The following is a 70598-nucleotide window of genomic DNA, read 5'->3' as shown; positions in this document are numbered from 1 at the left end:
GGTCACACTATTTAGATAATCCAGTGTTGATACTCAACTTCCCATCAAGTTCCTAATAATGTGTCACTAAAAAGTCTGGTTAGTTTCAAGTGATGCCAATAATTGTGTGAAAAGTAGTCAATTTATATTCAATATCTGGGCTAGGGTGAATCTTAGCATTAGGGAAACAGGGTCAAGTTAGGGTTACATAGTCTGTGGAGATGCATCAAATAGGCAAGTGATACTTTGTTAAACATCTACTTTTTGTCACTTGATAGAGTATCAACATTGGACTAACCAAATAAAGTGTTGCAACTCCCAAATGTAACTCTTAAAACATGCGTTTGCACTGTGAACACCCAGTGTAGATGTTAGAACCCTTTATTTAGTTTTAAAGCTATTGTGAGTCAAGGTAGTTAGTGGAGAGAGTAGTGGGAGAGAAACAAGGTAAAAACAAATAGTTTAATATAGAACTACACAAATAACAGATGTTTTGTTTCTTCACTTTACTTTGGATCAGAAAACAGCTACCAGAAATAACTGCTGCTGTAAAATTAGAGCATCTACAGTCAGCCCCTTTTTAATAAAAAAAAAGTGGGACTATATGCACCAAAGTGAGCAAGAATATAATAATTTTCAAAACCCTCCCCTAACTTTAATTTCAGAGACAGTAGTGCATAGAGGAATAACAATATGCTGAGATCTTGGTTTGGTTCAATACATCATTTTGGGTTCAGGATTTTCTACCATTGCTTCTAATCTGTGGAGAGCAGCATAATAGATTTTTATCAAGCTTAAAAAAAACAATAGGAGATGTGTGCAGAGATGCACAATGACTGCTTTCTGTCATACTGAGCATGACAAACTAAGACTAGTTGTTTTGTTGAATTAAAATGGTTTGAAGGCTTCCAAATGTTAATTCTCTTTAAAGATACTGTAAAGTTTTAATTTGAAATGGATCTTCTCTAAATAAAAAACATTATTTTATTATTTATTTATTGGAAATGGATGTTTTTGTTGGATAAATTTAGTTAAAGTCTGGTCTGACTTAAAGCTAACATTAGCTGGTGAACAGTAGTATCACAAGATTACTTAGCACAGTCGCATTACTAATTTTCCCAGACCATAATTCTTATTGTGTCATTTGTGTTGTGTGGAATTTTATGTTATCAAATGCCTACAGGCATCATTTCAATTCAAACATATTATTTACTTTTCTGCATGTTTTCTATTGACAAAGTTTCCAGTTTTTCCAGAACACATGAGAAGCTAGAACGATCTGTTTAATGATGAACATAAACGTTCAGTTCTGGCTCAGAAGAGTGTTGTACCTGTTTGGCTATTGTCTCATCTGCAGCTGCTAATGCCTGGCGCAGCCTCTCTCCTCCTGTGTTGCGACAGCAGGCTCTTTCCCCGGACTGCAGGTCCAGGCCCAGCCTCTGCAAATCCAGCCGCAGCTGACGGAGGTTCTGTTAGAAAAACTCAAGTCAGAACCACGCTCTTTCTGAAGTTGACAAGACTTAAATGTAGCAAAAACAGTGTTATGAAGTTGCCCCTGACCCGTTGGCCCTCCTGCAGCTTGCGGTCAGCAGCACTGGTGAGGCTGCCAGTCGGACCTGGTATCGTCAGCTGCACCTCCAGCTTTGTCAGCTCTGTAGAGGAAAGTGGAGCGACATGGTTAACAAAGTATCATTAGCATTATTCTAAACACACACACGTTACCATGTTACGTGTCAGACGTTACCCTGTGTTTTGGCCAGCAGCTCAGCACGGCAATGATCAAGCTCATCACATGCTCTTCTGAGCTCTCCTGTGTTCCCGGCGAGGCGCTGAGAACGCCGAGGCCCCTCAGACTGTGCCTGTGGCACCAATGTGGGGGCCGGGTCAGCATCTTTCTTTTTCTCAAGGTCAGCAGTCAAAGCTTCAATCTCTTGATCACGCTCCTGAGAGAGGAGGGATGGAAGAGAAGAGATCAGCAAAAACACTCCATTCACAGCACTAACAGGAAACAAGGAAGGAAGACTCAGAAACATTGAAGACTAGAAATATTTAATCACCGTTTATTGAAAGTAAGCATAATACAAATTTGGTGCAGGCACCCCAACATCTAAATCGTCAGGGTTCAGCATCACTGCCCCTGCCACATGTGGATGAGAGCCTCACACTGTGGGGAAGGCAGGGTAGGAAAAGTAGCCCCCAGGTGCCGGACAAATGCTGGTATATTTTGGTTGAGGCTGGTAAGTTTGTCTGTTCTACCAGACTCTTTGGCAGGTAATCAGTCTCTTTGTATTCTAAAAAGCAGTTTGGCTGGTAAAATAATGAAAGTTGCTGTTGACTTTTGCGATCCACCAGACATTTTGACCGGTGGTGAATGAAAAAGTTAGTTTCCTGCTCTGCTGGTGGCTCTTTGATAGCCTCAACCTTCACTCACTCTTGTCATTGAAGACAGTTGCAAGGCAGGAAAACAAACTTTTATGTTTTATAAAATATATCTCCTTGGCCACCATGCTAATTAGGCAGCGAGCATCACCGATCTCTGAATCTTCCTGCTGTAACTTACAGTATATCCAACTTGTGCTTGAAACAGAGACTTGAATAGAGTTCATCAAAAGCTAGTATCTAAAAGTTGTATGTGTGCATAAGCACTGTTTACATGGACAGTAGAATTAGCAAAAAACACAAGATATAACTCATAATAGTTTATAGACCTTTTAAGTTTTAAACTTCATACGGTGTACAAAGAAAACTGCATTTTGGATGCATATTGCATTTGTGGACAGATCTTATATGTTCTTCTATTTGTGATATTTTAACATTGTCTCTGGACACAAATGAGTGTGCAACTTATAAGTGGAGAGCAAATAATTTGATTGAAACCATGCCACAGGCAGAGACATTACCTGAATACAAGCCAAACGGATAATGAGCATTGAGCAGATTGGCTGTTTTCAGTCTGACAATGTGCGTGTCTGTAGATACATATTCACAGTACAGTGCAATCCATATTACAAACTGGTGATACATCCAGCTCCTTCATCATTCAAATAAAGCATTTTGATTGGAATGTGGCCAGTGTTTTGTACTTTTCTTTTTCATCTGACAGACACAGTCTCGCTCTCTCACCTCCAGCTCCTGGCTGTAGTATCTTTTCAGACTTTTCTGCAGGTTATTTATCTTGTCTTCAAATCTCTCTTCCATTAAAGCTCTCTGTGTCTCCAAGGTTTCACTATGGGGTAGGAAAAGACATCACAGCTTAGCATCTGCACTCATTTCAACTTTCAGCACATTCAAAATGTTTTCATGCCTGTCTACCGGCATGAAAACATGAAAGCAGCAGTCTACTGTAGGAATTTGTATGCAACTCTAGGTGTGCTTCTTCAGTAAGATGTCAAAGAGGTTGAACAGCCAGTGGGTTACTTTTCAAAGAGGTTTTCTTACTGTCAAACTACCATTAGAGAAAGAAATGTTTGCTCTTATCCTGGCTGTTGAACACTTTGAGGTTTGCATATTGGCCTCTAGCCCCCTCACTGTTTAAACCAACCATAACACTCTTATTTATGCAAAGAAAAAAAATATTTGAAGGTGCATTTAGAACTCCTTCTCCCCTCTCGAGTGACATCCAGAGGAGTGTATATTTTTGGTTTGGTTTTGATAGAGAATACGACAAGGGATGAATAGGAAACTTGACTAAGATAAATGGTGTTGTTCCCAATTGACCTGCTATAGTAATTTCCCAACATCTACAACAATGCAGCTTTGGTTACTAATAAAAAAAGGCTTCGTGAAAACTCAAAAAGGCCCTTTGATTTAAAACATACACACAAACACACACACCTGAAGTTATTCTGCATTCCAGAGATGACCTCCATCATCTCGGAGACCACCTGCTCCCGCACATTTGCCTCAAGAGACTCTTTCTCTTCCCGCTGGCGCTGCACCTCTCTCTTCAACACATCTATGGCCCGCAGCAGTGCCTGAGCAAGGTAAAATCAGTTAGTCACTAAGGAAAACTGGGTAGGTGTTGCAAAGGTTTTGGCAAATCTACTTTTTGGAGACCTTTAAAAGGCTGGTAAGAACAGAAGAAGGGCCTTCTTCTCATCGGCTGAGCTCTCACTCTAGTTGACCTTCATAAAAAGGCACACACCCTCGGCGTTTATCTAAATGTGCAAAACTCCCCTGCATTTGCTTTTTAGATACATTTTTTAACTGTATTTGTGCCAGGGGGGGCCACAAAGTAAGCTAAATCCTGTCAAATGAATTTGCCAAAACTGTTAACAGCAGGCGCTTATGGGAGAAGAGGTGAACATGATGAGATAAGGAAAATAAATGTATGAAATCCCACTCTCCAGAGGATGTTACCTCAGTATTCAACATGGTGATATCTCCGTCTTCGATATCACTCTCCTCGTCTTCCTCCATCACTGTGCTCTCATTAGAATGTGGTGCTGGCTCACGCAGTAGAGACAGGATGTATGCCACTCTGGTCTTTGTAGACGGGCCATGGACCAGCTGAAATATGACATGGGGGATACATTTTTTTTGGACCCATCCCAACACTCAAGCCTAATCAGCGACTATGAAACCACAGCAGTTAGATGTATGAGAGTGTGATCTTTACCTGAGTAGCAATAGCAGAGAACTTGAGGGCCTGGAGGGTCTCATCGTAGATGGAGGCACATGGATTGATGTTGACCACCATACTGGAGCTTCCTCGACCACAGAAGAAACCCTGCAGCACCCGGGTCAGCTTACTGTCCCTGAAGGGCACCACCTGAGGGGGTCGTGACCTGTGGGTGAATCAGAAGGTCTTCAAAATATAATCCTTAGTAAAACAGCTAGTTCCAAGATGCCGTGTTGTTCACCACATGGCAAATCTGGTTAACCTCATTATACTACACAGAACAATGACAAACAGTCTTGGGGTAATGAGAGCAGCTAATGTAATCTTGCTAGCCAAAGCAGCCATGACTCAGCAAAATAGTATGGACTATCAAGTGAGGATTTATGATACCCTTATAATTACAAATATTTAAAGGATTTAACTGGAAAGGAAAAATGATCAATATCGGTAATGGTAGCAAGTACTGTCCTACATAGAGGATTCAACAATAATAACTTTTTCCCAATCAAAATTCACATAGAACTGCATCCCTTGTATTGATCTTCTCTTTTTACTGAATCACATTAATATCTAGAAATAAGAAAAACCGTCTATCTAGCGGTAATTACGAAGAGGCTGGGGCCACTTTATATTTTTGTGCTGTAATTCAAATGTTCATGTGCATTCAAAAAGGATTTTTTTTATAGCATTTCATGGGTTTTTGAGTGAAGTGTATTAAATTGGAATATTTAATGTAAAATTTGGATATAATTAGTCACTAAATCATAAAGAACATTTATTTATCTACTGAATGATAGCAACATTGTTATCTAAATTGTGATTATGGCACTCAAATAGTCAGTAAAATGGTTCAAAGTTTTCGTATACAATCACCCACTACTAGTTATTCTGCATTTTCTTCTATTATTTTCATCAAAAGTTTTATTGGTCTTCCAGTTTTCCCATAGTAAGGTGAAGAGCATACCTGTTGTTCTGGTTGTGCCTCAGAGCAGCAATACAGCGTCCCAGGGTATGGAGGGAGGTGTTGATGTTGTTGGCCTCCTTCATCCTCTCACCATTGCGCTGGTCTTTACAGCGTTCAGAACCAGCCAGATCACACACAGTCAGTCTAAACAGGGGGGCAGGAAGAGACACTGCTCCGTTATCACGTTTACAAAACACACAGCACACCTGGGCCCAAAACCTGACAACTGAAGCCTAGGGACGTCCGAGTAGTTGAAGATGACTTACTCGCTGATGCGCATGTCCTGGCCTGAATCTGCCTCGGGGCGGACGTGCAGGACGCGGATGGAGAAAATGCTGTGGCTGAAATAGGGGATTAAGTTATGAACAGAGATTCAGTAAGTAGCAATAAACCAAATCTACTGAAAATAAGGTTAAAAAAAAAAAGATTAGAAACACAAATGTTGTTACAGCTGTTACTTTGTAATGGGCTCCTACCTGCGGCTGGAGTTTTGGTTGAGGTGGGTGCTGGCGAAGCTCTGGTTACGCCGTCCAGCCCTCAGAATCCTCCAGGCTTCCTCTGCACTGCGGACCTGGATCCAGGTGAGGTCTGTTATAACAAGAGGAAGTAGCACACGATGATGATATAGTTGTGTCAATGAAGGAAAAAAAGAAGTGGTGTGCTGAAAGGTTGTATAACTTATGTCTAGACTGAAAGCTGTAAAATATGACGTGTTAAGTACCAAGTATTAAATCAACTCCCTGCAGCTAGCAAGCAGTAGCCAGGTTTTTATAAGATGTACACGATCTCATGCAATCAACCATCACATCACCTCTCGCTAATAAAAGGGACCATGTTAAAATCATAACAAAGCCAAGCAATGGAAAATGGCTCATGGACAATTTAAGCAAACATCCTATTAAAGAAATAACCCAAGGTGAAACCAGCCCAAACGGAGCGTGACAGAACTGCAGGTATAGTGCAGAAAGAGAGAGAGCGAAAGAAAGCTACAGCTTCTAAGCCATTTCCTGCTTAATGAAGTGTGCCATACATTAAATGAAAGAAGCTCATGGGTAATGAGATTTGCCTTCAGAAGTTTGAAACTCATCTATTATGTACTATACTAATTAAACAGTTTAATGTACTATAAATATTATTCCTGCGAGTGAGTCAGTGTTACCCTTCACATAGGGGTTGCCCTGCTTGTCGTCACTGAGCCGCAGTGTGGCCCGTTTCCTGGGCTGCAGGGAGGGCGGAGCCTCCAGCAGATCATATAGGAACTCATTGTAGATCTCATAGAAGGACACCCAGACAGAGAACTGCACCCCCTCCTCCAGGTCGTCCCCGCCGCTGTGAGAAAGGCTGTCCGGCTCCAGACACACACTGTCCGAGTCTGCAGGGAGAGAGTCTAAAATTAATGTCTGATACTCCAAAAGAGAAGACTTTACAGTTGCAGGGTTAGTATAATGGAAGCGTCTTCCACCGTGTCCATGCCTGTCAACAGGTTCATGACATCCCTAAATGAAATACAAGCATTTTCAAGCATTTCTTAGAGCAGGAGTGCCCATTTTTGGCATGGAGGTCCAAAGGCTAAGACTTGATTGATTATTTAGAAACATAATGACTAAAAAGTGGCATCTCAGGTTTTATATAACAAAGATTCTTACTAATATGCCTTTGAAATGTACCATTTTTATCAAAAACATAGACATTGTTAAATTGAATCATATTTGGAACACTTTGAAGGGCTGGGTTTGATTGGATATATTAGAGATAATCCAGCTGCAGGCTGCTTGTAAATGTAGCTACTGTAACGTAACACTCAAATTATTCTCCTCACCATCCAGCTGGGTGGCAATGTTACTTGTAGCGGAGAGTCCTCCAATGCCGCTATCCCAGGTTGAACTGGTACCACCTCGACGAGAAGCCAGGCATTCATCCTATGACAAATGCATAAGAGGACTACATTACAACACATCTATATGCAAAAGGATACTCTGTAATTCTTAATCAGTTTTTATGGTTTCTGCTAAAACAATATGACAAGAAACCATATAAGAGAGAGAACAATTAAAGCATTGATTAAAGGTGGTTCTCCTGTTCACCTCTTTGAGCAGAGAGTCTCTGCGGATTTCCTCCGCCCGGACCTCACCGGGTTGCAGCTGCCTTACATCCTGATACATGACAGGCTTCAGATCCATGGCTCCGTAGAGATGGCCCTGCAGCTTCCTGAACACAGACACCAAAGCCCTGGGCAGGAGGCCTGCCTCTTGACCAGCACCTGCAGGTAGGAACGTCACTTGGTCACTTGCCAACACTAGCTTACCAACATCTAGACCTACATCATCTACAACAAAATAATTTCAACATGTGCGTCAAACACAACAGTACCAATCAAACCTGGGCTCTATAATGATGTCTCCAAGTAGTATCAATGCTGAGTAGAGTACAATTAAAAAAACAACTCACCCTGAATGGTGTAAGTCTTTCCAGAGTTGGTGACACCATAAGTGTAGAGGAGCGTGTTCTCTCCCTGCAGCACGTCCTTCACCATCTTCTTCATCGTCCATTCATAAAACTGTTGCTGTGTGGTTTCTGGCCCAAAGATCTACAAAGGACAGTTAATGGGGAAAAAAAAAAAAAAAAAAAAGACTTCATTTTTGTGGCCTTTGTGAATGCATATTTTATTACAAATCTCTTAATGAGCATTTTAGTTCACCGTTTTGAATATATATTGAATATATATGATTACTTTTGTAATTGTTACCTCTGTAGGTTAGTAGCTTACTATCTGTTTGGGAGCAACTGTTCTATAATCATCTTTATGTTACTGTATGTAAATGCATATGTCTCAGCATAAGTTCATAACACAGTAGTTGTGATAGTTGTTCTCAGCTTGTGGGATGGATGTTCTAGATATTCTGAAAAGCCGTTTACTTTAGTATTTGTGTACAGAATGGGTTGATATGGACTAGGAAAGGTTTGGGATTGGTGGATGGGTGGTAGGCAGTCAGGCTAAAATTTTATACAAGGGCAAGCTCAGGCTTGTTTGACAGAAGACAATAAAATACAGTCTTAACTGAGGCCGTTTGTGGCAATTTGTGCAAAGAGACCTCATGTGCATGTTCCCTACCAGCAATCCTCCCAATGGTGTTAATAAACCACTTGTTTACAATGTCACTCATCTCCACCCGGGTTGCCCTCCCACCAGTCCATTTTTCTCTCTCTCTTTTTTTTTTTTTTTAACACCTTCAACATGGTTCTAGGTTGATCACCATTTATATTTACAGCATGTAAACACTCATTTGACCATGATGTCCATAAGTGAGTGTCCACTACCTTTGAGAAGCTGAACTTGTGCATGCTCTGGGTGATGCCCCTCTCTGCAGTCCTCATATTCTGAGAGTCCTTTGGAGCTTTGAGCATCAGGGTCTCCTCATTTTGGATATTCACACAACCCTAAAACATGAGCAGAGGGAAAATCTTTAGGAAGTTTTCATCTTTGGTGTGTTTCACCTGTTCAAGTGAACTAAAAGCAATTCATTAGCTTTTAGCTGATCCTGGAATGGGGCCAGCAGTGAACCTGGGTCTGAGAGGTAAAATTACGTCCACCTCTCACATCTACAAAAACCCCCCACAGGAAATACTGATGCCTATGAAGTGAAAATGAAGTAGGTATGGTTCAGGTTCTCACCTGTTCTTCTCCAGTCTCCCTTTCCCTCTCAGTAAGTGGCCGGATGCGAAGATAAACCTTTACTTTATCACTGCTGCCCTCATCATTGCTTCCTTGTCTTGGTAATGCAGGTTTCACTGCTGATTTCTAGAACATGAAGAAAAAAAAAATTTAACAACTGTCCTCATGTATACAAAAACATAGCTAAAAGTGTCAGGTAATCAATTGTTGCAGAGGATCCTTGCAAAGGCATCTATACTCCATACTCTCACCGGCTCTATAATGGAAGGCCGGGTTCCCAGGCCTGGGGAGATGATGGAGATCTCGGGCAGACGGGGTCTCGTCGGGCCTCCCAGCTCTGCTGCTGTAGACTCAAACACAGCCATTTCCTCCTCCTCGTCTGATGGGGATCCACACGGTGAAGCCAAAAACAACGCCATGCTTACCTGTTGCACGGAAGGCAAGGGTCCATGAGTGTTATTTAGTTTTAAGGATGTGTTGTTCACGCCTGGCTGGGAGCCAAAGAGTTGCTGTGGTTGCATGTAAAAGTCACTTATGTCCCTTAGGGCTGGGTACTGGCACTGACCACAGAATATGATATAGGCTACATCAAAATACATGGGATGCAGGACACAGCGCATTACAATACTGTCGTTTTTTTTTTTTACCATGGCATTAGATACACATTATTATTTACTGTGGTTATTCAAAATTGATACAACCAGTGTTTCATTTGAGAGTTCTAATTAAAAAAACAGATGATACATGATACACTGCTGTTGCCATTATAAGCTAAGACCGGACAGGTGTATTATCTGCCAAGTGCCAACATAGGCTTTTTCATATATTATGGAACATTCAGCTAGTAATGCAGTGATAAAGTGCACAAATAATTTGCACAATCACTTATGGATAATTTTACATTTACACAAGATATAACGAAAAAAAGAAAAAAAGAAAGAAAAAAGAGCTATTCTATATGAAAAGAAACTGTACATAAGGGTTTTTCCAGAATCTTATTTGTGCCTTGTCTGTCCTGTCTTGTCCCGAGAAACAAATTTGAAGGATGTTTTCCAAGGATTGGTAGATAATCAACCAGTCACTGAAAGAATACTCTGCCAGATATTTAGGAATCTTTGATATTACCTGCTCTTCAAGCAGTTTCTCCTGTAGGACGAGTTTACTCAAAATAGGGGTGTGTCATGAAATATTTGTGATTCATACCTGAGCCTTAAGCTCATTAGTGAGATGTTGAGAAAACACAAACTAGACACACCTAATGTAGCCTATTTGGCCTTTCAAAGCCAAAGAGCATGTAGCAACTGCATGAGTAGTGAAACTGAGGAAAATTACTTCAAAGTTTATCTCCTGTCCAAAGGACTGTACTACACAAATCTACAAAATGTCATTCTGCCAAACCTCTGACTCTGTATTTGGCTACAAGTAAGTTAATGCAAGGAATGAAACACGTCAAACACCGAGTCCCTTAAAAGTTATTACAACATGTTTAAAGGTCATTGCAAGTTTCTAAGATAAGAGGTGGCATTTTTAACATTTCATTAAACTTAATGTCGGTGATCCTTATACGTTATTTGCATACAAGTTTAGCTAGTTAAACACACACACACACACACACACACACACACACACACACACACACACACACACACACACACACACACACACACACACACACACACACAAGCAATGCCAATGTTAACCCTAGCTAAAAACTTTATATTATACAATCGGTGTGGTTAAGTTAGCCTTTATAATTGTAGTGTTTAGCGTGGCGAACAGCTAACCATTTGGTAACATTTAAACTAACTTGCAAACGACCCACCTTGAACCAGACGTTAACACAACTTACCTCGACTGTTGACAGGGACGTTGAGCGTTGAGTCCCCAGGAAATTACCCTATACTTATTATGTAGATCCTCAAAGACCAGCTAGTAGTCTAAAACTAGAAATACTTGCCGTATATTGTGGCAAACCTATGACTAAAAGTGCAGCGTCTTTGTCACTTGCGAAGTACTGTGAGCCCAAGCCTAAACACTGAGCTAATACAGTTTACCCGACTGCGTTGGTTTTCGAACATCGCGCTTCCCTTGCATCACTGCTCACTGATTGGCTACAGTCGGCGCTAGCTGTTCTCCCATTGGCTACAGCCGCCGTGACTCAAAGGGTGCGCTGTCTAAGCATTGCCTCCTTAAACAAAGACGGCTTTCATTAGTTCCTGCCTTGTGTTTAAAAGGCAACAATATGGCCATGAGCGTTTGCATTTGTGTCTAGTTCTTCCTCAATTTGATTTACATTGTAAATTCACAGTTAGATTTGTTGTTAAAACAAAACTATGATGAAAGGCATAAGATGAAGCTATGATGAAGCATGTTGACCTCGAATGAAGCTACATCAGCTGGCCTTATGGTTATTTGATCATTAAGATGTTACCATTGCATTTCTTTCAGCATCCATGCAACTGGTCGCTCAACTCAATGCCCTTAATGACGATTGCCATGAAAACATCAGCTGCATGTTTGCGAAAGTCCTAAATAAGGAGCAATACCTTTATGCTGAAGCCTCTAGTTTCTCTGGAGTGACTGCTGAGCTTGACTGTGATCTTTCACCTCAGTCTGCTGTTGGTCTCGGCTCCAAACCTGCTTGTGGATTTGAGAGCCTCAATATATGGGAACCAATAGCCAGTGCAGCTTCATCAGCATGCAAACTTCTCTTGGATAAGGACAAAAGGAGACCTTCCTCCCACAGAGAAAGAGTCTCCTCTCATGACCGAGGACACAGTGTTAGATAGTGCTGGAGCATCCATCCACCCAGCTCAGCATGTTGAGGCTCAGTCCAACCTGCTCCGCCTTGTTGAGGCTCCATCCCATGAGGCTCAAATGACTAATGACTTCAAAATCATTGAGAGATTGAGGCTGCTTCAGCGCTCCCCCTTTGGTTTTGACGATGACTACCACCTGGAGGCAGTTGGAAAGAGATACCTCTATGCCCCCCCAGGTGACACATCTGGATTTGTGGCTGACTGCTGCTCACCCTGTAGATCCACTCTGGGCTGCCTGGATGAGTGGGAGCCACTGCTCAAATCCCACTTTGACTTGGAGAAGGAGGGATTTGATGAAGAGCTCCTCTACGCTTCATCACATCTCTCTAGATTTGTAGTTGACTGCTCCCCACAGCATGGGCCGACTCTGGACCAGCTTGACAAATTGGAACCTGTTGTCAGCAGCACTGATTCTCACCTGATGCAGTTCCTCTCAGTCCTCCTGGAGGAGGAGGAACTTGGTGAAAAGCACATAAATGCTTCCTCATCAGTGAATTCTACATTTATGGCTGCCTGCGCTGCACACTATGGCCCTACTCAAGATCATCTTGATGAATGGGAGCTAATCGTCAAAGCTGATTCTAAACTGATGCTGCTCCTCCAGGACTTGCAGAAGGAGGACGAACATCGTCCTTTTATCATCAAGAGGGAAACGGTCGACTCTTGTGCACAGATTGAGGCCGCTGCTGAAAGCTCTGTCACCGTCCTGCATCAACCTGAATGTTGTGAGGGAACAAAAGTCACTGTCCTCTCTGCTGGACCTGACAATAACTCCACCTCAGAGGAGGCTCTCCCTGTCGCTCCTGCTGAATACACCCTGATCCACCTGCTTAAGGAAGGATCAACCAACCTGCATCAGGAGTCCCAGGCTCCAGCCATCCAGGTTGAGGTCAAAGATCCACCAGGCCTTGTGGTTGAAACTGTAAAGGACACCAAGGATCTGTCCTGTCTGACCCTGGAAAAAACACTTTCACCCGTCCAACTGGTCAAACCTACAGGACCTCAGAGCTCCAGTGCCAAAGACAGCCTGTTGACAAAACCAAAGAAGAAGTGTGGCTTCTTTTCCTGGCTATCTCGCATATTCCGGAGGAAGAACAAGAAATCTGCTGACAACATGGTTGCAACAGCAGAGACGCCGCTCCAACAGACCTGCCAAACAGAAGGAGATGAGCCAAAGTCCTGCTTGAACACCCTCTCACCTGCAGTCCACTTCTGAACTCCTCATCTTCCTATCCACTTCACAGAATTGAACAACTGAATCATTTTATTTTAATACATTTATTTGCACACTACTGTTATAGTGTCTTTGCACATTTCTTCAAAACACACATTTATTCCTGCAGTTATGGGTAACCTGTAGCCTAAAGCAGTGAAAGTGTAATGGAATTAGCAAATATATGTTGGCCTTTAACATTTTCTATATCTCTATCACTAACAATATAATCAATATTTATTCTAAATGTGGTTGTTTTTTTACTGAGTCCATTTTGCTTTAATATCCCACTTATTTTCTGTATAAAAAAGACAAAAAAACGAACAAAACAGAACAGGCGGTCCACGCATCTTCACTATTTTTTATTGACTTTGACAGATTGACTAGACATTGGACAGTAGAAAGGGAGACAGAAGGCAGAGGAGAGAAGGCCAGCGGAGGCTTGCAGGGCTCCAGAGACAGAGGACTGAACACAGCTATTTCTGGGCACATACAGTACACATACATTTTTCATATTGATTACAAAACAATTAATTAAACATCACAAAACAACATTTATTTACAGCATCTGCCTCCAAGTTATGAGCTAAATGAGATCTTTTGTCATTTAGGCACAGTCCTGGCTACAGGACATACTTAAAAGGGCACTTTACCAACAAATATTGATCAATTATTACTTGTACAAATGCAGTCTTGCACAAATTCACTTGTTTGAGAGTTAATGAAGTGGAATTTGTCCTTGGAATATTGTCATTGGGTGGAAAATTATTCCACTTAGTGATTACATATGGATACTTGAACTGGTCAAAATTAAAACTAGTATGGTATAAAGTTGTTAGGAAAATGTCTTATCAAGTTAGTAAGATTTATGTATTCACATGCTATTCACTGAATACATCGTTTTAGGAATTCACATTAAAACAAAAAATACATCTAAATATCAAATGAATCACCATTACAAAAATCGTTCTTGGAGAATCAATTTCACGGAAAGCTGGGTGGGATTTATGCATGTTACATAATTACTCTCAACAAGGTTTCAGTAAATTGCAGCATGTCACATCTCGTGGCCATGCTCAAAGTTTTGCTCCATATTCGTACCGATGCATTGAAAATTGACTTGATCGTGTGCATTTTGAAGCCTTTGTTTCTGCACACTGTGTCGAACGCCATAACAAAAGTAGATGAGTAAACCTGTTTGAAGGAAAGTTACATCTTTGTAAATGTGCATGTATACTTTTAGTTATTTGTGTATATTTTACTCTTTTATTTAGCTTTTGTTCTATGCTTTCTCTCTTGTACAGCGCCTTGTAACTACGGTTTTGAAAGGTGCTATATAAATAAAGATTTACTTACTTACTTACATACATCACTTACTGTTATGCTCAGTTTGTACATACTTGATTGTATTTTATAATAATTTGTTTTTTATGATAATGATATTCCTCCCATACCTACTGTCATCCAAACTGCATAGCGGATCCATGTGTCTGATCCAAGTTGAACCATTAGATAGATATTGACAAATGTGCTGAAAATGGGAAGCACAGGTACAAAAGGGACCTGTACAAATAAAAGAACATGACAAAATGTTTGTACCTTGTATGGCAGTAAAGTTAAGTACAAAGGCGCAGTGAGGGCATGTAAGTGCTGCAACGATCATATTTACATCATGTTTTTCATTCACATACTGTAACAATGATTTGTACGCAAGGTCATAATTTGCCCCCAAGAAACCAGCACTTTGGGTAGATGTCTCAAAGGCATACCATGAAAGCAGCTTTGGCTGTACTCTGTGGCTGTCTCCAGATGATTATTGTAACGAGGATCAGCATCAGTACAATCACAATGACACACAGAAGACTCCACCACTCCAGGACCAGCAGGGAGTCTGTAGCCTGACTTATGAGGAGGCTCAGAATGACAGCTAAAAACACTGGAGGGAGCACAGAATTACGGTTAACAGTTTCAATTTAGGTGTGGATTTCATCTGTATGCAGACTAAGATTGTTGGAAGATGTTAAGAAGGTCACTTACTCATGACAACTGTGAAAACTGACACATTTTTTGATGTTCGAGCAGTGGCTTGTGAAGGAGGAGACATAACTCCATACATCGTGAATGATTCTGGTTTGCTGTAACTTGAATCCTTGCTGAGATCCTCTTGGTACCTAGAAAAGTGAGAAAATATTAATAAAAAGTGCCTAAACATTAGATTCCTACAGATTTATTCATTTCTATATGAAGCGGATATAGATGCTATGTACTCAGAATGGGCGGGAGGGGTGATTTTCCTGTTTCAGATCAATATAATTTCATTTTTAGATTTGATTTTTGGAATGATAATGCCACATAAATATTTCCATTATTGAAAGTATTTATGATGAACCATACCTTAATATGAGAATACATATTGCAACAAGTGTATAGGCAAAGAGTGTTCCAATTGACATCATGTCAACCAATGCCTTCAGGTCAAACAATAACGCCATGATAGCTGCAAAGACATGCACACACCATAACTCATTTCCTTTTAAAATCAGTTTAATAAACCACACTAGATTAAGTCACCTGGGTTTCACCTGCATTCATTAAGCAGTGGTTTACAAAGCAAGAATTTGACCACTGCTGCTAAAGAAAAAGGTTAAAGGATAAGGCCGGTGTTTTTTAATGCATTGCTTACCGTCAACAAATCCTATGAAAATAACAAAATCAACAATGCGTTTGCTCTACTCCCGTTACTTTCTGACTTCCCACGTACCGTTTTTAGCCGTCAACCCGGAAGTCATTGGCTCCAATTGTAAGATAAAAACCTTGAAATACAGCTCACAAAGACATAGTTTCAATTTTAAAAATCGCTAACTGTTACCATGAAAAGTCAGGCTGTTGTAGTTATTACCAAATCAAATGGGAACAAATTCTTCATTACGCCGGGGACTATTTTCAGTGCTACGGAACTACTTTCCTGAGATCGCAAACGTGTTTCCAGGAAAAAGTCGGCTGGCCCGGTGCATCGTGATGATGAAATATGTTGCCCAGAGCAACGGCATGGCTCTTTGACGTGTTTTTAATCCATTTAATACAATGGAGTTCTATGGCTGCTGGGACATGGCTTCATTGGGCACCGGCTACATGGACGAAATTTGCTGGCAAAACAAAATCATTGCTGATTTTGTTATTTTCATAGGATTTGTTGACGGTAAGCAATGCATTAAAAAACACCAGCCTTATCCTTTAAAGCTGCATTCTGCAATATCACATATTGGCAGCCCCAAATAACAGTGAGAGGTAACTGTTTGAATTTTAAGGGTTTCAATCATCATGTAGCGAGACGCCAGTGAGCTGCACTCTCTTTGGACCTTAATTTCTTCCTCTTAAGGTGAATGTGTGATTTTGTTCATCTGAATGCCGTCCCAGAGAAAATTATCACATCTGAGAAAAATCTTTCATTGTGAATGACAGTTGGCAGTCTTTGTTCTTTACGGCGAATGTACACCATCTCAATTAGGGGCGATGGGACACTTTCTGTTGCAGCCCCATTTCATAATTTAGGCTAATAAGACATAAATACATAAAAATCTTGCCTTGTGCAGCTTTAAATAGAAAAACACATTACATATTCTGTCACATTTTGCCACCCCAAAATAAACCAGTGTTTGTTCTTTTATCATATGAAGTGTGTCTGAACAGTTTTAGCAACCAACACAAGAACCAGCTCCCAAGGTCAAAACAGGGATGGCACAACCAAAACAAGGAGTAACCACCACTGCTACAAAAAAACAGGGAAAACGTAACATTGTGATTCATATTGTTTTACCTGCTACAACCCCTGAAGCCAGTGTAGCTATGACAGGACTTTGTCTCTCACTCATTTTGCTGAGCGGTTGGAAGAGAAGCCCGTCCCTGGCCATGGCAAAGAGAACACGCGGCATCGGGAACATTGCTCCTAGTAGGCTGTGGGAAAAAGCTCTCATCAATACACTTCATCTTATGACTGCATCAACAGCAATTTGGTGTTTATCTAGATTCTACAGTACTGATGCAGTGATCTCCATATATGTACCTGTGAAAGAAGGATAAATGGGCATTTGTACTGATGACAAGCTATTGTTTAAAAGTGATACAGATTAACTACCCTAGAAATTGAAAATTGAATATCTTATTTTATGAAAATAATGTGGAAAATTAGTAGTAGTAGTAGTAGCTGTAGTATTAGACTGCCTCATATTAAACTACAGGGAACTACCTAATTAGATTCAGGCACAGTTTAGGTCAGTTGGATGGCCAGGGGAATGCACCTGTTTTATGAGAAATGTTGCTGTTTTCTTTTCTTGTCTTCCTTAATGTCTTTCTTAATGTCTTCCATTTTCAATTAAATATATTTCCTGTAATGTGTAGTATTCTTCATTGTAAACACTTTTGTGCAGTGTGCTCCATTGTACACGAGGCTTCGTTGTGAAAGAAAACATGACTTTGCAAAGGGACATCCTCTGTTGAAATTATGGTGAAACTACATCACTTGAGCAAAACCTATGTGTAACGGTCATGTGCCGAAGGTTATTGGAGAAGCGGGCAAAGGTGGTGACACCTAACATGCATACTGATTTCACATCATGCCTCATCTTTGTAAATGTTATGCTGGTTCATTTATTCAGAATATATTATGTTTAACCATGTTTGGTCTCCCGTGACAAGCAGTCATAAATGCATAAAAAAAGAGATTCAGAACAGCTACATGGCTTTCTTGAATACTGATTCACTCCGACTGTCAGCTTTCATTTGGTGTTCTTGCTGTAAAACTACTGTCTAAATACCGGAGTTCATGTTAAGTTTTACTGGGAAGTCGAGTTGGGTTTTGTAAATGTCGGCCATTATTTCATACCTTGTTGACAGTGCACAGAGGGATCCCACAGCCACAGCATACTTTGCAGGGCCCCAGCCGATGTATGAAAAAGCCACAGGCAGCGGACTGTGGACACTGAGCAGATAGTACGGCATCATAAGAGTCAGGGCTGCAGACACACCGAAGTAAGCCAGGAAGCAGATGAGGAGGGAGGCCACGATTCCCAGTGGGATCGACTTCTGAGGGTTCTGAACCTCCTCTCCTAAGAGAAAACAGGTTTTAGATCATACTACGCTCTTGTATTGTGTTTCATATTCCACTATATGCCCTATATGCTCTTTTAGTCTTGCAATGTATCAGAGTAAATTCAATTGTTGCATATTCTAAAAATGTATATACAGTATATTGTATAGTATATTGTGTAAAATCTCTTGTCTCTCATTATGCACATGATGTATGTATATGTCTGCTTATTTTTTGTTATTGATGTTATCTGCACAAACTCAAAGACAAATTTCTACTCTGTGTTTATGCACCAGGCAGTTAAAGTGATTCTGATTCTTTTACTTTGCCCTCTCTTTCTGCAAATGATCATTCTTATGTTGTCACCTGCTTTGGGTTTCAAGAGTTACAGCTACAAGAAAAATGCCATGGTGAGGAACGACCTCATTTAACTTACCTGTTGTGGCAATGCAGTCAAATCCAACAAAAGCGTAAAAACAAGTTGCTGCTGCTGCTAATGTTCCCTCAAAGCCAAAAGGGAAGAATCCACCACTGCCATAATTTGTAGTTTTATTTGTTGATGACTGGTTTCTGAAAAGAATAAACATGTAGTTGAATGGCCAATCAATATTGAGTGATAATTAGGTATTTTTAACCAGCAAAATCAGAAATGCTATTAAAAGTGGCAGTTTGGTACATGCATTGATCCATACTGTTATTAAACACATAGCATAGCATAGCAGCAATACCACTATTGAATTTGACACGTGATTATGTTACATTGTGTGAATGGTGTGGAAGCATGTTATAAAAGAAGGAGAGTCCATACTCATATGCCTTTAGGATAGTATCTCCACTAATATACCAGTTGTTGATGTCGCCCTTTATGAAGCCAGAGACGATAACAAACAGCAACACCAGGATATTTACTACTGTGAAAACCTTATTTATAATGGCAGACTCTTTAACGCCAAATGCAAGAATCCCTAGAAAGAAAACACAGAGGATGTACTGTAGTCAGATCATGAGAACGTGAATACAGTACAACCTTATCTATCAAAGACCCGAGCATTTAAAAAAAACAAGGAAAAGTAATGCACGTTCTGACAAAGCTCTGTACTTCAAATGGACAGCATAAATGGTATCATTTTAGACATGTATCAACAAAAGTATTCCAGAAATGTGAACATTCAATGGAATATATTTCCACATCATTTATGCTAATTCTCTTACTTTTTATGCATTTTTACTAATGATTTCTATTTGGTAAACAAGTCAGCTGGGAACTGTGACATTTGGATAAACACACAAATATTGCAGAACTTGCCTGCCAACAGCATTATGAGGCCAGCTGCAAAGATGTCTGGGTAGGGAGCTAATCCAGGAAAGTCCATTGCAGCCTGTTTGCCCAGAGAGTTGGCAATGACGTTTCCAAGGAGTTCATCAAAGGTTCCACTCCACGCTCTGGCTACACTGGACGTCCCTGAAAAGAGAGAGAGAGCAAGCAGGAGATCCAGCATGGTAGATCCACAGAGACTTACAACAAGGGTAACAGAAGAATCACCAGCAATTAGGAGTGCAAGGACCAAAAAGTTGTAGTAATCTAGATGGGAGGTGACTAGAGGTGGGAACTCGAGTCACATGACTTGGACTCGAGTCAGACTCGAGACACAATTTTAATTGCTTGAGACTTGACTTGATGCATGAAGAGAAAATTTGAGACTTGATTTGACTTGGGTTCTGGTGACTTGGGACTTGACTTTGACTTGACCTTTGATGATTTGAAAAGGTTTCTAAAGTCTTGACAAAAGATCTTGTGTTTGTGTAAATGACTTCTGAATGAATTCTGTTTTCAGAATTTGAAACTGATTATAAATTATTACTGGTGAGGAAAAAGTTCTGGAGTCAGAGGTTCGTCTTACTTGAGTATATATTTATTGAAAGGAGTCTTTAAAGAGGAAGAGATGGACACAGCGGGAGGCTACATACACTTCTTCAAAGGAGAATAGATTTGAACTGGTCTTTATGTATCTTCCAAGGACACACAGAATGTGCTGACATGGGAACAGGTCACAGAAAAGAGTTACAGCAACATGTGTTATGTCTTAGTTTAGAGAATCTACAGACAGTCTGGGACATCCAGGAGCCACTTGTGACAAGAGACCTCTGGCCTAGTAAGTTATGGCACAAGGGTTACAGTGAGGTGACCATTCATCATGAAACCTTACATTCCCTGAGGGGACCCCAGTTCAGCTGTTAATACATGTATGTTCATTTTTCTTCCACAATTACTATTAGAAATCAAACACATGATGCACTTACCAAGGTTTTGTACTATTAAAACAATATTGCATTCAAAAGATATTTTGCTTTTTTTTATTAAGATTTTAAATTGATACTGGACTCTTGATTTGCTCTGACTTGACTTAGTATTCTACATTTAGACTACATTTTTGAGAATTGACTTGAGACTTGTGCCTCTGACTTGGGACTTGAGCAAAGTTGACTTGGTCACACCTACTACAGAGAAGAGTGGTTCAGCAGAAGTTGTAGTGTGCAAACCTATAGGACTGGGTTGTGGTTGCGTTGTGGCTCTTGTAAAACAGTTGTACATGTTGTACAGCAATATTCTTGGCAGCCTGTTCAGAAGTCATTGTTCTGAGGCAGGATTTGGATCTATAGAAATCAATTACAAGATGACACTAAAACAATCAATTTGCATTCAGATTGGCATTTTCCTTACCTATGACGTAAGACAGCAGCAAGTTCCAGCCAGTGATAAAGGCCCATATCTCTCCCACGGTCACATAGCTGTAGAGATAGGCAGAGCCAGTCTTGGGAACACGAGCTCCAAATTCAGCATAGCACAGTCCTGCAAAGACGGAAGCTACTGCTGCGACCAGGAAAGAGATAATGATGCTCGGCCCAGCCATGGTTCTGGCCACTTCTCCTGACAGCACGTACACGCCGGCTCCCAGCGTGCTGCCGACCCCCAGAGCTACCAGGTCGAGGGTGGTCAAACACCGCCGAAAGTTGGACACTTCCCCGTCTGGCTCCAGAGGTTTTCTCCGAGACAGACTCTGTAGGAACAGCAGTATCTTTGCTCCAGACATCCTGAAATCCAGACGTCATATGTTCATTGACAGGATCACTTTTAGGAACATGGTGTACTGGAGGATGGACACAAGACTGAGACATATGGTTATAATGTTTCATTTGAAGTAGGAGTCAGTGCAGATTTCTTCACACAAAAAGTCTCCCCTAAAACAATTAACCCAATGTTGGTTGTCAGTGCTAGAAACTCAGAAAGTGTCCCAATCGTCAATGGTTTGCACACATTAGGCCTACAGTTTGTAATTGCATTCAACTAAACCTAAATGTCACTCCAAAAGTAACAAAAGAGAGACTACAACAATCAAGATTAAGATATCACTGTTGTGGTTATTGCATGGTCATGTAGGTCCTGTGATCTGATCCTCCTATATGACTACATGCAGGTAACTTGAGTAGTCTTATGACTATACGTGTTTAACTTGAGTGAATAGCTCAATTCGACTTTCTGACATTTCATTTTTCCGACAGCATTTGAAGGTGTCGGCATACTGTAGCGACTGTGTGGCAGACTGACAGTGTGGAACAAGTGCGGAAAATGTAACGCTGGGAGATAATGAGGTAAACATTGGCTCAGTGCAATCGTTTGGCTTCAGAACAGCTGTTTGGACATTTTTGGTCTTTTTTCCCTTTTTGGAAATCTAGTCGTCTTCACACAGAGTAGGCTATTTATCCCGCCATAAAGCCGAAAATAAAGTTTAAACAATTAATAAATAGGGTGAAGTCAGGTAAAGTGGGCCACTTTTTGGTAAATTGTGTAGAACACCATCAAAATACTTATTCACACATCTTAATGTGTTTTTTCTTTATAGGTAGGTCTCCTCTATCATTCTATGTGGAAAATATATTACAAAAAATAAATGTTTAAGTGCTAGAGCTATTTAAGTGTCAGATGTCCCCTTCCAAGACAACTCCTCTCTGATCAGGTAAAATGGGCCACTTGTTCAGCTAAAATGGGCCAGTGACAATGGACAGCAAAATCACCATTGAAAATTGGTCAAATAAAATTAATTGTGTTAAAAAATGTATTGTGTGTGTGTCTCTGTGTGTGTGTCTGTGTGTGTCTGTGTATGTGTGAATGATGTAGAGGTGGATTAGCATAGCATAGCATGGGTGAGTGTATGTAGGCCTATGTACGCGCGAGCACTGGCGCCTACACCATTAGGCAAGTTAGGCAGATGCCCCTCCACTTGGAAATTAGGAGGGGCAAAATTGTCTTTTTCCCCTCCACTTTTCGCCCCTTTTTAAAAGTCAAAATTTAGTAAAAATCGAATATTTAATCTTCAATCTCTCAATCTGTTCAATCTAATATTTAATTAAATATTTAATTAAAGACTAAGTAAAATATCTGCTCTGTCTGCATTTACTAGTTGCATTTGGATTGCTGCACCCCCATGAACCATGAAACGACATTTGTGAGCAAAGAAAAGTAAAAAAAAAAACAGCACAGGTGTGTTTCTCTGAAGACCTTAACTGTGTAACGACCACAGGTGAAAGGCAAAAGTTATGTGACCCCCCCCCCACACACACACACACACACACACACACACACACAAAGTTAGGCGCCCATGCGCGCGAGTAACTGTAATCTACTGACCCACCTCATGACTCATGACCGAGGAGAACGGCAGGAAAAAAGCTGGAGAAATACCTGTGCAAATTCCATAGTAACGATGGTAACCATCTGGTTACACCTTCAAGTTTTATAGGTCATGTGACTGGTTTCCCACTAGGTAGGCTACTATCCAGAAAGTTTGACAGAAGACACAAAACCAACAGGAAAATGGGAGCCTGACGCCTAATCAAACACTGCTTATGCAGAACACACCCATGTTGTCTTTATATCTCGACTCATGACTGACAGAATTTAGCAGAATTTGGGTGTCAAATTAGATATTGAAATAGAGAAAAAAAAATGCTTGAATTACTCTGAAACAATGCATTTCGTTTATCTAACCCTAACCCATGGTGAACTTTTCCTTTTGCACATTTTGATAGATTGAAAGCTACAGTAGCCTATATGTAAAAATATAAACTCCCTGCAGGTTATCATATTCTACACTACACTACAGTATTTACCTATACAATTTAGGCATATGCCTCTGACACACATATTTGAAAATTTGAGATCATTCCACATTGCTCTTACCCAGTCATAATTATTACATATATTACAAAACTTGAGTGACATACAAGAAAGACTAATCGAATATTCACAATATGACTATAGCCTACATTATGTGCTGTGAAATTGAACATATAGTAGTCGTAAGTCTACCAATTAAGAAATAAGCAAGATCACCTTTCATGTCACAGTCAATAAGCTACAACACACTAAATTAGCCTTATCACAGTAGAATTCATGTACTGTAAATGGCATTCATTTACACATTATGAAGGAATGCATATTGTTAAAGTACCATCAATCAGATACCTTTGTTTACAAAATAATATGACATTAAAGGATGTGGTTATCTTTCATTTTAACATTATTGATAGACTAAATAAACAATAAGGTAATATCTTTTTATTTTAAGGTGACATATAGATTTGGAACTAAACTTCTCATGTGCTTTATATACCAATCAACAAGTTGTCTAAATTGTATGCATTATGGGTATCATGGTATCATGATAGCATGGTTACTCATAATTGTAAGCAAGGCATCCTTACCTTTTCGGCTGTAAGCTGCAGTGTGTGTGGCTGTATTTTGATCTGGTCCCAGACTTGACTATTTGTGGGGATAAACCCATTCACTGTGAACTCTTCTGTTAACAGGCACAGCTTCAGGTACGCGGGACATTTTTTACATGTTATGTTACATTTCAGACGTATGTGCCATTTCTGGAAAAGAGAGGATCAGAATGATTTATTGGAGAACTCCACCGGGATCTGAAACAATCACATATACATTATATAAAATAGTTGAGACATTTAATTCGACTGTTTCTTCAGTTATGTGAGTGGATGATAAGACAGAGGCCTGTAAGTCTAACATTGCTTATATTCCACACAGCAGACTCCCAAGTCTTGTTTTAGGTTTTCAGTACCTTGAAATTGTTGGTAACCTTTGGCAAATAAAGCCTATATGAATTTTCAGAGTGAAACAAAGAAAACAATCTCATTCATCATTTATGATTTATAGATGTACTCTTTAATAAGAAATGTTAGGAATTGATTAACAATGTCACTGTTAAAACACAACTTTCACCTGGTAGTAAGACTATGTGATAATAAGATTAGTATGTAATTAGTGATTTTTTATTGTGATATGATTAAAAGAAAACAAACTAAGCTGTGTACTGACACCATTATCTGCCACCTCATATAACACAAATATAAATATATACATTGCTCTTGCCTGGCTACACTTTAATAAATTAATAATTCATTAAAAAAATACATGCCAAGAAAAGGCAGTGTGCAGGAGTGTCTGTTTATATGAAATGTGACTTCTTTGTTGTGTGATTGTGACACCCTCTCACGCCACCTTGTGCTAAAAAGGAGAAATAGGTTTACAACATCAATTTCATCTCAAAGACAAAAGACAAAAAACAACCTAACCTAAGACTAGAAGACAGTGGGGGAGATTAATACTATGAGTATTGTTAGTCTACTTTTCACTTAATTACACTCAATACTCCCCATCACAGCACAGTGAGCTCTAAAAAGTATTTGCATGGCAACCCACTTTTTTGCTTTGTGTTCCTAGACTTACTAACCTAAAATCCAATCCTCCATTTTTAATCCCTGGACACTGTTCTCCTCTGTCTTCATCCTCCAACTCCTCCTCCTCCTTCTCTCTTGGCTGAAGAAGTCTCTCTCCCCTATCCACAGATGAGGCCCTTAACCTCAACTACAGCATATAAACTGTTTTCAATATGTCTTGATTTAGTTTTAGTTTAAATGAACTACAATAACCTGGTAAAGAATGAAGATATGGCCACTGTAATATCTGAGAATTCCCTTTAGTAATGTTTCATATCGACACCTAATCCTGCTATTGATTGTGATCATTTGTGCTTGATGGTAAAGCATAATAGTTTCCTTTACTGGCTGCGTCCACCACCTGAGGTCAGTATTCTCAGCTTGGCAGCCACCCTCACTGCAGGTTATGGAAACTGCAAAAACCTTTTAGGAACTGCCAGGCTCGTGACGGAGCAGAGAGGCCTATAGCAAGTCAACATGTTGTAAACTGTAATTGTTTTGAATGGAAACATCTGCCCAGCAACAAATTGAAGACTTGAGCATTAGAGCGTAAGGAGAAAACAAAGTGTTTGAAGAGCGTAATGGTGCAATCCATTGCTTCCAGGGGGTTCACAGCATTAATTGTAGCTTAGCTGGCTAAATGCAATGAGAGATGAAGCCAACCTGCAAAACTGATCATTGGATGCCAAGTTCATGCAGACGCAGAATAATGTAGAGCAAATGTGCTGTGTAGATGGCTATCAGTTAGAAACAAGTCTACATGTTTAATTTTTCATTGATAAAATTACATGGTTATGTTATGCACTGTGACTTTTTGGACTTAATTTGAAATTTGTTTAAAATCCAGGGGCTTTAAATTGAAAGGAGTCTCTTCCCAGGGTTTGTGAGTAATGGATTACTTGTAAAAAGAGTACAGTGATGCGATTACAAACAATATCAACTGGACTCTCTTACAAAATAATCATATTAGAAGTATTTTTGAAAAAAAAAAAAGGTTGATTACTTGTTGGATTACTCAGATACATGCTTCAAGAAGAAATGATTGCTGTGTTTGTAATATTACAGACACAAGCATCCTGTTACACAACTTGAAATCTTTTTTCATAGATTCTATAGAAGCAAAGTAAATTGAAAGTAACTGAAAGTAATTCATTTGTATTATTGTATTGTGGTAATTCTGTGGTAATAGCAGATAATCAGTAAGTCTGAAATAAAATACAGTTTGAAAGTAATCTTTCCAACCATTTCTAATGCCGCTTTGGTTCTGAAGGCTTTGGTTCAGGAGGAGTGAGCTGTGATTTGACTTAATTAGCTGAAGGAAATGGACTACCCCTCTCTCTGTTAATGATTCATCTGGCAAAATAGGTTCAGAAGCTAATGCCACTGTCCGGGAATTCATTGAACACACTGGATTTGTTGGGAAAAGATCTTAAAAACAGCACATAGACGCAGATCAGCTTTTTCAAGCTATAGATGTGTTTTTAAATAACTTCCAAGAATTCAGGTGGTAAGTTTGATCCTTTATGTGTTATTTGCCATATTTGATCCTTTAACTATTTTGCTTTGTGACACTGTATAATATTGCGTCAGATGATAATATTACTGTTAATAACTTCAGTATGCTGATTTCTCTTACTACAATTTGAAGTAAATTATTTTGCTTTGCTTGTGTTTGTCTTTCAAATAATGTTCTTAAAAATACATTTTGAGTTGATATCTTATTCTATTGGCTTGAATTATGACAGTGGCTTTAAACTTTTTTTATATCTGCATTTGTAAGCAGTGGATTGGTGTAAGAATTGTGTTAGTTGATTTTATTTCTGCTTTACTTTTAATTGGAAATTTACAAAGAGAGTAATTAATCTAGCCCGGGTAAATTGGAAACTAATGTGAAAATGTTAAGAGCATTTGCTTTTGTTAATGAGGACCCCTTCTACAATTGATATATTAATGTGACATAAGTTTTCCATCGCAAACAACAGAAATGGGAAATTAAATGAAATTATAAGAGGCAACGCCTAGAACTGATGTACAATACTTAATCTGGTAAGGAGTGGTCTGGCAGGCCTTACTTCATTAGCACAGCTCTGCCCCAGCATTTTTCTGGGGTTATTAGCCAGATGCAGCAGGGCTGCTATCACATTTCTCCATGGTGACGGGGTTCACTGACCACAGCATGAGACCGAGCATTTGCAGGAAGGAGGGTCATTAGAGTGTGACTCCACTCTTGGCTCATGTAAATCCTGAGCCCATTTCAGTTCAGATAGCATGAATACTCTGTTAGTGAGGTTGGACTCTGGGTCTTTTGGATGTCTTGTTGCAATCTCATACGATCACCTCACATTATGAACAACACTTGAGAAGTAATTTCATAAAAAAAAAAAAGTTATTTGTCCAACTGAGTAATCCTGCTTTATATAATAGCCTTAGGTCATGTTGGCAACAACAACTTCTTACACCACTCTCACTCTCTGTCCCAGTATATATGGGAAAGTGAGCTAAGTAGTTGGAGGTTATTGCATTGTAGCCTTGCATATTGCTTCAGTAAAATACAATCAATATTTTGTAATTTCATTTCTCTGATATCTTGTTAAATTATCAAGAATATTAAATACTTTTGAACTGTGTTGGTCATTGTTAGCTAAAACCATATAAATACTGAATACTTGAGGTGTAGGACTGTAACACATATGATGATACATTGAAACAAGCACATAACATCTGTTTTGTTTTGTTTTTTTAATCTTCCTGCAGTCATTCCCATCATTGCAAACATGAATAAGACAAAACAGCACAGCAGGCAGATTCATGGGAGGAGACAAGATTGAGAATATCTTCACGCTGAGGATTTGTAGAGAACCTGAGAGAGAGAAAAAAGATGAGAATTGCTCTGTATTATCTGATGCTCTTGGGGTCCAGTTATGTCATTTCGACGTATGGGCCCCATCAGAGAGCACAGAAGACAGGTGATATTCTGCTCGGAGGTCTTTTCCCAATACACTTTGGCGTCGCATCCAAAGACCAAGATCTGGCAGCTCGGCCAGAATCCACACAGTGTGTCAGGTAATGTCTGTGATTGGTTTATATGCAGGCAAACAAGCAAGCATGCAATTTGAATAAATAAATAAATAAATTATTAAAACTGCGATCAACTCATCTGAATCCATGTCATCTTGCTCTTGCAGATACAATTTCCGTGGATTCCGCTGGCTCCAGGCCATGATTTTTGCAATTGATGAGATTAACAACAGCAGTTCCCTCCTGCCCAACATCACACTTGGCTACAGGATCTTTGACACATGCAACACGGTGTCAAAGGCCCTCGAGGCTACGCTTAGTTTTGTGGCCCAAAATAAGATTGACTCCCTTAATTTAGATGAATTTTGTAACTGTACTGATCACATCCCATCAACTATCGCAGTAGTGGGAGCGTCTGGATCTGCAGTCTCCACAGCGGTTGCAAATTTGCTGGGTCTCTTTTATATTCCTCAGGTGAGACACTGAACAGCGACTGTATCAATACCACATCAATATCCCACCTCTGTCATAGCGTTAAGCCATAACCCATAGCAAAGCACACATGGATGACCTTACATAAAGATTCAGCTCTTATTACCTGTTACCTGCTGTATGTTATGTGGGTAATCAATACACTCTTCAATAACTGTGTTACTGTACGAGAGCAAACTTGATGAAGCAGGTGTGAAACATGAACCTTGCTCATGTATTTTACTTTTTAAACATTAAAATAAAGAAGTTATAATAAAATAAGTAGTCAGCCACAGGGAGAAGTGATATAGTTTATTCCTCAGATCATCAGCACCTTACAGGTAATACACAGCTGTGCACAGGACACAAATACACTTTAAGGATTACCTGAAATCTTTCCTGTTTCAGATCAGCTATGCCTCCTCCAGTCGCCTACTGAGTAACAAGAACCAGTACAAGTCCTTCATGAGAACCATTCCCACAGACGAGTACCAGGCCACAGCCATGGTAGACATCATTGAGCACTTCCAGTGGAACTGGGTCATTGCAGTGGCCTCTGATGACGATTATGGACGCCCGGGGATTGAAAAGTTTGAGAAAGAGATGGAAGAGCGAGACATTTGCATTCATCTAAATGAACTTATTTCTCAGTACTTTGAAGATCACGAAATCCAAGGCCTGGTCGACAGGATTGAGAACTCCACAGCTAAAGTAATTGTAGTTTTTGCCAGCGGCCCTGATGTTGAGCCCCTGATCAAAGAGATGGCCAGGCGAAACATCACTGACCGTATCTGGCTAGCGAGTGAAGCCTGGGCCAGCTCCTCCCTCATAGCCAAACCGGAATATCTCGATGTTGTGGCCGGGACTATCGGCTTTGCTCTAAGGGCAGGGCATATACCTGGCTTCAAGGAGTTCTTACAGCAGGTCCAGCCAATGAAATACAGTCATAATGAATTTGTCAGGGAGTTTTGGGAAGAAACCTTCAACTGTTATCTGGAAGACAGCCTGAGACTCCAAGACAGTGAGAACGGCAGCACTAGCTCCAGACCTCTGTGTACCGGTGAGGAAGACATCATGAGTGTCGAGACTCCGTATTTGGACTATACGCACCTTCGTATCTCCTATAATGTGTATGTTGCAGTTTATTCAATTGCACAGGCCCTGCAGGACATACTCACTTGCACACCTGGACGCGGTCTTTTTGCTAACAATTCATGCGCAGATTTAAAGAAAATGGAAGCATGGCAGGTAAAGTGTGGCACACAAACAACTGATGAATTCAAGAATGTATTTAACTGTTTTATGTCCAGCCACACAATCAAAGCAATTAAATACATAATCAATTTACCAATCCATGGTTTAACCAAACGTGTGGTTCTGCTTCACAGGTCCTGAAGCAGCTCAGACATTTGAACTACACCAACAGTATCGGGGAAAAGGTCCACTTTGATGAGAATGCTGACTTGGCGGGGAACTACACCATTATAAATTGGCACAGGTCTACTGAGTATGCCTCTGTGGTGTTTGAGGAGGTCGGACACTACAACATGCATGCAAAGAGAGGAGCCAAACTGTTCATTGACAAGACAAAGATTCTGTGGAACGGATACAGTTCTGAGGTACTTAAGTGTCGGATCTTCTGATGAATGCATTCTTTGTTTTTAGTTTGGAAGATACATGCTTGCAAAAAGGAAACCACAACAAACGTAATCCGCTTCATGCTTTCATTTGGTCTTTGTTTTCATTCTCTGTGCTTGATTTCCTAGTAAGTAATAAAAACAGGCTGAGAGAAAACAATTCATAGGGGCTGCAGGAGACAGTGCAAATGTGCATTATCACAGTTCTTTTGATCATTTTCTATTAATTTCATAGAAAAAACGTGTTACATTTAAACATTCTCAATTCCATTATAATTTTATTCGCTGCTCTTTCTCATCAGACTTTTCCCTCTGCTCTATATCCTACAGGTGCCATTTTCTAATTGCAGTGAGGACTGTGAACCTGGCACAAGAAAGGGGATCATCGATAGTATGCCCACATGCTGCTTCGAATGCACCGAGTGCTCAGACGGAGAATACAGTAATCATAAAGGTACGAGACATGAAATGTTCACAAGCTCATGTCTACTGTAATATTAATGTTACACCTTGCTAATGATACAATTTTAAAGCTGATTTTTGTATTCTTTTTTGTGATTTTGTATTTTGTCTTTTTGTATACAGATGCCAGTGTTTGCACCAAGTGCCCAAATAACTCCTGGTCTAATGGGAACCACACATTCTGCTTCCTGAAAGAAATTGAGTTTCTCTCCTGGACAGAGCCCTTTGGGATAGCTTTGGCTATATTTGCAGTACTGGGCGTTGTCTTGACAGCCTTTGTGATGGGAGTATTTGTCAGATTTCGCAACACCCCAATAGTAAAGGCCACAAACCGAGAACTGTCCTACGTCCTGCTGTTCTCACTCATCTGCTGCTTCTCCAGCTCTCTCATCTTCATCGGTGAGCCGCAGGACTGGACCTGCCGTTTACGCCAACCTGCCTTTGGGATAAGCTTTGTTCTCTGTATCTCCTGCATCTTGGTTAAAACTAACAGGGTGCTTTTAGTATTTGAAGCCAAGATCCCCACCAGTCTCCATCGCAAATGGTGGGGGTTAAACCTGCAGTTTCTGTTGGTGTTTCTGTGCACATTTGTCCAAGTGATGATATGCGTGGTCTGGCTTTACAACGCCCCTCCTGCCAGCTACAGGAATCACGACATCGATGAGATCATTTTTATTACCTGCAATGAGGGCTCAGTGATGGCTCTCGGGTTTCTGATTGGCTACACATGCCTCCTGGCAGCCATATGTTTCTTCTTTGCGTTCAAATCACGGAAACTGCCAGAGAACTTCACAGAAGCCAAGTTCATCACTTTCAGTATGCTCATATTCTTTATCGTTTGGATCTCCTTCATTCCTGCTTACTTCAGTACTTATGGCAAGTTTGTATCCGCTGTGGAGGTCATTGCTATTCTGGCATCCAGCTTTGGGCTGCTGGCCTGTATCTTCTTCAACAAGGTCTACATCATCCTCTTCAAACCCTCAAGGAACACTATAGAAGAAGTCCGATGCAGCACCGCAGCCCATGCATTCAAAGTGGCTGCCAAGGCTACCCTAAAACATGGCACAGCTTCAAGGAAAAAGTCCAGCAGCACTGGTGGATCTTCTGCCTCAACTCCCTCTTCGTCCATCAGCCTCAAGACCAATGGCAATGACTGTGACTCTACTTCAGGGCAGCAGAGGATCCACAGGCCAAGGGTGAGCTTTGGAAGCGGAACAGTTACTCTGTCCTTGAGCTTTGAGGAGTCAAGAAAGAATTCCCTGATGTGATGTCAAAGCACGTCACATGGGGACGCATCAAAATCCAGTTTAGAGTGCCTTGGTCCTAGGGTTTACTTTCACGAATCCATTTCCCATCTTTTTAACATTTTGTCAGAAAGTCAGGAAAACATATTAGTCCGACTAAAATATACTTGCATCCTGTGACTTTTGGGCAAAAGATTGACAGCATGACCCTAACAATACACCAACCCCGCTACTAACACAGTGATTTCAAAGCATGTTTAATACACATTTCACATTTCTGTAGAGCTCAATTGTCCCTCAGTGTACTGTATTAATTCTGAAAAAAAAAAAAGATGAAAAGTATTTTGTACAATAAAAGACATTACAATAGAGCCTGAAAGTGTTGTTTTTTTTCTTTGGAGATGCTATATACTCTTGTACTCTTATTTTACAGTACAGTATTTATTTATTGGTGAATGATTAACTCATGTTTGCAAATGAGCTACCTCTATCTAGCCTAAGAGAAGAATTCAAACATACAAAGTTAATGCTAATGGAGTCCAGAAGCAGTTCAGCATGATAGACACATGGAGATACATGGAGATACACTGTCCCTAAGTCAACTTCCTTATTCATGTTACTTAGGCTACTCAATTTGTATGGGTATGAGTATAGGTCTTGTAGGACAGAACGGTTCTTAACACAGCTAACTGTTAAAAGATACCTTTGAGCAAGAGACACATACAGTTACGATGTACTGAAAATGAGTTTTGCCCTATTCTCTGCAATCTGTGGCAGAAAATGCATGACAGGTTGGCATAACTGTAGGGCGCTATTGTGAAAGTATTAAGAATTAATAACTTTGTAATACTAACAGCCATATAGAGTGAAATTCTGGTGCTTGTAAAACTGAACTCAGTGAATTAATAAGAAAGATACTGTATTAACTGCTACATGAACCAACATGTTGGTATAAGATGTTCTAAGTATTCTTAGAGGTATAGATGCCAGATAGACCTGAGAAATAGTGAAACCCTCATCACAGAATCACCCAACGTGTTGACAACGGGGTTCTGTAAAGCCTGTTACGCCTTTCAAAGAAACTTCCTCTGCTTGCTTATCACACATCTCTGGCAACTGCACACAGTGCAGGCCTGTCTCACATGTTGATGTCACTCTCCCTACCCCACAGTCAACTCCACACAGCATGCAGGAGGTGGAAGAAACAGGGGAGAAGCATAGTTGGGGAAGGCTCTGTTTAATGTTATTCTCTCTGTCCTACTATCCTGTGTGAAGAAAATACTGGGGCCTCCTGACTCTTCCCTCAGTAAAAAGAAAGTTTTAGGCTTTTTAGGATTACTTGTTCTTCCTCAGACTGGGTAATGATAATTATCAAGTAAAAGACACCAGTACTGTGGGTCAAGAAGATCAGAAATACCTTACAATGGTTGTCCATGTTTTCAGAAAATTCCTTAATACACGTTTCCTTGGAGCACTCAACATTGGCATCAACTATTTTCATTAGTATGGAGCAAACTACAGGAAGGTTTTCTCACAGCTGCAAAAAGTTAGCAGAACAGGAATGGAGAGTGGCCACAATATGTAGCTGGTTTCCCCCCCACGGTGGACATAGCCAATAAAATGTACAGTCTGTACATGCCATATGGCTTTTATTTTGAAAAAAGCAAACCGGAAGTATTTACACCAAATACTATGCTGTTATTTGTATCAAGCAAGCAGAGAATAGCAGAAAAAACATTTCCTGTTTAGCAATGTTGCCTTCAAAATCAAAGCACTTTTTTTTTCACTTGGAAAAAATAGTAAGCATTGAGGTCTATAAAACGACAAAAAGAGCATTCAAATACCCAGGGTATCCTGAGTCTCAGCAAAATCGTAAAATAGATACAAAAGAGATCATAAGGTATTTTAGTGAATGTTATTTGTTGAAGGTTATCTGGTTATATAGGGTCTTATAGCCTAAGTAACGCATATTTGACAACACAAACACAAAACTCATACCAGAGAATTTAGAAAAATGACTACTATTGTTAAAAAATGTCCATTTACACCTGCTGCTGGTACAATTATCTCTACTTGTTATATAATGAGGGCGCAAGTAGCTGGTGTGAAAGCCAGCATAATACAGAACTGCCAAAACTGCACAAACAGTGATTCAAACACAAAGATGTCTGCTGACAGTTCCATTGTACAGACGTTTGTACCACAGAAATGTGGGATTAAGATATCTGATTTCCTGAAAAATTGTCTGCTATGTGTTTTGTGTTATGTGCTTTGTGTTGTATTCATTGTTTAGGCATATGTGTGCTTGTAGTTATACAAATAGGCTACCTTTTCATAGCCATGAAAAATAATAATTAAAAAAAAGAATAACAGCGGTCTTTATTGAAAACTGTTCCCTCCGTAGATATATTCTTTATTTTCATTTTGGTACTTTGTAGTTCTCTAAAATCCCAGGTAGGCTACCCCCTTTCATCGCGAATGCTTTTATTTTGAAATACACTGATCGGAAGTTGTGTTTTTTTATGCTTGCTTGACACTAATGTATCTGTTTTCAGTCTCCCTTGCGTGGACGAGCACGGCTAGCAAAGAGGTGAGATCGAGATATGTCAACTTCTCATCTTCCACATTGATCGCCGACAAAACAAAATAATGTACACTCTTAGTTAACAGACCCATCTCGTTCATTATGTGCGATTATCTATTAAAATCTCCAAGCTCTGTTATGTACCAAACGCCTTGATTAGCTTAACGTAAATTAAAAACCTGATTCGTGCAAATGTTTGGTGACCTCGTTTTAGCTGACAGCGTAAGTTAATCAAATGTTAAAACCCCCTAGGTATCCGTTTTGGTCTGTAATTGCTGGAGGTAGTTAATGCCTAACTAACTGACGCAGTTAATGTTACTAAATGTCAACTGCTGCAATCTCGTTCGCATCAACCGCTGTGCTCTGGTGTTGTGAACATTGTGGTTTCCCTGGTCACCCTGGTTCTCAGTATATGTAAGCTACGTTGACTTAACGCCAGGGGGCACTTGATTTACTGTGTTCGTCGCGAGGAAATTAAAGTCATTTGAGAGATGCATATAGCCTATAAATACATAACACAAGGAAGGTATTAACAAACCATTAAACTATACTGGCAAAGTAATAGTTTATAATGCAAAGACAAGGACTCGCTCTCGATTTTTACGGGTTTTCTCTCTCATCAGCAATAATAGATTTTTCAAACAGTTTCTCTGCGTCGCTTCATTTTCACCTCTAATTTCATTAACATAAGTAAAGTTTAATTGACATAACAGGGTATTTGAATGGGGCAACGTGTCCACTTACATTTGGAAATAAAATCAATTGCAACTACCTATTTAGTGTCAGAAAAGGACCTTTTGAATAACCTGGTTTCCTTGGTATCAGTCAGTGCACAAGCCTGGATGACGTGTGCCCCTGGCCGCGCCTTACACGGGAGCGCGCACATGAGGGGAAACAAGAGTATCTAGGGAAACATATTCGTTCTCTACACCAGAGAGAAACCGTTTGTATCTGCCTGTCTGCATCACTCTGGCTCGTCTTCTGCTGTGACACACCAGCACTGTTATCAGCTGCATTTATTGTTGTGAGAGGACTCGCGCGACAATGTATTTGAATAAACTGGCAATGCACTGCGCTTCCAAAATAGTTGCACAATAGTGTTTCCACTAATATTTAACTTTTATAGCAGTTTACAGTAACTCCCAACATCCGCATTCGTCAGCTAACAGCTACCTTTTCAATAAGAGCTCATCCGGACACAAGGTCGCTTCTCATCTGGGACAGTTCAAGCTTTTACTCTAAAAACGGACACTATGAAGGGATAAACGAGCTTCACGTGGTGTGAAAGGTAGTAGACTTAATCCAACGCGAATAGAAATCATGTCTTACTCAGTAGCTAACGTTAGCTTGTTAGTCCCCAAAACTAACACATATAGGATGATGGAGATGGTGGGGGTGACAACCAAATTAAGGCAAAGCTATGCAAATAAGCAAGTTTTACAGCTAGAAACAACAGCCAGGACTGGCATTGAGTAGGACTAAGTAGATATACTATGTAATAGTTTATAATACTATTATGAGTTTTTTTCTCTCTTTTTTTACTTTGTAGAAACTGTCTTCAATTCATCATTAATGGAGCAGCTTCAAGTTTTTGATGATAGAAACAAGTCTTGGTTCCCTGGTTTATACATTTGGAAGTGTTGCTTTTTGCACAAATATTAACTTACACTGCCCAATGTGATAACAACAATCTGTGTGTGTGTGTGTGACATCTGTGTGGGTTAAGTTTAATGGTGGATATTTGAGAAATTAACAATGCAGTTAAACAAAGCATTGTGGCAATATGATACATAAACCTAAGGCACATACAAAGGCAGGTATATACTGTTACAGTGTAACATTACTATCCATGAACCCTTTGTATAGTGTGTAACAGAATAAATAGCTTGGAACTGTGTCAAAACACAAAACCTGAAAAGACATTTGTCTTGTTTCCTTTTCTAAGATGACAGGCCTCTTCAGATATTTTTTCTGTTGTCTGAAAAGCACTGGATCTATTTCTTTGACACTAGAAACTGCCCTGTCAGGGTGTAGTGTTGCATGAATGCCCTTGTGGAGTCGTGGTAGAAGCAGAGTGGTTGTGATGCAAGTACGTAAACTGCCAGTGGTAACATCTTTTCTCTCTAAATCCAATTACAGCTGTCAGAGAAATCAAGTTTTTTGCCTCATCATTCCCCTGAAACTGGATTTCGATGGTTCAGCGATAAAGTCTCCCTCACTCCGCAGTGATAATATCGATTTGAAGCTCAACAGCATGTTTCGTCACCATGGGATGACTGCTCAGTGGATCTTTGGCCGTCTGTGTTTTTACTGCAATGTCCTGCACAAAAGAAATATCATAAACCATAACTAACGGATTCTTTTATTGACATTTTTGCCATTTTGACATCAACACAATCACACAGTCATGGGTTTCTGTCCTTCTGTGTGCAAGTTTTTGCGGCGGGGGAAGTATTTTGTGCTGCTCCTTCTCTCTCTCTCAGTGCTGGCATGGATTGCTACTTATACAGGGGAAACAGAGAAATCTGTTCAGGTTTCCTCCACCACAGCACAGACTCTTAGCAAAGGAGAGAATCTGAGGGCTGAACTGAACTCTTGGAGACCAGCAGCAGATCTCTTAAATACTCTGCCACCAAAAGTCGAGTGCCCTCAGGAGTCACCACTGCTCCGTAAGTATACACCACAGTGCAGGTCAGGGAGTTCACACAAGTTACCTGTATTTATGTATTTTTTTATTGTAACTGAGTTTTATGTTTGGACTAATTAAAAGGAAGATGGAATTATCTTCTCAGCTACTTGTGATGCCACCTGGCTGAATCAGAATGCTTTGTTCGTACATCATAAGATAAGATAAGATAAGATGAGATAGCACTTTATTGTGATCCCCTTGGGGAAATTCAGGTGCCACAGCAGCAATTTGCAGACAATGGCAAGGAAGTCAAGTATGTGTCAAGTACAAGGTAATTAAAGAAAATGGTAATGTATATAAAATACAACAATAGAGACAGATCATCTGAATATAATGGCTTATACTGTAGGTAGAGCGTCAATACTTTTTTTTTTATTAATGTGTGCTATCAACTAATCTGCTTTATATTCATATTAAATGTAGTTTTATTATTGATATTACATTTATTTTGTGCTATTACATTTCTTTTTTGATCATTCATACTTTACAGCATAGATCAAAGAATAATAGATTAGACAGATATTTCATTATGTAAAACCTAAAGGGGATAGCCCCTGAATATTAGCTTTGAATATGCCCTACAGTAAAATAATGTTTTAGAACATTCATTACTATCTGAGAAACAGCAGAGAGGTTTGTCCCATTCATTAATCTATGATTTCACCTCGCACATTGTTGTACAGCTCCATTATTTATTGATTAATTTGAAAAATTAATCTGGGAGCACCCATGATTATTTTCTGGGCATAGGGTTGTGTTTTGTAACTGATAGCACCTCTATCACCAAGCTCATTTGGAAGTAAAATTTAGACAACCTTCGTCCCAGTCCAGAAAAGCAGTCTCCCTTCTGTTGTGGCTCCAGGTTAAAATTACATCACTAATTAGAGTCATGGTTTGCTGGTTTATAGCTTTAGGAGAGCGTTTATATTCATAAATAGTTAATCAAATGTCCTAGACCATAACGGCAACATATTCACATATTCTTAAATTGCATTGTGTGTTCATTTGAAGGATCAGTAGTCAGTATTTTGTTCTGAAACTCCCCCTGAACACATTTGCTATACAAAATTTGGAGATATTCTCAATATTCTCGTTACCAGCTTTAAAAGGTACATTCAGCAATTTATCTGACCATGCTTATTTTGGGTATGTTTGTTTTTGTGCTGAGGAGTTAGTTTCTTATCTTAACCTAAAATCGCTGTCTGTTTTTTTCCCAGTGTTTACAAGCATTACAATCAAACATTTGCAGTCTTGAAGTACTTGTAAAACTCATGTTTACTTGTCCCATACTGTCACTCTTGCATAATAAGGTCAGTGGGAGAGCAGATAAGGCAGCCTTGTTGAAGTGACACTGTTGAAATATTTTGTTTGCAGTTAGTGATTCACCAAAGCCACATTTACATGTGAGACTGTGCTCATGGATTGCGTTTCGTACCATGTTGCTGAATCACTCGAACAGTTACAAGAGACACAGTATTCACGTAGGACTCAAGTGTGTGGATGACTTTGCTGACTCTTGTTTCTATAGAGGGAGCCCTGAAGCTGTCATTCGAGCCCTCGCTGACACTGAAGGATGTGGAGAGCGACAACAGAGCAGTGACTGAAGGCCGGTATCAGCCCACAGACTGCATAGCAAGGCAGAGCGTAGCGATCCTCATCCCCCACCGCAACCGCGAGAAACACCTCCTCTACCTCCTGCATCACCTGCACCCCTTTCTGCAGAGGCAGCAGCTACACTACGCCATTTATGTCATCCAGCAGGTATTGTTCCATCTATTGTACAGTATTACGCCACACAATGCTTTCATATGAAATTAGATGATGTTTGGGGTTCATGCCGGTAGGGCTGAAATCCAGATGTTTTTCTGTTGGTTTATTAAGAATTACCGTTGTCGTTGTTATAATCATTTATTGTGATCATTTACTGTTACTACTATTATTAATTGTAGTAGTAGAAGTAGTTCAAGCTCAGAAGGTCTGAAACCCTTGTGCTTTTGTGCTGTGCTGTTTTTTTTCCCCCTTTCAACATGTCTGTGAAGTGCTACACGCTAGCTACATGACACTTGGTAACATGTAGAGTTCGCTAGGGTCATTCTGGGGCCATAAGTGATGGTTTCCAGTCCTGTGTCACAAATAAGATGATATTTGTTAAACTAGAACAAAAAATAGGATTAAAACTACAGTAGTCTTCTGAATGTATAAGCATACACTGATTAAACAAGAAGAAAATCTGTTTTTCACTTTTGCACAGTTTGAATTATAGCTCATAGGCATGTGGCCTAATAATATTCTTCTTGTAATAAATTACAAGAAGGATCTGCTGCCGGTAAATAATGACAATAATCTTGGCATGATTTGGCCTTGGAAAAAGGTTAAAAGGTTCAAAAGCATCATAAACACCTAGATATGATGTTTCCTTTTCATGGCCAGGGTGACGTAGTGAGTGGGGAGGCCGTCCTTCAACCGGAGGACCCACGCTCATCCGCCCTGCGGAAGTGTACATAACTGAATCCCTGCCAGCTCCAAGGCAGAGTTTTTTCCTGCACAGACAATTTTTTGGCCGGCGCCAAAGTGTCATTGGAGAGCGGCCAAAGCCACCAAAACAGAAAAATGATAATTTGGAGCTGAACATGTGATTTAGAACCGTTTTCTATGAGGTATTCCCACGTTCCATTTTTGGTTGCTATGCGGTACTCCACCCAGCAGCTGGCGCTCCTGTGCGCTGTTGTACCGACTGTCGCTATGCAGAAGCAGTCCAGTGAAAGCAACAAGCAGTGTTCAGCGAGATGTGGGAAACTACTGCTTCAAAATGAGATGCAAGCGAGACAAAAATGTTACCCAAGTTCAAGCCAAAGTTAAATAGCCGAGTCATTTCACAAATAATGGTCAGGACTGAATTATTAGCCCATAATTCGTATGCAGTGTTCCAACACTAAATGTGAACAACCAAATATTTGTCCAAATGTGGTATTTTTATATGTTCTTCATTTTATTAAATGCTTAAAGATATACAGAGCTACCTCAATTTTATATTACCTAATCATGGAAAACAGTTGACGACAAACAACAAATGACGAGGGTCCAAGTTCATGGTTTAGGGCTGATTGATCGTGTTCACTGGCCCACAAGTGGCACCAAAGGCTTTTTCTGAGCCAGGAAAAACTCTACAGTGGTAGCTGACGCTGTTCTGAAGTCGCTGCAGCAAATTATTGTTGCCATCAAATTGTCTGAAGGTGCCACCAATGTTTGTGGTATCGGTGTAAAAAGCTGTCTAGAGCCGTGTTATGCAGGCGTTTACACTGAGCTTAGAATAGTAATTGGCTAATAATGGAAAATAGAAGATTGTGATTTTATTGTTGTTTGTTTTTAAAGGCTGGTGATGCAACGTTTAACCGTGCCAAGTTACTGAATGTTGGGTATTTGGAGGCACTAAAGGACTACAACTGGGAGTGCTTCATTTTCCACGATGTCGACCTGGTTCCTGAGAACGATTACAATTTATACGTCTGTGATAAGCAGCCCAAACACTTGGTGGTTGGTCGGAATGCCACAGGATACAAGTAAGTGTGTGACTAAGAGTAAATCGAATCCCCGTGAGTCTTGAGTCAGCAGTGTAGCTTTATGTTACCCTAGTGAAACAACAACACTGCATAAACATATGGCAGGCTGGTATTCATCACAGGCTCGTTATTACTACCATTAATCTTCATATTTTTCCTCTCTTAGGCTGCGTTACAAAGGCTACTTCGGAGGAGTCACAGCTATGACCAAAGACCAGTTTCATAAAGTTAATGGATTTTCAAACACTTACTGGGGTTGGGGTGGAGAGGACGATGACCTTCGCATCAGGTGAGTCCCAAACAGTTGGAAGTGTAATTCCATGTATCCATTAGACTTGATCAGATAGTATTTGCAAATAATTCCTACCTGTATACCCAGATGTGGTGAACATTCATGCATTCACTGACAAATATGGTTCTTCTGCTGTCTCTGTGTCAGGGTTGAGCTACAGAAAATGAAGATCTTGAGGCCGCCTCCTGATATCGCTCGCTACACCATGGTGTTTCATAAACGTGACAGTGGCAATGAAGTAAACAAAGACAGGTCAGTAAAAGTAGACACAGGGATCATGTGTTTTAGGTGCATGCATGCTTGCTTCTACATAGGTAAATTACATGTTTGTATACCGATTCGTGCTGCAAATTTCATTCATTCAGTGGACACATTTTGATATTTTTACAGGATGCGGTTGTTAGGACGCACACCCCAAGTATGGAGGAAGGACGGCCTCAACAACTGTTTGTATAAGACTTTGTCAGTAGAGAGGCTGTCTCTTTATGTGAACGTTACTGTAGACATTGGCAAGCCACAGGTCAACTGAGATTTCAAACAGGGAGCCCCGCTGTGACCAAAAAATATATCTATATTTTATATATTTAGGCCCTTGAGTGCAGGAAAGCTACTGCATGTGCACAAGACAACATAATGAGCACACAAGATGCACATTGTTTTGGTTATTTCACATGAATCTCAGCTACCAACTAGAGTCATTGAACAAACTGGTTGGAGTTTCACGCACATCTCCACTTGCATATATCATGCCATCTTCGTTTACTTTTACCTGGCTTTCCCCATATATTGATTATGTTTGGGCATCCCGCCCATGTAAATTAACCGGCAAAGTATTCATTTATTTATTTATTTATTTTCTAGGAAAGATTGGGTATGCCCAAACAAAGAAGCCAATAAATATTCTTGGTATCTAGAATGAATTCCTAAAACATAGAACCTAAACATCCAACTAAGATGAAATCATTCACATGGGTTATTAATTGCCTGCTTGCTATATTACATTATCAAACATACATATATTTTGTATATCGTGTACATGCACTTGCAACCCGTGGACAGTGTGTATTTTGTGTGCTTCATTAGTAGATGCAATGGCATTTCATAAGAGAGAGAGAATATGTTTGGGTCTGGTTCTAGGCTGCTTGGACTGTCGAGGCAGTGAGGGATGATTGTTCGGTAGCTTAGCAGAGATGTTTTGTTGACACTGGAGCGCTAGTCACTAACTGGCCACTATGTGTTAGTTAATTGATGTGAAAAGGACACTGGATCAGTTCTTAAAAGTAATTAGTGCAACAGTAGATTAAAGTTAAATTCCTGTGTCACCAACATTACAGTCTATATCTCCATGAAGCCAAATATGGCATTTTAATGCTATCTTTGAATATATCAAACAGCCACTGACAACAATACAGTCTGTAGACATTTTTCTTGTTTGCAGAGTATAAGAAAACATTGCCTTAAGGCCGTGAAGAGATTTACAGTGTAGCATGCATCCTTTGTTTCCCGTGACACTTTAATGCTTGACTGTGAAGAAAACTCAAGGACTTTGATAAGCAATAAAAAAGATATATGGAGGGCTGATGATGTCAGGTGAAATTAAAATAATATATATTAGTTTGAATATGACAGTTATATAATTGGTTGGGTCATAGAAGGCAAAAAGTGTGTTCTCATTTCTGCAGTTTGGGGTTTGGTGGGCACTGCAAGCCTCAGGACTCCCCCTAGAACCGGCCTAGATTATGTTACTGCAAAAAAAAAAAATCTTTCCTTGATGAAGGCCACTGCTGGGCTCCTCACTCAAAAGATGCTGAATGCAAGGAGAGTTTAATTTCAAACTATTTGAGGCTTGAACCTTAACTGAAAGAAGGGCTTTGACTGCCTGGGGGCAAATAGGTTTTAATATATTTATATATAATAATTATATATAATTATTACTTAGAGTTTGAGAACATCTTCAAAATGGTCAAGGATGAACAAGCAATTTGTCTTGAAAAGCTATTTTGTGAGGCATATACTCTGATAAAAGGGATTTCTTACAGTGCATGTCTTTTTATAATGCCATAGACACCTGGTTTTCAAATAAGAATAAATAGGTGGTGGATTGTGGGATTATCTTATTTTTTAATACTTAAACATTTCTTAACAAATGATAATTATAATAATTTGAGACCAATCATAATGTAATTTTGCTTTACTACGAACGTATGTGAACAAATTTTTATTTATAGAAAAATCTGCATACTTTTTTTTTTTTTTCTAAATCATTGCATGCTGCTTGGGGAGTGATTGATGTGTAGTGATTGATACACTCATATCATCAAACTTATAAAATGAATGCATTTATTTGAAGTAATTTATTTTTGTAAAGTGGCATGGCTGCTGGTATGTTACAACTGTTTTGTCTTTGTTTATCTGAGCAGCAAGTCACTTTTCTTCAAGCCTGCCTGAGCAATATTACACAGTATACTGACAAACCACTTGGTGGTTACAATTTACTGGAGCTCCTGTTCATTTCAAACCCCAAGTTTTCCTTTTTTCTTCTTTTTTTTTTTTTTTGTAAGTTATCGTAGGGTTGATGTGAGGGTGAATACTATTCATAAATGTGCCATACAGCCTTTATGAAGCTCTTGAAGGGTAAAGTGTATATATCCGTAACCCTTGTTATGGATAGGGCCTACAGTACTTTAAGTACTTTATGTTGTTGGTGACTTGAGGGTCTCTTCATTTCAATGTGACATTTCCACCCTTGATTGAATGTATTTTTTGTTTGCCTAATGTGGGGTGAGATTTTTTTTTATATGTGAAAATATTAGAACTGCACAAGGTAAACTACAACTTACTAATAAGATTCTGTATGATCATCACAACCAAGAAAATTTGTGCTAATATTTTAGCAACAAACATTTCAATTATGATTTATTTTCCATTTGAACTTCAACTTTACCTGTGCCATATTAACTCTTTGAGAACGCCATCTTGTGGGATTCTTTTTGAATGTTTGTACAATGGTCAATATTTTGATTGTGTTGCTAGGGGAGACACAAATAATGACAGAAGAGGGGATTATTATGCATTTCACTTCTAATAAGATCATTTTCTCTTCAACACATGTATAATAAACATTTCTTTTCTTATGAGTTGTGTTTTTATCTACATTTTTGGCACTACAACTTTGGTCGATTATCTGAGATATGCACTTGAACATAGTAGCAATGTTGCCTTTGCTTGTGTTTATATTATTTATAGCCTACCATCACAATTACTATCAATACATGCAATTAACCCACACAACTACTCAAGCAGACTTCAGTATCACATATCCATGCATTTTTATGAAACCTATTTAGAATAATCAGTACAGTGCAATTCACTGTAACGAATGACATTATCATTACATGATCTTTACCAACCAACATTAGTCATGATGTTATCCAAGACTGTAAAATAACTTGTAATATTCCAGTTGACAAGCATGCAACTAAGCTAGTTTTCACTTGTTAGCATTATTATTTGTGTTCAGTCTTACCACTCAAGCAAAAAAAAAAACATGTATGCACATGCTATGAAGCAATCCTCTCCAATCCAACATGTAGCTAGAACATAACCTACATCAACTGTGGTGTAAAATAACCCAAACTTACCACTTTAGACTGTTTTCCTACTGAAGGCCTTAATTGTCTTGTGTCTTTTCTAGTCAGAGTCTCTGGCTGCTGTCTTCAGTTACTTCTGAAGTTGCCTTTATGAGCAGATGTTAGCCTCACATAACCTGATAATAGATTTTGTCACAGATTCATAGCAACTAATGTACACATACTGTACTACATCCTGCATCTCCAGCTGTGCCACTCTGCCTCAGCTGCTATTTCTGTGTAGCTAAATGTATATTTTATATATCTTGGTTTCCGCATCTTCCTTTGGCACAGTAAGCTCTACAAAATAGACTTTGCAGACTTTCTTAGATTGATTCTTCCATGGACAATGTACAGTAAGTGCGTAACAGAGATTAGATATTAGACAGCCAGTTAATTTTCACTGCTGGCGTGATGTATTAAATACCATACAAAGGAACATGGAGCACAAAAGATGTGGGTGATGAGCTAAACTACAAAGGTAAGCGACACTTAACACTTGAAGGGGACATTATTGGAGGGGATTTATTAGGAATGAACGAGGGACGCTTGCACACTGTCACCTCCTCCATAACTCAACCAAGGAGGTTCACTGACTGTCAGCTCTCTTCTATCGAACATCTGCACAACTCCAGGCAAATTCAATTCAACCTCATTGTTCCTGAGGGTTTTTTTTTTTTTTTTTTTCAAGCCAGGTGTTAAACACATCAAAACTTTTAAACACAAGCATGTGTAAGGACGACTTGTTTGTGATACATATTTACAATTTATTTAATTTATGTTAATTGTTGATGATATCCCAGGGTGCTTGTAGCTTGTGACAAATTTAATATCCTTATCTTTGATGATACAACAGGCAGGAGTAACATCAGTTCTAAAATCAACACCACACTTCACAAATATTGTCAGCGGCCTTATTTGCATTGGATATACACTTATGGTATACAGTATGTGTGTAAGGGAATTCTCTTGGTAAATGAAAAAGTCTTGACAGAAAACAAAGAACAACAAAGGACAGCAACACAAACACCTGCTGCTGGTCTCTACAAGAGCAGCCCTGCAATGAAGCCTACAGGGAAAATCACCAGTGACCCCACCCATCCTGACCACCACTTGCTCTATAGAAACTTCAGTCATGACCAAATCATGGATCACTAACTGGCTGCCTGCCAGAAACCTGAAACCCTCCCTATGTGTGAGAACAGGGTATAATGAGCCACTTTTTACAATTTGTGCTATAGCAAACAGCCTATTGATATGTTTACTTAAGGTTGTTGGACATTCATGGAAATTAAAGCATAAGTCATATAGTCATGACCTTATATTGTACCTTATAATACACAATTTGTACCGTACTATAATATAGATACAACAATCATGACCTCTTTGCCATGATGAAATCACCTGACAAAGCAAAAAACACATTTTTTGACCTGGCTCACTCACTCACCACTTTCTCCATGTGCGCACCTTCATCACAGATTCAGGGAAATGAATGGCTCTTCCTAAATCTATGATCACATGATTAAGTTTGTGTATGGTTGCCTAGAAATAATATGCAGCTCATCTTACCCACAGACTCAACTTCCCATTCTCCCCTATAAACAGAAACCTATACTCTTTTTACCTGTCAGTCACATCTGCACTATGTCTGTTCTTTAGGTCTGTTTGTTAAATAGCTATGACAACAAGGCCATGTTACTGAATGTTGACATGTTGACATTTTCCTACTCTCATCAAGTTCAATCAAGGGGGTTAGAGATGATTTATTAGGCATTTTTGACAAAGTACTTTACATAGAACAAATAGATGAAACACAAAACAGATATTTGCACTCTGACCCTATGTAACAGTAATTTACTCCCAGGTAACTTGTAATGTATCTGTTAAAATTCATTGGGCCCTGTTTTTTTTTTTTACAACACTGTCACACTTGGGCGTGACCGACAGATTTTTGGTAATTTCATGACCAAACTGACTTGTGGTGCAGTTGTAAAAGGTGTTGAATAAGGAGGAATAAATTATCAGTAGGTGTGGTAGTGGGTGGCATCAATCATGGACAATCAAATCAGCTTCTCTCATTCCTTTTTTGTGCTCCCTGCCATGGTGCATTGACATGCATCGTAATGGACGAGTCCTGACCGGCTTTTCCCAAGAGGAATCCCTTAACCCCAACATTGTTTTATGATAAATAAGGAATTAATAAGCAAGACTTTTGCCCAAATTAGTTGCCTTCCTTTCCATTCCATCCCCTAGCAGCAGCTAAATGTTGCTGCTGCTCATAAGACCAGAAAGACCAGAAAACCAAACAATGGATTCCAAATTTGCCACGACTGTGCAGCACTGTGAGGACATGGAGCCATCTATCACATAAATAAAACAAAACAAAACAAAACAGAACAGGGTTACCCCTTATTATTCAGATACAGTGAAATGTCCTCTCACCATAGACCTATTTTCACCAGTGCAAAGAAAGAGCGGGATGTCTGAGGCTTTGTATGGACAGAATGATGTCATCTCCTTTTCCTATGGTGTAGAAAGAAAGCTTTGTTTTGTGGAGGCCAGGATGGCCCGGTCATCATGCTCACTTGTGACATTCAAAAAAACACTTTTAGCACAAAAATATCAGCTCTGCAAGACAGAACACTGTGATCTAGCTGTTCTCTATAAACCAGTCCATTCAGATATTTTTAGTGGAGCATTCAGACTGATCTTTATTGCAAAATAGCTCTTGAAATATGTAGTCTGTATTTCTGCACAGCAGCCTGGGGGATGTTACTACATTTTAACTGTTTAACCTTGCTTGACACTGCAAATATAGTAAACCACGTAAGCAAGGGTGTGTGAAATCACCAGTGGTGTGTTGATGTCTTGTATTTACAACGAAAAGGAGGACAATAGCTTATGGAAAGTTTATGCCTTGATGCAAACCTTTGGCCTCGTTTAGACCCTGATGTGTTTTGAATGAGAGTGAAGGTACAATCCAGAATTTATTCAAACATCTAAATTCACACATGTTCTCAGATGGTTTGACTAATAGATGGAGAATAAGCTTTTTGTGAATTTCTTAACCTATCATAACTGAAAATATAAGTTAGTTTTGTTTCAGTGTTCTCAAAACAAACCTGTCAAACAGAAGTTAAACTGTCAGATACTGTTAAGGCCTGAATGCGTTGGAAACCATGATTGAAAGCCATTTGAAGCTCTAATTTGACATTTCTATAGTGCATTGCAGGTATGAAGCATGAGCACCATTGGCACATGCATTTCGCCATGATAGGTAACATAATTACATTCTCATATTTTGGGTAACGTTGCATTGTTTTCTTTACAGTGATATAAAAGATGTTCCATATGTTCTTATGCTATATTTGGAGAACAGCTTTGAGGCCAGCGAGAGTGTAGCCTATAGTTTGAACAATTGTATGCTACTTGCTGAATCACCCACTTAGTTTACTGTTACTGTGTCATCTTTGTAAGTCGTTTTGCCTCAGAATGTCAGTGGTCTCTGCAGTTCCAGAAACTTTATGACAAAAGTCATTTTGGTCTGCTGGTTGCTCCAAAACCAAACCAAGTTCGGAGCCGACAAGTAAAGTTGCTCTGATGTGCCAGTAGACGCTTCCATTGCATTTCTGCCTCTTGTGTGTCAAGAACTGAGAAAATAAATTTAAGATTGAAAAAAATCTCTTCAATAAATCACTATATAAACAAAGCCAGTGGTGGGGTGACAGTGTTTCAACAGGGGGAGCCAAACTGCAATTACAGATTAGGCCTTTAAATGGAAGTTGAGAGTTTCACAATGGCAAAATGTCAACGTAAACTGTGCAGAAACCTCAATTTATGGATCTTGGGTTTTAGGATATAAACAATGTCCACATTAATTTATTAGACAAGCCAATTGTGGCCACAAATATGAGGTATATATCATAAAACTATTGCAGTCCATAGAAGTTTTATCATCCATCTCAGTAGGATTACATTTACTCTGATCTCGAGAACTCATGTTTTAAGACAGAAAGCAACAGAAATATAACTTGGAATACTGCAGGAAAACATGAATTACTTCACAAAATATGAATGTAAACATCAGTGACATTCTGTTTAAAAATTAACGGTCCTGGTTTTCAGTGTTAATGCAATCAATAATGGAATGTTTGCTATCAAGTTGCAGTCCGGTTTGAAAGAGAAAAAGATGAATCTGCATTGCAGTTAGTAACGAGAACCATGTGTCGTCCATCTCCTCACCCCAGCCCCCATCTCCCCCCATTTCCCATCTGTGCCCTTCAGGCCCTCACTCCAGTCACCTCCCACTTCCCTCTTCCTTCAGAGCCAGTCTGTTTTTGTTTTCGAGACCGGGCTCTTTGTACAGGAAATTGTGTACTTTGGGAGCATTCAGGAAGGCAGAGAGCAGCCTTCCCGTTAGGACTGAGCTTGGCAAAAAAAAAAAAAAAAAAAAGGATAAAAGAGGTCAGTGATTCCTACACCAGTAGAGAAACAGAAGTCAGCTGTTCTCCTCCCCTCACTTCTCTTCCCTCCCCTTTACACAGTCTTAACATTTCAAAACTCCTCGCCACACCACTGCCACGACTCCATGGCTGTCTAAACATAGCATGTTTGAGAAACTAAAAGGGAAATTGCAACGAAAAAGATGATGTTCCTGGGAGAATGTGCCTCACTTGATGCATGTGTGTTTCCTCAGCTACGGAGAAGCCAGTGAAAAGGGAGACTGTGTGGAATGGAGGAAAAGAGGAGGAGATAAAACGGCGCAGGGAGACTGGCTGGGGGTAAAAAAACAACAGGAAACCAACCAATTCTAATGCTGTTGCTGCAAATCCTTGAGATAAAGCAGCGGACTGCCGTTGCCACTCCACTTCCCAGCTAATAAAACAGTTAGCCCGTGCCTTTTCTTTGACCATCACTTGATATATTGCCATTCTAAAAGGACTTAAAGCTTAAAAAGTGACGTCATTTCTGTTCTCAGCCTCCAACAGTGTGGTTAGTCAAGATGTGAGCGGATGCAGTCTTTTGGGAGCTGATTGCTGGGGTTTCTATGTGGCTGCTTTCTGACCCTCAAACTAACCCTTCCTCGGGGTCATATGGATCGATCGCTGTGCTTTCAAGGATTTGTTTGTTTTAATCATCTGGACTACTAACTGGAGCCACATGAAGAACAAAGGGACTAAGCAGAAGACCAAAAAGAAAGGAAGTGAAAATGCGTTTGGCTGTGACCTGATAGAACATCTTCAGAGTTCAGGACAAGATGGTAAAACTTTTTATGTTGCTTTCTTTGTAATTTAACGCTCCTTTGAAAGCCGGTATCATCAAACTACACACTGTCACTGGCTTGGCTCACATACATAACAGTATAACAATTATGATGAAAACTGAGCTTTATTTTTCATTTCCCAGATTATGATATAGCTTCTCATTATTTAACTTACAAGCATATATGGTGAAAATGGGAGAGAAAAGAGAAAAAGTGTTTTTACACAGCAAATAGAAGGCTTTATCCTGGTATTACATCACCTATGAATTGATGGTGTACATCTGTTTTACATTTAGTAAAGCAATTCATTCACTCATTGACTATATAAAATGGGGATTTGTGACTTAGGGTGTGGCTCATAGATTTTTTTTGGTCAATTTCCTCCAGTCACTATAGAGCCTGTGACTAGTTTTGTGTCTGACAAAAGACTGGGCGGTGCTGAGAGAACATAATGAGACGCTCTAATGAGCGAAAAAAGGCTTGATCATCGAGTCGATGGTCAGGTTTTCTGGAACCTTACAGACCAGAGGTGTTTATTCTTTATTTGTGTATATTCTTATTCCTTTTCTTTCTTCTGTTCTTATACCTTTTTCTTTCCTACAATAGTAGCTGCTCAGTAATTGTTTTGGCAGCAAGATGATGTGCCAGAAAAAGAGAGAGTGAACAGAAATGTACCACGTGCGGAGTCAACTTGGGCATCTGAATAGCTGTTGAGGATAACTTTAAGGAAGCCTTGTGGAGCGGCCATGTACACTCTGTGAGGCGGAGCATCCAGGGCAGGAAAAGGAAGAGTTTGGATAGTGGGTACACTCTCATACCCGACTGTCTTGGATGTCCAGCAGACATATTGTGTTTTTAAACCATTAGGGCATCAGATTGTGTTGGACGGACTGTCAAGACAAGTATACTGCCCTACAAAGCTAAATGGCAGTAACTAAATAAGAGCAAGACAGAAAGATTACTTCATTATCTCCTGTCATGACAAATGTATTCTTGGTACAGAAGTGGATAATATATATTTCTGGTAGCACCTATGGGTCAATTTTTTGTTAAAATAAAATATAAACTTGCGTCATGATGTTTAACCTTTGAAAAACACAAAAAAATAGTTACTGTTGTTTACATTTGTAGGGCAGTACACAGACGGAAAGTTTGTCAAGTAACTAATTGCTCATATTTTTCAGTTGGTACTCAGAACTCAAAGCCTTTGCTTGTCTTCACATTTAACATGCTGACAAACCAACAGGAACACAAACTGGGTGTTAAGTTTAGTTGCAGTGATGATCGAAAACCACTTTACCTTGAAGTTTTTCTGATCTGAATCTATGAGCCGGGTACAAAAGTCAACCTGATGCCCACATTCTTCCCATGTAGCTCCACCTTGCCATGTGCACAGCTCCAGTGCTTGAGTAGGTACCATATTTGCACCAAAGCCTTGCTGAAGATCCAGTCCAATATTGTTGCACTGTGGCTCCACACACAAAGGAATTACATTGAATTTATATTGTTCTTTTTTCACCTGTACTGAGGCACAACAATGCACTGTCACTGTTCACCTGAAATTGCACACTTACCCCACAATCTCCTAGTACTGATGAGGGTCTTTATATGCAGCCATAAATTATATACTGTGTCTCACTAATAAGGTGATTAGAAATACTGTCTCATCTCGTAGGAATATTAGTATCACTAATACTCACTACTACAGCACCTGGTTTGAAAAATGCCTGAAATCACAGCGGATTCTTGTGAGAATATCTATATAAACTCATCATATACTAACCTCTTCAAGGATATCCCTAATATTAATAATCAACTAAGAGGGATCAATAAATTATGCTCCTCTGTGAAATACTTAGCACAGCATTACTGCTGTGCCCTGCTACAGTAATTTCAAAAAAATTTCTACTTTGGATATAAAAAAACATACAAGATGAAGCTCACAACTTTCTCTCTCACAATGAAATGCAGAGCCAATCGTGATCACATAACTCTGAAAGTTTGAACATTTGTATCTTCATGTCCTTGTACAACTATGTTAAGCGTGGAATATGGATATTTATTTTCAGGCATCATTTAGCCTTAAGATGACACAGAAGCTAGTAACTACAAAAGACAGCAGATACTCACACAAGCATGCTGGAACCTTACAAACTGGGTGCAGGATTCTCAAAATTGCTCTTAAAATAGATTGTAAGTTACCTTAGAACATAGTTTAATTTTCTCTTGACGTCTTATTTACGATATATTTGGCCTTCCTAGCAACCGATGTAAACAAGCGTAAAAGGGGGATTTTCCTCCTTAGCTGCAACCCATAGTAGTTCCATCTACAAATAATTTGGAACATTTTTTAGGGTAGCTATATTTATAGTTTACTTGAATAAGTAACTTAGTGTGGGAAAAGCATAAAAAAAGGCTCAGACATTGGTTACTGGCTTTTGGCTAAAGGCATCATTTCATGAGATATGAGACATACACCTAATAAAAATAGTGACAAGCCAAGCTTACCAATATAATGTTGAGCTTAAAATGTAAGATACATCAAGTACAATTATTAATTATTTGAAATGCCTACTTAATTGTTTAAAATGTGTGTTTAAATTAATAATTTAGAAGATGACCTTTTCACTGCAACCATTTTGAGTGGATGGTTATCTTTAAATTAGGTGCTATATTTCATGGCTTTACTCTTAAGAAAAAAGTTAACAAGAGTTGATGTCGAAATAGTTCTTAATTATTTTCTTAACTTTATTCTTTTTTTTTTTTTCTTAGGAAAAAAATGAGATTCTTGGAAGCAAAGTTCTCAAATTTATTCTTCAATTTTTTCTTAAGATTTGTTTTCCTAAGGTTTTGTGAATCTGGCTGCCGAAGCTTTAAAGGTGCTTCATGCAACATAAACATTATGTTAGCATAAAATTTTCCTTTAGCTGTAAAACTGGCAAATTTATACAACTCAAGGGTAAGGTGGCTAAAGGGAAAAGACTGAAAACCTTTGTTAAAGGTTTTTGCACAACCAGCCACTGGGCACCGGCCACAGTTTCAGTGTTCAAATGGAAAACTGAACATTTTAAGACTCCAGCAGCAGCCAGAAACTTAACTTTCACCCTCTGTGTCAAGAGACTGAGTAATACTTTGACTTGAAATTCTCTTTACCACACATCAGCCATTGATTTAATTTCATGTCCTAAAATGAGAGTTAAAACCTATGACAACATACCTTTGAGAATCAGAAGAAATGCATCAAACCATATTTTGTTATGAATCTACAAGAAGTTCTAGATGAACAAGCAGAAACCTTCGCTCAGTGCAAATACTGAGAGGTAAATGGTGGCTCCAGTGTTGTTCATCATCCAGCATTTGACCACAGGCATGTCACTGAAAGTCCAATTAAGCCTCATGCATGAGAATGTAAGCCATTGCAGATTCTTGGTGTCTGTAATAATTACAGCCAAATAAACCATTACCAAAAATATTCTTTCATTTTGTGAAGAATGAATTCGACATGCTCAGTTTTGTTTGTAGGCCGATCAGTTTGTATTTAGCAGCGTGAGACATGGGAATGTAACAGTATGGTTGAAAACTGGAGACAAATCAAATTAACTACCCTATTTGAAAGGTGATTATGGAGCTTTCAATAGAATAATCGTTGGGACACATCCATAATGAAAACAAACTTTCATTCATACAGCCAAAAGGTTTAGAAATGCAAAGTAGCATTACATGTTTGAAACACTATAAGGATGTTAAAATGGTTTGTTTACTTATTATTTTTGTTTATTACATGTTAGATGAAAGATGAAAGATGGATTTTATGTTTTGAGCCAGTGAATATCAATCGTCTGGCATTGTGAAAATCCTCTACAAAACTGCACTGATGCATCTCATTACTAGTTACTCATTACTGCTTAATCTCATGCTGAAAGTACTGAAAGTGTAAAGGTAGATTTGCTGGTCCACGAGGCTCATTTACTTTAATAGTGAGCTCAGGATATTTGACTACAGAGATATAATGTATAGAAAAGACCAAAAGAAACATGAATAAACATGTACAGTTAGCTGTAGTAAAAGTCATACTCTACTGAGATCTTGTGTTTGTGTGTAAAACAAAAAAAACATACAATGCAATCTCAAATGTACCACAATCACCTTCTGAAAGCCTGTCTGCTTTTCAATTTTTCGAAAGCCAGTGGGATATTGCTCTATCCATCTAGTGTGCATGCATTCAAATGACACAGTAACAAATTCAAAGGAAGAATCAAGTTTTGCCCCTGCTTCAAATCTAATGTGTATCACTTTTGCAGACTCTTCTTGTCTTCATGATTAGCATTGCTACAGGGAAGTTGTGGTCAAACTGATGAACATGTGATTTAACACATATTGGAAAGCCACGGTTAATTCTCCTTTGACTTTTAAACAGTACGACACAGTAAAAGGTTGTTTACCAGAAGATAATGTAGGCCTACTATAGCTTAGAAAGCTGTAGTGTAGGTCAGTGGTAACATTTCAAAAGCCAGTTTCTATTAGAGGAAATGTCGCAAGTATTACCAGCTACAAGGACTGGGTGTGTCAACCTTCCTCTGAAACAAACAAACCATTTTTAACTTCCTGTCAATGTCCACCTTGTCTACAATCAGCTGCCCCAAGGAATAGAAAGCAGAGGCATAGTAGAACATGCCCTACAGCGTCTATAGCATGTTTAAGCAAACATTATGTGCAACGCTACCATTTATACATTTTGCTTTGCAATACTTTCCTTCTCTTTAATCTGCTCCTGAGATTTTAAGGTTGTCTGAATCAGCATGAAGTCCAATTCTGTGTGTACACATTGTATGAAGTCCGAAACAGACAGCATCATGGATACAATTTTATGTATTTGCTTTCACTGCTGAAATCTTCCCTTGTTATTTATTCCTGATGTCAAGACGTTTGTGCTCGTCTCTAACATGTAGCAGTATCAGAGATGTTCAGTATTTGGATACAGTGCATGTTGCAGAAAGACTGACACATTTATTTCTTCAGTTCCTCAGGTTCTGAAGAAGTGTGCAGAGTTTATTGAGAAGCATGGCATCGTGGACGGGATATACAGACTGTCGGGGGTCACCTCAAATATCCAGCGCCTCAGGTATTTATGTAAATGAGCGCTCCGAGCACCATGTTGACTCTTGCACAGTAATGCTTTGCAAATAATTTGATTTCTCAAAGTTGGCAAGGTTAAAGCAGGAGTCGGCTGGAAATGGTGTAGTAATTTAGTAATACATCAAAAACCCCTAATCATAGAAAATATTAGACATTATTAGATGTGAGATTTGGTCAAATCATGATTTGGTATCAAAATATAGGAATTTTTAAAATCTTGGACTAATCAGCATTTATACTCTTTGGCCCCGTGGTGGTTATCGCTGCCATACTCATTCTCCTACATTGCCACTGACCAATCACTAATCTTACCTCTTTGGTGGTTCAGTATAAATCCTCCTTTATTACGGAGTATTTTGCTAATCCATGTCTATCAAATAAATGTTTTGTTAGTCCAACTTAGGCTTTATCCATGCCAACGGAACAGAACTGCTATGTTCGATTTACATAATATTTTTCTCAGTTTGGCAATGAAAATGTTTGGTGTCTTTGGTTTTTGGTATAAAAACATTGGTCAGCTGGATGCATTTCAATCCAACAAGCCACGTACAGCAACAAGCAGCGAGGAGGAGTGTTAAACAATCAAAGCATTCAGCTAACTCTCTCTCTCTGTATGTGTGTGTGTGTGTGTGTGTGTGTGTGTGTGTGTGTGTGTGTACCTATGTACAGGCAGGAATTTTGCTCTGAGGCGTGCCCTGACCTTACAAAGGAAGTGTACCTCCAGGACATCCACTGTGTGGGTTCCTTATGTAAGCTGTACTTCAGGGAGCTTCCCAACCCCCTGCTCACATATGAGCTCTATAGCAAATTCACTGTGAGTACATTTACATTACATTTACAAGTTTGCTAAAGAGATATTTCTTTCCTGTGTGACCTACAGTTGGTCCCACAACTGAATAAGTTCATGTATCTAAATTCATGTATCATAATTTATTATCATTTTATTTGATCTGATCTCAGCTCTCGGGCTCCCTAATTGATCAGATGCTCATCTCTTCTGTGGAGAATACAGTAATGTTAGACCACCAGGCTTGCTAGCTAACATTAGCAACTGAACTGTAAGCATTTTACATTAGAAGCACTGCTTATACCACGATATGTGATAGGTGGGTGTGATATATGTGATTCATTTCAAAACGCCTGAGTACTGTATGTGCTGCCTTACAATCATAAAAAGATTTGGCTGTATATATCACTATACATCACGGTATTACAGCAGTACAAATTAATGAAGAAAACCAGAAGCACGCATAGGTTCCCTAATGGAGAACACTCAGTGTCTATTGGTCTTGAGTCTAGACTGTGGAACAGACAGGAGGGATTTGCCCAAGGACCTCAGGGTGCAGTCTGACTCATAGGGAGTTAAAAGGTTGGTGATGTAGCTAGGGGCCAAATCATAATTCCAAAACTAACAGGCAACCTGTGGAGAGAGGCTGAAACCGGAGTGATATGATCTCTACATTTGGCAGCAGACAGATAAACTGCAGATGTGAAAGGGACTTTGGAGTGAGGCAGGAGTAAAGGGAATTAAAGTATAAGTCTAAGACCTGGTTCATGCTTTCTGTGTAGCTTGACATTCATGTTTCTCGCCTGAAAACTTCAATACTCCAGGAAATCAGCTCTTCACATCCCCCGACAAGGAAAACAACACCAGGGCCGTGTTGCATTAGTCATTTTAACATGACGTCCTCCACTTCCCCTCAGTGCTTGGTGATACACAGCACCTACGTCACACTAGTGGTCACTTGCAGAGCAGAGGGCAGGGTCCAAGCGGGAAGCGGAGTATTTGAAATGGAATGCACTTTCCATTAAGCAGGCCTAATGATTCATAATAATAATAATAATTACACAGAGCAATGACTAATAAAATATCCCAGATGAGTTAATTTCATGAATGAAATTAAATTCTCTCAATGTTGTTTGTTTATTTACACTTATATATCGCTTGGTCCGCCATGTTGGTTCATGCACAGGAAATTCACAATGCATTCTGGGCAAGATACAGAGTTGTTGACTCTCCCTCGGCCCTCGAAGGGTCGATCTCAGAAACCTCAGTTGAGTTATTAGAGTAATGGAACAGCACTGTAATGGAGTAGTGGATGGCAGCAGGGATTCCCCCCCGAGGGGAAGTGCCAAGGGGAAGTTGAGGAGGGAAGGTTAAAATGAGTAATGAAACGGGGCCCTGATCCTTTGTTCAGCCAATCCTCAATGGAGGCTTTTATGTAACTGTGGCGCCATCCTTGTTTAAAATTTCTGATGAGGTAATTATCAAATGCCATGTCGATACTTCTGCCCTTGTGCAGAACGTTCTTCCCGACAAACTTCTAAAGAAATTGAGCATGGACAAGCATCCTCACAGTTTGAGATGGGTTGTGTGCTTGATGTCACATGCACAGTTAATTAAGACACGCAGCTGTCCATTTTCCCAGCTGTTTCAATCGGCTCTGTACTATGGACTGTTGCGCTGTTTGGACATAATGTGTCACTCTTGGAATGAATCTTGGGGCTTCCCATTCGTTCTCGTATGCCAAGTCACCATCCAATGCGTCCTCAGTTGGCAAGTAAACTTCCGGGACCTTTATCCAACACAAGAACGCACAAGAATGCATTTTGAGAATGACTTATGGTGTGCGACCTCATACACGACTCCCAAATGCAGCCAACACACTCAGTTGGCCCCAATTACTGTACGTCATTTTGACCTTCACATTCATTTCATGTGAAGCAAGGTCTAGGCGAGGCTGGCTTGATATCCAACTCAGGCTAGCCGGAAGGGAGGAACTATTCCTCGGGCGATGCAGTGGGTTCATAGCCTCATCCTGCAGTTCATCAATGCATTGATCCTGTTCACTGATAATGGGAATGTGACGTTAGAGTGTCTGGTTATGTATGCAGTCATTACAGACAACTGAAACATCATCATCCGAAAGATCATCATCTCATACAATCTCAAGCGAGTTACAGAGACCGCAAACTTGGGCATTCAATTCCTGCTCAATGTTAGGGGTCGGCACTGGAAAGTAGCCGTGGGAAGGAAAGTCCATACAGGCCGTGGAGTCAACACAGTTCAGATTCAACAAGTGCTAGAAACAGGAGCCAAGCATTTTTTAAGGTTTTACTGTTGTTATACTCACCCTAATGCACATCTATGTATCTATTTTACATGCAGGAAGCGGTCACGGTCCAGGGGAATCATGAGAAACTCTTACATATTCAGAGTGTCATCAAAGAACTGCCCGTCCCCCATTTCAGGTGAACTTCAGCCCTTTACATTCCCAGTAATTAACACAATTTAGAAATTTGTGGACAATTCCCTTAGTTAAGTTTTACTAATAACGTTGTAGTAAATGTATTAAGATGTGCTTGTCTATCATCCTCAGGACTCTGGAGTACCTTACCAAACACTTGGCCCACCTTGCCACCTTAAGCACCCAGACTAACATGCATACACGTAACCTGGCCCTGGTGTGGGCTCCAAACCTGTTGAGGTGAGTAACGTTTTACAGCTGTGCTTGGAACGCCTGATGCATCACCTGAAAAATCTTTAGAACTCTCATTTCTTTAGTAAAAGCGGCCATTCAGCAACACATCTCATGCTTTGGTACATGGCCCATAATGCCATAAGAATTACATAAATTAATATACACTTAAGCACTAGTACCTAGTCCATCACATCAAAGGGAAATTCCACCTTAAAGGAGATATCCCATCTTATACCTATTACCTTAGACAGTTCAATCAATATTTGTGGAGATCAATAATTCACTCCCAAGCTAGAATCCAGAAAGCCAAGACTCTTAATCTGTCAGGTCATCAAGTGACACATTCTGGAGGTTGCTTGGTAATGTATGGAGGCTGGTATTGCAAATAGTTCTGAGCAAGAAATTGTATTTTTGTTCACCCTGGCCACTAACACATGAGTCTCAAGTCAGTCTTCTATTGAGGGTCAATGCAGAGACACTATATGACCTGTAAGAGTAGAGTCCTGGCTCTCTTGTTTCAGGCTTTCAGTAGCTGTTTCATGAAATTATTTCAAACAAACAACTTTTTGCAGATTTGAAACATTTCAAGAACTTTGTCTCTTGTGTTTACTTGCAGATCCAAAGATATTGAAGTTTCATCCTGTAATGGAGATATGGCTTTCCAGGAGGTGCGGATACAACAGTCAGTGGTTGAGTTTATTCTGAACCACACAGAGGAGATCTTCAACCATGATTCTGTGCAAATCAAACCCAAAGAAGGTATTATATTATATATATTTATATATTTATACATAAATATAAAGAAATTCTGTAATGAGAGATTTATTGCCCTAAATTGTTTGCTGAATTACTCCATAGAATTGTACTGATCAAACATGCATTTACTTCTATGTGCTGTATGTATTATGAAATGGTTAAAAAATGACTAATTATCCATTTCCAGGACCAAATTTGGTGTGTGGGGAGAAGTATGCCACGCTCCCTATTGGTGGCCAGTGTGGGCCAATGAAACTGATGAGCCTGGAAGAGGCCCAAGCACGCTCCTTGAGCCCAAACCACCCAGTGCGCAGAGAACGTCAGCGAGAGAACAGTCTGCCTGACACTAGCACTGCCACGCTCTACCACACTGTCATAGACATATCAGACAGCAAGTAAGATGGATTTGGATTCAGTCTATCATTAGTATAATGTATCAGCAACATTCTTGAAATTCATCCAATGTCTGATGTACTCGTGATTGCTGTATTCCAGGGTGTAATAATGAAATCAAGCATTTATATGTAGCGTGCATGAAGAGTTACTCTTTGCAAAGGGGACAATTAGTGCAGGCATTTTATGTGAATATGTGTCTTTTTCTTGGATGCAAGAAGTCAGGATTCCAAAAATAGTATGACACTGAAGGGCTTAATCTCTCTTTATCTGTTAGGAGAAAATTTTCTGGGAAATCAAAGAAGTGGAAGTCTATCTTCAACCTGGGAAAGTCTGTTACAGACTCTAAGGGGAAGCTGAGCCGGAACGGCAGTGTGTTCATAAGAGGACCGAGTCTAACAGGTAAAGTCTCCAACATAAAAAAAGTTACACTACTGTACCATACAAGTTTAAAAGGAAACACCACTAAATGTACATGTTACTCCTGTGGTCTAGGACAGTCCAATCAATATTGTGAACATGAACAACTCTCTCCCAAAGCCAGACAGCAGAGAGCGGAGAGCCTCATTAGAGGACAAACAGGGAAAGATGGGAAAGGTGACTGGGAGAGCATCCGAGTGGCTTTTCAGGGGACACAAGGTTTCTAGTTCAGAACTGATCATTTATAGAATAAATCAAACATTCTGGGGTCCACAAAATCGCTGTGCATCACACATCACATCACACGTTTTCTGGCTTTGAGAAATAGTTTTTCATCTTCACAGATATTGATTGGACTACCCTCGACCATATGAATATTAAGGAATTCTTAGCTGTGTCCCCTTTAAAGTTTTGAAATTAATTAAAAAATGTTAACAGTAACATAATAAGCGATGGTGGAAACTCTTTTCTCCTTTTAAGTGCTGAAAGTGAGTTTATATTTTTTTTCCTTTCACAGAAAAGGCAGCTCTTCGGCCAGCCAGGAGCATGGAGTCCTTGTGCTCCCTACCAACAGGTGGGGCTACAAGTCAGAGACTTTAAATTGCATGAAAATTAAACACAGATGTTATAAACAGTAATGTTATAGTGCCATTCTTACAAACCATCATCATTTTAACTTTGCCTCTGCATAGTTAGAATATTCTGTTGTAGCAATTGCTTTCAATGCTCTCAGTGAGATGTTGTTGTTGTTTTTTATCTTATATAATTTGCCACTTATGTTATTTTTACCCCACAGATGATGACAGAACAGGAAACAGCAGTCCAGCCAGTGGAACCAGTAGCATTTTTGTTCCAGACATAAAGTCCAGAACGCTGGGATCTGACTCACTTTACGACCTGAGTGAACAGGACCAAAACTGGGAGTTTAAAGGGAAGAAAACTGGCGGGGCAACAGGTGGCCGGAGCCCTACCATGAATCAGGAGGGGTCCGCAGGTGCCTCAGCGCCTGCTCAAAAAACACTTCCAGAACAGCTGAAGGTGTTCAAAGGTGACGACCTCAGTGGCTACAAGCCCACTTCTCCGAAAAACAGGAGAATGTTATACTCAGGCTCCTCCCACAACAGCTCATCGAGGCCGTCCTTCCCAGGGAGCTTCTTCCCGCTGGAGTCGTCACCTAGGCATCAACGCAAAGCCGTCAACATATCTGAGCCCTTTGCTGTGTCCGTACCGCTGCGGGTCTCAGCAGTTATCAGCTCCAACAGCACTCCCTGCAGGGGCCATGTGAAGGAAAAGCCGGTTGCACCGGCTCTGAAACCCTGCAAAGAGGTGCCACTTTCAGAGCAGAGCAACACCAGTGGGAAGAGCAGCACTTTTCCCCAACTGGAAATGGAGAACCAGGAAAGAGCGGAGAAGAAGAACGCAGAGGAGACAACCTGTAGAGTCGTGCCAGAGAGTAGGGCATGTTCTTTGACCATAGTTGAAAAAGCATGTTGTTACATTACATATTCAAGTCAAACATGGCTCCTTGTTATGAGCAATATACTGTACTGTATGCAAAATCATTACAAAAAGTTTTCCCCTTAGATTCAAGTGGAGAAGCGGTGCAAGAGGGTCAAGGAGGGACGGACATTTCTGAACTGGAACAGCCTTCCTTTGCAAATGCAAGAGAAGACAAAGATACAGCACCATCTCCTGGGAAACAACTGCATAACCAGCCCATAGCCATGCAACTGGTAAATCATTTACTGTTGAATTTTAGTTAGTAGTGCTGATATTAGAGCAGAATTATGGAGATTATACTCTGTTATTAGGCCTCCAGTTTTTCTGTTAAATGATATTAAATTACCCTATAATTTATAGTGTAAATAATAAATAGAGAAGTGAATATCAAAATCAACATTAAAAGGACAGAGTGTTGCTGTTAGACTATTTGTTAGTACCAGTAGGCTCATCATTACTCCCTGTAACTGTTGAGTCAAACCAATAGCCTTCTGGGAAATAATGCTGGGATTAGGAAAGTCTGTCAATAAGTAAAAGGGAATTACAGAGGGAAAAAATATCAGCATTATATTCTAAAGCCCAACATTCCTCCCTTGCATGAAAAATATCAGCAGAAGCATTTGGTTGCTCTTTCTGACCCATTTAAAGAGTTATATAATTTATTTTTTTTTCCTCTATTATGTGACTAACTTTTGGCTAGGGCCAGATAGCTGTGAGTAGAGCTCAGATCATTTTGGCTTGAACCAACGCACAAAGATGACTATAAATTCGAAACAGATTTCATTTATTTCTGTTATTCAACTAGATAGTGTGCTGCCACGCTATTCAAATTTGCATAGCTTTTTCGTGTTGTGCGTTGCAAAAGAAAGATTAAACAGTTGACAAATTTATATTTTTAGAGTAATAGAGATGTTACACTAAAAATATGTTACACCATATTACCACAGATGGTCAATATGTTACACTATATTGACCATAGTATTGATCATATATAGTAGTTGTTATTTCAATTTGGAAATAAATGGTGAAACCATTTTGTTGATTTTTAATCTGTTTTTGTTTGTTTTCAGGACAAGGGATCTTCCCCTATTGGGAACGAGCTGTGGTGTGACCTCCACCAAGAACTTAAAATAACTGAACCTGAGATTGACTTACTGGATGAGACATTTAAGCCTGTTTTCTGCTCCAAGAGTACTTCTGAGAATATTAAGCTAAAGACAAATGTTCAGTCAAAAAGAAGTAGCAGCTCTCCAACTCTGTCTTTGTTATGTAGGGATCAGGCTTCAAATACCCCTTTGAGTGATCATGTTGTCGCCACTGGATCAAACTCTGCAAAGAAACAACCCTCAGAGTCAGACATTCAATTTTCTCTTCACAAAAACTTTGATTTAATTTCCGGTGGAAACACAGAAAATCCCCACCCTGCTGATGTGATGGATGAAAAAGAGGACAAACTGCATCAAATCTCTCCAAAAATTAACCCCCCAAACACAGATAAACCTGTTGATACCAAACACTGGCAAGTTCCTTCCATGGACACCTGTTTAGATCTGGCACAACAAAGCAAAGTTATAAAACCTTTGCAGCCAGGAGATGCTCCACCAGACACAGGTGTGTCAATTGCAGGTAAAAACCACAAGGGGTCAGAGAAACAAGGCAACAAAAAGATCTCCTGTGATGGTGCAAAGAAAAACATGAGTCTTGAGCTGGAAGGTATTCAGAGGCTATCGACATGTTTGGAGGACAGACCCAACACCTTGGAGCTACCACACCTTGATGACGAAGATGGATGTGGAGGAAACTCAGAAGAGTTGGACTGGGTGGAGCCTTGGGACGATCTTAGCTCCAGCAAACAGTGGGTTACCAGTCCTCTGCACTCACCTGAACTAAAAGACTTGTTTGACCAACTGCCACTGCCACCTTCCTGCTCTCAAGGGGATCTGAGCTCAGAGGAGGGAAACCCTTCATCTCCTTCATGTAACAGTGGCAAACAGTCTGATAAATCATCTCTCATTAAGAGTGCTGAACACATCTCAGGAAACATTTCTCAGACTTCCAGTGGCAAACCAGAAACTAAAGGGACCTACTTGCAGCCGCTACCTACAAGAATCAGCGTGGCCAGCAATAATGCAACGCAACCTCACACAGCAAAATGCAGCACAACAAAACAGAAGACTACATTGTCATCTCAGAGGTTTTACAGACAGATGTCTCACGAGACGTCTCCTTCAGAGCGAAGAGAGGAAAACTGCTTCTCTAAACACAGGCCGTATTCACTTAATTTGGATTTAGGGCATCGATGCATCAGAGACATTTCTAATCAACAAAACCGTAACTCCTCTGAGTTTTCCTCCTGTCAGAGGGGATTACTGACCCCATCTGGGACTGTAAACAATGGACTGCCCTCGGAGCTGGAGTTGTTTCTGAACGATCGGCAGGCCCCTCTACGGCGAAACTCAGCCCCGGTCAGTGTGTCGTCAGTCCGAACAGCATTCATGATAAAGACTTGCCAGGCCAAAGCGGTGCCGGTCATACCTCCGAAGGTGCAGTACAGTCAGATACCTCACTCCAGACATGAGAAAGATTTTGATGTAGTAAAGGAACAAGAAAAGGAATACCCTAAAATGAATGTGGAGAAAACCAACACTGTACCTCCTCAGACAATTACAGACCTAAAGGAGGAGCTAGAGAATAAGGAGCCTGCCCCCAAACACCAAAGACAGCCAAACGCAGAGAAATCTGCTGAGTCCGTGAAGACCACATCCACCCCAGAACTCCCAGTAATAACGAGGAGACACGCTCCTAATCTTGACTGCCCAAGACCTAATAGAAGTAACGTCTTACAAAGGCCGTCCTTTAGGAACAGGCAGAGGCCGCAGAGCCTTATTCTGCTTAGCCCCCCTTTTCCCATCATGGACTACCCACCATCAGGGGATGATGGCAAGCTACTCCTTTCTCCCATCAAGAGCCTGACTGACACATCTGCTATTAATGTCTTTTCAAAAGAGATGGCCGAGAACTTCAGGGGCCCAGAGGGGATAACTCTTCAAAACAAAATGACTATTCCAAAAAGCGGACAGAGGCTGGAAACGTCCACCAGCTGCTTCTACCAACCACAGAGAAGATCAATGATATTCGACAGCAGGAGCCACAGGCAGATTGAGTGACTGGGCCTAAGATTGGATGTGTAAATACATAGATATACATAATAGATGACAACATTTTATGTAATTCTTGCATTTCTTGACAAATGTAGAATCTTAGTTAAAACTCTATTTTATCAAATTAAGTGTTTAAGAAAGCTTTGAGGAAGACATATGACATATTTCAAAGTCCTTAAAGCATGACTGAGATCAAACTTTTCAAAAGGGAGCTAACAGTGATGAACATTTAGTAAAATTTGAGTGCTCAAGTCATCTGTGAAATCAAAGTATTCCCTGTTGCTTATGTGGTACTACAGGTGTGGAATGCCTATCTGCCTATAGGGATGTGTTTGTAAAATGGCACTTGGAGCATACAGTAAATTCTTGGTGTATCAGTGTCATCAGAGTGCACCTTTGGCCAAACACTAGCTGCAGCAGAGCCTTTGAATATTGAAAATGGTGACAAATAGAATCCATGTCAGCAATAAGTCTTTGTCACATTACAACTTGCCAGACTTTATATTTACATACTTAGGGGAGCAATTGCTTGCTTAAATGTTTAACTGACAATTTACTTTTTTTGTCCTCCCTTCCTCATGTTTCCACAACAGCATATATTTTGATGCTGATTCCAGAATTCAGTCCCTTTAAATGGAGTGGCAGATTAAATGGAGTGGCAGATTGCATTTACAAACACTGTGTTATAGGTGTTATGACATCATGTTGCATCATTTGAAATTAGCCAATCACCTGTCAACAGCCAAAGTACATAGCAAATCAAATTACTCTTATGACTTCTTGGCATAAATATTCATATCTGAAATTGAAATTAAGGACTCAGAGTACAGGAAGTACAAAGATTAACAAAAAAATCTGATATGAAGAAATAACAGTTCTTAAAATGTGTTCTGTTAGTGATACACACTTTTTCTATGCAAGAATAAAGGTCACCAAAGTCCCATATTAGAAATCTGTGAATTTCATGACATAGTTTGCATATCACAGGAAAGATATTTCTGAAGTTGTGTTTATTTATTCTTTTAATAACTTGCATATTATATGAAGTAAACTTGACTCTTTCCATACAATATACTGTATGTATTGGCTCTGTGATAAGCTGATCATGATGTGATGGTTTCCACTAATATTTAAAAGGAAATTCCCCTTTTTGTTTTCATTATATTAGAAGCTGAACTAATAGTATTTACCCACCAAAAGACTCTAATTCATGTGTATATTTACTTTCTGTTATTCCTTGTTATTTTACTGTCAGTTGTGTTTGCTTGTTTTTTTTTTGTTTTGTTTTTGATAATCACAAGATCTTAAGGAGAAACTAACAATGAGAAAAAAGAGAGCAAAGATTCTCTCTGTGATGTCATAAAAGACAAGTCCTGGAGCTGCTCCACTGACAGTAAATGGGAGACCGACTTTGTGAACATTGACTATATCCAAGGAGTTTTAGCCTCGGTGGTGTTTTGGCCACATTTTCTTGTCTGGGTCTACAAAGTCAGTCGGTGAGGCAGGAAACTCCAGGTGTTGTCTCTTTACTTTGCATTTACTGATACACAGGATCTGATGTAATTATCCATTGTGCTATTTTTGCTTTAGCACCTATGCAGAAACCTAGTCTGGATGTTAGATGAAGATTTCAGTGCTTTTTCTTTGTTTTGTTGGAAAGTTGTTCATATTGAAAATTATTGATTGATTACTGAACTGTCTAAAATCATAGGAATAACATCTGAATTCAGATTTTTAGGATGGATTTTTGCTTTAACTGGTGCATTGATGGTGAAGTCTGAAATGATGTACATAAGACAGTCAATGAGTTTTGTTACTTACAACCAAAAAGTTATAAGAAAATAAAAGAAATGAGAAACACATCACTCAACAGTTACTGTTAATACTGCATTCATATTAGATATGCACTGAAGTCAAGCAATACAATTCTAAAGAGCTGGTAAGATACAAAATATACTTAAATAGAGACTTTATTTTGTCAAATGTTTCTCAAATTTTCCACCTTGGGAAAAAATCTAAGCCACACCACACCAGTTTTATGAAGTTCTACGAAGAAGAATTTCCCCCCGTTACTTTATTAGGGATTTACTTTTTCATTAAGACATATCAAGTATGTGACAATATTTTGATGAACAGATGAATAGATTTTTTGGCCTATATGGCTGTATAATTTACACAATGTATTTGTTCTAGAGTAACCCAATAGGACTTCAATGTACATCATTGAGAGGGTAAGGACTGGGAAACGACACAGAGTCACTATAGTAACTAGCAGGTAATGTGGAGGTTTTATTTGGTAATATGTGGAGGTGTTATCATGGTTATTCACAGGGATATTCAGATTTATACAGCTATTACAGCTACACTGCCATCTTTGTTATTTAGAATAATTAAACAGTTAAATTGTGTAATACTGTATACTGATGTAATACTGTATGATTAATATATTCTGAACAATTACTTTGTTTTTTACTGTTATTATTGTATGTAGTACACAAGACACAACTGACACAAGCAGTGATTTTTTATCAGCAATTCCTTTCAATTGGCAGTATGGTACATTCAATACCAGCAAGTTTTTTGAGTAATACAAAGTACCAAACTGAAAATAAAAAAATATATATTTAAGGAGGAATCTGTAGTAAATGAGTGAATGAATTGGGGAAAATCATGAAGGAACAGTATTTGCACCATAGGATACACCTGGTTCTGTAAAATGGCCTCAAATTCCTGCACTTCTCTGTATTTCTCTCTGCTCCTCCCTTCTCTCTCCTCTTAAAGTATTTCAGCAAACTCGTGTGGAGTCATAGTCACAGAAGTTACAGTAAATCTGAATAGTGTTTTTTGTTACTTGCATTCTAAGCAAGCTAGCTGGCTAATTTTAGCTAGCTAAATTAGTGGTGTGTGTTGCTAACAGTATGTTAGGAACCTTAATTAGCACTGTCTGACAAATGAAGCAACAATATCCTGTATCTCATGTAATCATGTTGGATGGAGGTACTCATCTCTAACCACTTTCTTGGGAGTCTTGGAATCTTTGAACGTTCAGAAAGTGCTGTGTGCACAGAAAGCAACGCACTGAAAAGAGCAAGATAAAAGAGGTGGGGCTGGGTGAAGGAGGAGCCGGCTACTTTCATGGGGCCCCAAACTGGAGGGGGGCCCCATGAGGAGGGGAGCGGTGATACTGTACTCAGTTACATGTGTTGGGGTGGGGACCCCTGTGTGACATCTTGTCCTGGGTGGCGGGGGCCAGAATTTCTAGCAGCACCCCTGACTGCCCCCCTGCCTTTCTGTTGTCTGGGATCTTGTACAGTACAAAAATAATACTACAATGAAATGTTGAGCACAACAGTAAATGCTTTGAATAAAACAAGCATTCATTGTAGCCTACAGTCTGTCTGTCTGAAAAAACGTTATCAATCAGTGTTTACATTAACAGCCTTTGCCATATGCAGACAGGGTCTAGAGAAGGACTGCCACTCCCACAATGCACTGCCCTTTCGTATGGTGTTTTCTTTTTATTTAGCTAAATACGGTTATTTTTGAATAATTGAGGCACTACCGCCCCCCCACATCGCAACATGGTTGTGCACAATTCCATGTTAAACAAAAATCTAATTATCTTTCATTGCCAGCAGATGACGCTCCTGCACCACACTGCACTGTGTGCCTGGGCGACTCACTCTTGATTTGAGCAAGCCAGTGAACTGTGGGATAAACAGGCGGACTGAAAACAGTCTGCCAGTTTTTCTCCTTCAGACACACAAGCTGCTCCAACTTCTCTTATTGTAGCGCACAGCCAGGAGAGGAGCCCTGTGTGAGTTATAGGTTTCAGAAAGTTTGGCGTCCATTTAGTATGTGTGTGCGCGTGTGTGTATGGGAGAGAGAGGGAGAGAGAGAGGGAGAGAGAGAGAGAGAGAGAGAGAGAGAGAGAGAGAGAGAGAGAGAGAGAGAGAGAGAGAGAACGAGCGAGCGAGCGAGCGAGCGTGCGTTTCTGCCTTCACCAAAGAACTTGCCCTTGCCTCTCTGCACTCTGTTACACATGAGTTTCTTCTTACCTTTGGCTATTTGCTGCTTCCAGGTTGGCAAAAATGTCCAATTACAATCACACTACACGATAAATCGACTACTTTCTACTGTAACAGAAAATAGAGACGGCCTGCATAATGGCATAATTCAAAACATATAGCTAGTTTATGACTCACAAGTCAAGGTGCACAGAAAGATGTTTAGGTTTTAATTTTAGTCGCACAATGTATACATGTAGGCTACAGCATGCAGCTACTTATCCTTATTTTCAAATTACTTGCTGTTGTCGTAAGAAAATAGTTTTCACCTGTACAGTGAAATATAACTGATAAACGCATGTTGCTAACTTGGTTATAGAAACGATATACAGTATTTTGTCATTTCTGTCTATGGCTAAGCCTAATTTTCATATTCACATGTAGACTGACAAAACGTGGTGGCAGTCAAGCGCATTGTGCCAGGGTAGAAAAAAGCCCAGGGAAATTTAATCCAAATGGCACACCTAATATTTTAACAAAAACCCAATCAGAGGCATTCTTTTAGGACCAAAGGTGGCGCTTACAAAGGTCACTTCCATGTCTGCGCAGTTCATTATTTGTCGACCCTTGACACTGCTGGTGTATGGGCCCAGAATTAAACAGCCGGATTCTCACCGCCTTGAAAAAAGCGAGGCTCGGCACGCATGTTGAATATTCAATTAGAAGGGGGAACTGTGAAAAGTGAAACTAGGTGCCACTCGTTCAGCGTGTATTATTGATTATTAGACAGCTTATACATCTGCTTGGGGTTCAAATGTTGTTACACGGGAGAGCAAAAAAGACTTGGAGTTTCCAACGCCATGAACAGTGATTTCCTGATGCTGTGTACGACAGCAGCCGGTTGCTTACACTTTATCACCGCTAACAGCTCCATAATAAGACAATTTAGGAAAAAAATGTCTTTTTCTCTCCAGGTCTAGACATTTCAAACAACAAAGGCAACAGTTTTCAGTCCATCGCAGGTCGAGTTGTCAGGTGGAAGCTGCTGTCACATCAGCTGTGCAAAATACTGAAAAAATAAGTTTCTTTCTTTCTAATGCAGATATATGGATAAAATGTTTAAACTGCCGCTCCGATATGCATGCAGAGCTAAACCTTGCCCATTTTAAATCACATAAATATAGGCATGTATATGAATTTACATCAACAAAATGTTTCCATCTGATATTTTTGGGCGAAAAAACAGCTGCACGCAATATAAACAAGCCACTAAATAACAAGAAGTAATCCACCCAGGAAAAGTTGTGAGGATAAAATCACAATAAACTATTCCATTACTAGCTTTTAAAAAGAATCCTGTGGAAAATAGTGTCCCCGCTTCCAACAATAACTCACTGGTTTACAATCACAAGCAAGATTGCAAGGCTGGAGCAGAAGGCACTTGCCCTGAAAGAATGAGCAAACAAACACATTATAAATGTATGAAAGTATTTATAAGTTTATAAAGTATTTTGTTTCATTTTGTAGGATAATATGTTACACGGACTATGTATATTTATTGAGCTGGATAAGTTTAAAGTGGTTGAATGTGCAGTGCCACAGCAAGCCACGCGGGTCCAAAAGAGCTCTCATTGAGAAGCCACGTGTCCGTTTCCAAAGCCTCTCCAACTTAACCACCTCCTTTGTACGACTAACCCACATCGGCAGCGTCCCTCCACATAAAGGGATTTGCAATTTC

The 70598-nt window shown here is 39.7% G+C and overlaps 5 protein-coding genes across 7 annotated transcripts in view; 3 read left to right on the top strand and 2 right to left on the bottom strand.

The window, feature by feature from the left end:
• The window catches only part of kif20a (kinesin family member 20A), a 13222-nt gene extending 1972 nt beyond the window's left edge, over positions 1-11250 (bottom strand). The window contains exons 1-18 of the mRNA XM_071898234.2: positions 11087-11250; positions 9489-9662; positions 9238-9363; positions 8883-9002; positions 8013-8151; positions 7649-7824; positions 7384-7483; positions 6724-6936; positions 6041-6152; positions 5831-5905; positions 5565-5708; positions 4598-4766; positions 4339-4488; positions 3814-3953; positions 3103-3205; positions 1724-1922; positions 1540-1631; positions 1311-1448 (exon numbers count right to left, since the gene is read on the bottom strand). Of these exons, the coding sequence (XP_071754335.1) occupies positions 1311-1448; positions 1540-1631; positions 1724-1922; positions 3103-3205; positions 3814-3953; positions 4339-4488; positions 4598-4766; positions 5565-5708; positions 5831-5905; positions 6041-6152; positions 6724-6936; positions 7384-7483; positions 7649-7824; positions 8013-8151; positions 8883-9002; positions 9238-9363; positions 9489-9656 (2364 nt within the window). The 5' untranslated portion in view covers positions 9657-9662; positions 11087-11250. The remainder of the gene's footprint in view (positions 1-1310; positions 1449-1539; positions 1632-1723; positions 1923-3102; positions 3206-3813; positions 3954-4338; positions 4489-4597; positions 4767-5564; positions 5709-5830; positions 5906-6040; positions 6153-6723; positions 6937-7383; positions 7484-7648; positions 7825-8012; positions 8152-8882; positions 9003-9237; positions 9364-9488; positions 9663-11086) is intronic.
• Positions 11251-14326: 3076 nt separating this feature from the next.
• On the bottom strand, positions 14327-21447 carry LOC139910737 (cationic amino acid transporter 2). Its single transcript, XM_071898132.2, has 11 exons — positions 21078-21447; positions 19662-19817; positions 19164-19320; positions 18792-18925; positions 18152-18374; positions 17087-17223; positions 15664-15766; positions 15307-15440; positions 15039-15196; positions 14724-14832; positions 14327-14463 (listed from the first exon to the last, which is right to left on the bottom strand). The coding sequence occupies exons 1-11, from the start codon at positions 21445-21447 to the stop codon at positions 14327-14329; spliced, it is 1818 nt and encodes a 605-aa protein (XP_071754233.2).
• A 6584-nt stretch (positions 21448-28031) lies between these two features.
• Positions 28032-32009, top strand: casr (calcium-sensing receptor). The gene is made up of 6 exons (XM_071898235.2): positions 28032-28216; positions 28339-28645; positions 29051-29890; positions 30031-30261; positions 30610-30733; positions 30865-32009. The coding sequence occupies exons 1-6, from the start codon at positions 28032-28034 to the stop codon at positions 32007-32009; spliced, it is 2832 nt and encodes a 943-aa protein (XP_071754336.1).
• Positions 32010-36771: 4762 nt separating this feature from the next.
• On the top strand, positions 36772-43476 carry b4galt4 (UDP-Gal:betaGlcNAc beta 1,4- galactosyltransferase, polypeptide 4). The gene is made up of 6 exons (XM_071898191.2): positions 36772-37238; positions 38787-39019; positions 40631-40818; positions 40985-41107; positions 41258-41362; positions 41501-43476. The coding sequence occupies exons 1-6, from the start codon at positions 36977-36979 to the stop codon at positions 41637-41639; spliced, it is 1050 nt and encodes a 349-aa protein (XP_071754292.1). The 5' UTR covers positions 36772-36976; the 3' UTR covers positions 41640-43476.
• Positions 43477-49468: 5992 nt separating this feature from the next.
• On the top strand, positions 49469-66788 carry arhgap31 (Rho GTPase activating protein 31). 3 transcript variants are annotated; one of them, XM_071898166.2, is made up of 12 exons: positions 49469-50002; positions 55025-55127; positions 55811-55955; positions 58311-58393; positions 58522-58629; positions 59240-59382; positions 59567-59774; positions 60050-60174; positions 60710-60766; positions 60989-61645; positions 61777-61925; positions 62763-66788. In XM_071898166.2, the coding sequence occupies exons 1-12, from the start codon at positions 49903-49905 to the stop codon at positions 64857-64859; spliced, it is 3975 nt and encodes a 1324-aa protein (XP_071754267.2). In that variant the 5' UTR covers positions 49469-49902; the 3' UTR covers positions 64860-66788. The 3 variants fall into 3 exon arrangements, with proteins under 3 accessions (XP_071754267.2, XP_071754266.2, XP_071754268.2); XM_071898165.2 differs by having other exon boundaries at positions 60710-60778; XM_071898167.2 differs by having other exon boundaries at positions 49948-50002; positions 55033-55127; positions 60710-60778.
• The last annotated feature ends 3810 nt before the right edge of the window (positions 66789-70598 follow it).

Source organism: Centroberyx gerrardi, chromosome 11 (genome assembly GCF_048128805.1).
Source record: "Centroberyx gerrardi isolate f3 chromosome 11, fCenGer3.hap1.cur.20231027, whole genome shotgun sequence".
Lineage (NCBI taxonomy): Eukaryota > Metazoa > Chordata > Actinopteri > Beryciformes > Berycidae > Centroberyx > Centroberyx gerrardi.
This window is presented reverse-complemented; position numbering and strand designations above follow the sequence as displayed.

What these genes read in the sequence shown, in the direction of transcription:
- LOC139910737 (XM_071898132.2), bottom strand. Translation starts at nt 21,447, where the DNA reads ATGTCTGGAGCAAAGATACTGCTGTTCCTACAGAGTCTGTCTCGGAGA. An exon ending in TGACTGCATTGCCACAACAG is followed by an intron (nt 18,375 to 18,791) that starts GTAAGTTAAATG and finishes GTTTTCTCTTAG; the next exon opens with GAGAGGAGGTTCAGAACCCT. An exon ending in TGCAGTTTGGATGACAGTAG is followed by an intron (nt 14,464 to 14,723) that starts GTATGGGAGGAA and finishes TCCTTCAAACAG; the next exon opens with GTTTACTCATCTACTTTTGT.
- casr (XM_071898235.2), top strand. Translation starts at nt 28,032, where the DNA reads ATGAGAATTGCTCTGTATTATCTGATGCTCTTGGGGTCCAGTTATGTC. An exon ending in GAATCCACACAGTGTGTCAG is followed by an intron (nt 28,217 to 28,338) that starts GTAATGTCTGTG and finishes TTGCTCTTGCAG; the next exon opens with ATACAATTTCCGTGGATTCC. An exon ending in GGAACGGATACAGTTCTGAG is followed by an intron (nt 30,262 to 30,609) that starts GTACTTAAGTGT and finishes TATATCCTACAG; the next exon opens with GTGCCATTTTCTAATTGCAG.
- b4galt4 (XM_071898191.2), top strand. Translation starts at nt 36,977, where the DNA reads ATGGGTTTCTGTCCTTCTGTGTGCAAGTTTTTGCGGCGGGGGAAGTAT. An exon ending in CCATTTATGTCATCCAGCAG is followed by an intron (nt 39,020 to 40,630) that starts GTATTGTTCCAT and finishes TTGTTTTTAAAG; the next exon opens with GCTGGTGATGCAACGTTTAA. An exon ending in CGGAATGCCACAGGATACAA is followed by an intron (nt 40,819 to 40,984) that starts GTAAGTGTGTGA and finishes TTCCTCTCTTAG; the next exon opens with GCTGCGTTACAAAGGCTACT.
- arhgap31 (XM_071898165.2), top strand. Translation starts at nt 49,903, where the DNA reads ATGAAGAACAAAGGGACTAAGCAGAAGACCAAAAAGAAAGGAAGTGAA. An exon ending in CTGCCCGTCCCCCATTTCAG is followed by an intron (nt 58,394 to 58,521) that starts GTGAACTTCAGC and finishes TATCATCCTCAG; the next exon opens with GACTCTGGAGTACCTTACCA. An exon ending in ATAGACATATCAGACAGCAA is followed by an intron (nt 59,775 to 60,049) that starts GTAAGATGGATT and finishes TTTATCTGTTAG; the next exon opens with GAGAAAATTTTCTGGGAAAT.